This window comes from Zophobas morio, unplaced genomic scaffold (assembly GCF_036711695.1).
Source record: "Zophobas morio isolate AGI-343-1 ecotype UQ-CSIRO unplaced genomic scaffold, CSIRO_AGI_Zmor_V1 ptg000505l, whole genome shotgun sequence".
NCBI lineage: Eukaryota > Metazoa > Arthropoda > Insecta > Coleoptera > Tenebrionidae > Zophobas > Zophobas morio.
In genome coordinates, this window is record NW_026972608.1 from 3875 (window position 1) to 75963 (window position 72089).

The following is a 72089-nucleotide window of genomic DNA, read 5'->3' on the forward strand; positions in this document are numbered from 1 at the left end:
TCTAGCTAAAATTTGATGGTTTCGTTGCACTTTCCGAGCCCGTAGGGTATCTGATTGGCTTAAAAGTACAAGAAAACACTTCAAAAGTGACGTTTCTGAAGAATTTTAACAGTTTTCTTGTATCTACGAACGCCAGAATGCATAAAATTGACCTAAACGTTCTCCTTTTCCTATTCTGAGTCGATTCTGCATGCTTTAAGTGTGTTTGGTGGCTCAGAACCATCAAAAAACGTTGAAATATAGTTCAAATTCAATAAAAATCGACAAAAATACAGTTTCTAGCTAAAATTTGATGGTTTCGTTGCACTTTCCGAGCCCGTAGGGTATCTGATTGGCTTAAAAGTACAAGAAAACACTTCAAAAGTGACGTTTCTAAAGAATTTTAACAGTTTTCTTGTATCTACGAACGCCAGAATGCATAAAATTGACCTAAACGTCTCCTTTTCCTATTCTGAGTCGATTCTGCATGCTTTAAGTGTGTTTGGTGGCTCAGAACCATCAAAAAACGTTGAAATATAGTTCAAATTCAATAAAAATCGACAAAAATACAGTTTCTAGCTAAAATTTGATGGTTTCGTTGCACTTTCCGAGCCCGTAGGGTATCTGATTGGCTTAAAAGTACAAGAAAACACTTCAAAAGTGACGTTTCTGAAGAATTTTAACAGTTTTCTTGTATCTACGAACGCCAGAATGCATAAAATTGACCTAAACGTCTCCTTTTCCTATTCTGAGTCGATTCTGCATGCTTTAAGTGTGTTTGGTGGCTCAGAACCATCAAAAAACGTTGAAATATAGTTCAAATTCAATAAAAATCGACAAAAATACAGTTTCTAGCTAAAATTTGATGGTTTCGTTGCACTTTCCGAGCCCGTAGGGTATCTGATTGGCTTAAAAGTACAAGAAAACACTTCAAAAGTGACGTTTCTGAAGAATTTTAACAGTTTTCTTGTATCTACGAACGCCAGAATGCATAAAATTGACCTAAACGTCTCCTTTTCCTATTCTGAGTCGATTCTGCATGCTTTAAGTGTGTTTGGTGGCTCAGAACCATCAAAAAACGTTGAAATATAGTTCAAATTCAATAAAAATCGACAAAAATACAGTTTCTAGCTAAAATTTGATGGTTTCGTTGCACTTTCCGAGCCCGTAGGGTATCTGATTGGCTTAAAAGTACAAGAAAACACTTCAAAAGTGACGTTTCTGAAGAATTTTAACAGTTTTCTTGTATCTACGAACGCCAGAATGCATAAAATTGACCTAAACGTCTCCTTTTCCTATTCTGAGTCGATTCTGCATGCTTTAAGTGTGTTTGGTGGCTCAGAACCATCAAAAAACGTTGAAATATAGTTCAAATTCAATAAAAATCGACAAAAATACAGTTTCTAGCTAAAATTTGATGGTTTCGTTGCACTTTCCGAGCCCGTAGGGTATCTGATTGGCTTAAAAGTACAAGAAAACACTTCAAAAGTGACGTTTCTGAAGAATTTTAACAGTTTTCTTGTATCTACGAACGCCAGAATGCATAAGATTGACCTAAACGTCTCCTTTTCCTATTCTGAGTCGATTCTGCATGCTTTAAGTGTGTTTGGTGGCTCAGAACCATCAAAAAACGTTGAAATATAGTTCAAATTCAATAAAAATCGACAAAAATACAGTTTCTAGCTAAAATTTGATGGTTTCGTTGCACTTTCCGAGCCCGTAGGGTATCTGATTGGCTTAAAAGTACAAGAAAACACTTCATAAGTGACGTTTCTGAAGAATTTTAACAGTTTTCTTGTATCTACGAACGCCAGAATGCATAAAATTGACCTAAACGTCTCCTTTTCCTATTCTGAGTCGATTCTGCATGCTTTAAGTGTGTTTGGTGGCTCAGAACCATCAAAAAACATTGAAATATAGTTCAAATTCAATAAAAATCGACAAAAATACAGTTTCTAGCTAAAATTTGATGGTTTCGTTGCACTTTCCAAGCCCGTAGGGTATCTGATTGGCTTAAAAGTACAAGAAAACACTTCAAAAGTGACGTTTCTGAAGAATTTTAACAGTTTTCTTGTATCTACGAACGCCAGAATGCATAAAATTGACCTAAACGTCTCCTTTTCCTATTCTGAGTCGATTCTGCATGCTTTAAGTGTGTTTGGTGGCTCAGAACCATCAAAAAACGTTGAAATATAGTTCAAATTCAATAAAAATCGACAAAAATACAGTTTCTAGCTAAAATTTGATGGTTTCGTTGCACTTTCCGAGCCCGTAGGGTATCTGATTGGCTTAAAAGTACAAGAAAACACTTCAAAAGTGACGTTTCTGAAGAATTTTAACAGTTTTCTTGTATCTACGAACGCCAGAATGCATAAAATTGACATAAACGTCTCCTTTTCCTATTCTGAGTCGATTCTGCATGCTTTAAGTGTGTTTGGTGGCTCAGAACCATCAAAAAACGTTGAAATATTGTTCAAATTCAATAAAAATCGACAAAAATACAGTTTCTAGCTAAAATTTTATGGTTTCGTTGCACTTTCCGAGCCCGTAGGGTATCTGATTGGCTTAAAAGTACAAGAAAACACTTCAAAAGTGACGTTTCTGAAGAATTTTAACAGTTTTCTTGTATCTACGAACGCCAGAATGCATAAAATTGACCTAAACGTCTCCTTTTCCTATTCTGAGTCGATTCTGCATGCTTTAAGTGTGTTTGGTGGCTCAGAACCATCAAAAAACGTTGAAATATAGTTCAAATTCAATAAAAATCGACAAAAATACAGTTTCTAGCTAAAATTTGATGGTTTCGTTGCACTTTCCGAGCCCGTAGGGTATCTGATTGGCTTAAAAGTACAAGAAAACACTTCAAAAGTGACGTTTCTGAAGAATTTTAACAGTTTTCTTGTGTCTACGAACGCCAGAATGCATAAAATTGACCTAAACGTCTCCTTTTCCTATTCTGAGTCGATTCTGCATGCTTTAAGTGTGTTTGGTGGCTCAGAACCATCAAAAAACGTTGAAATATAGTTCAAATTCAATAAAAATCGACAAAAATACAGTTTCTAGCTAAAATTTGATGGTTTCGTTGCACTTTCCGAGCCCGTAGGGTATCTGATTGGCTTAAAAGTACAAGAAAACACTTCAAAAGTGACGTTTCTGAAGAATTTTAACAGTTTTCTTGTATCTACGAACGCCAGAATGCATAAAATTGACCTAAACGTCTCCTTTTCCTATTCTGAGTCGATTCTGCATGCTTTAAGTGTGTTTGGTGGCTCAGAACCATCAAAAAACGTTGAAATATAGTTCAAATTCAATAAAAATCGACAAAAATACAGTTTCTAGCTAAAATTTGATGGTTTCGTTGCACTTTCCGAGCCCGTAGGGTATCTGATTGGCTTAAAAGTACAAGAAAACACTTCAAAAGTGACGTTTCTGAAGAATTTTAACAGTTTTCTTGTATCTACGAACGCCAGAATGCATAAAATTGACCTAAACGTCTCCTTTCCTATTCTGAGTCGATTCTGCATGCTTTAAGTGTGTTTGGTGGCTCTGAACCATCAAAAAACGTTGAAATATAGTTCAAATTCAATAAAAATCGACAAAAATACAGTTTCTAGCTAAAATTTGATGGTTTCGTTGCACTTTCCGAGCCCGTAGGGTATCTGATTGGCTTAAAAGTACAAGAAAACACTTCAAAAGTGACGTTTCTGAAGAATTTTAACAGTTTTCTTGTATCTACGAACGCCAGAATGCATAAAATTGACCTAAACGTCTCCTTTTCCTATTCTGAGTCGATTCTGCATGCTTTAAGTGTGTTTGGTGGCTCAGAACCATCAAAAAACGTTGAAATAGAGTTCAAATTCAATAAAAATCGACAAAAATACAGTTTCTAGCTAAAATTTGATGGTTTCGTTGCACTTTCCGAGCCCGTAGGGTATCTGATTGGCTTAAAAGTACAAGAAAACACTTCAAAAGTGACGTTTCTGAAGAATTTTAACAGTTTTCTTGTATCTACGAACGCCAGAATGCATAAAATTGACCTAAACGTCTCCTTTTCCTATTCTGAGTCGATTCTGCATGCTTTAAGTGTGTTTGGTGGCTCAGAACCATCAAAAAACGTTGAAATATAGTTCAAATTCAATAAAAATCGACAAAAATACAGTTTCTAGCTAAAATTTGATGGTTTCGTTGCACTTTCCGAGCCCGTAGGGTATCTGATTGGCTTAAAAGTACAAGAAAACACTTCAAAAGTGACGTTTCTGAAGAATTTTAACAGTTTTCTTGTATCTACGAACGCCAGAATGCATAAAATTGACCTAAACGTCTCCTTTTCCTATTCTGAGTCGATTCTGCATGCTTTAAGTGTGTTTGGTGGCTCAGAACCATCAAAAAACGTTGAAATATAGTTCAAATTCAATAAAAATCGACAAAAATACAGTTTCTAGCTAAAATTTGATGGTTTCGTTGCACTTTCCGAGCCCGTAGGGTATCTGATTGGCTTAAAAGTACAAGAAAACACTTCAAAAGTGACGTTTCTGAAGAATTTTAACAGTTTTCTTGTATCTACGAACGCCAGAATGCATAAAATTGACCTAAACGTCTCCTTTTCCTATTCTGAGTCGATTCTGCATGCTTTAAGTGTTTTTGGTGGCTCAGAACCATCAAAAAACGTTGAAATATAGTTCAAATTCAATAAAAATCGACAAAAATACAGTTTCTAGCTAAAATTTGATGGTTTCGTTGCACTTTCCGAGCCCGTAGGGTATCTGATTGGCTTAAAAGTACAAGAAAACACTTCAAAAGTGACGTTTCTGAAGAATTTTAACAGTTTTCTTGTATCTACGAACGCCAGAATGCATAAAATTGACCTAAACGTCTCCTTTTCCTATTCTGAGTCGATTCTGCATGCTTTAAGTGTGTTTGGTGGCTCAGAACCATCAAAAAACGTTGAAATATTTCAAATTCAATAAAAATCGACAAAAATACAGTTTCTAGCTAAAATTTGATGGTTTCGTTGCACTTTCCGAGCCCGTAGGGTATCTGATTGGCTTAAAAGTACAAGAAAACACTTCAAAAGTGACGTTTCTGAAGAATTTTAACAGTTTTCTTGTATCTACGAACGCCAGAATGCATAAAATTGACCTAAACATCTCCTTTTCCTATTCTGAGTCGATTCTGCATGCTTTAAGTGTGTTTGGTGGCTCAGAACCATCAAAAAACGTTGAAATATAGTTCAAATTCAATAAAAATCGACAAAAATACAGTTTCTAGCTAAAATTTGATGGTTTCGTTGCACTTTCCGAGCCCGTAGGGTATCTGATTGGCTTAAAAGTACAAGAAAACACTTCAAAAGTGACGTTTCTGAAGAATTTTAACAGTTTTCTTGTATCTACGAACGCCAGAATGCATAAAATTGACCTAAACGTCTCCTTTTCCTATTCTGAGTCGATTCTGCATGCTTTAAGTGTGTTTGGTGGGTCAGAACCATCAAAAAACGTTGAAATATAGTTCAAATTCAATAAAAATCGACAAAAATACAGTTTCTAGCTAAAATTTGATGGTTTCGTTGCACTTTCCGAGCCCGTAGGGTATCTGATTGGCTTAAAAGTACAAGAAAACACTTCAAAAGTGACGTTTCTGAAGAATTTTAACAGTTTTCTTGTATCTACGAACGCCAGAATGCATAAAATTGACCTAAACGTCTCCTTTTCCTATTCTGAGTCGATTCTGCATGCTTTAAGTGTGTTTGGTGGCTCAGAACCATCAAAAAACGTTGAAATATAGTTCAAATTCAATAAAAATCGACAAAAATACAGTTTCTAGCTAAAATTTGATGGTTTCGTTGCACTTTCCGAGCCCGTAGGGTATCTGATTGGCTTAAAAGTACAAGAAAACACTTCAAAAGTGACGTTTCTGAAGAATTTTAACAGTTTTCTTGTATCTACGAACGCCAGAATGCATAAAATTGACCTAAACGTCTCCTTTTCCTATTCTGAGTCGATTCTGCATGCTTTAAGTGTTTTTGGTGGCTCAGAACCATCAAAAAACGTTGAAATATAGTTCAAATTCAATAAAAATCGACAAAAATACAGTTTCTAGCTAAAATTTGATGGTTTCGTTGCACTTTCCGAGCCCGTAGGGTATCTGATTGGCTTAAAAGTACAAGAAAACACTTCAAAAGTGACGTTTCTGAAGAATTTTAACAGTTTTCTTGTATCTACGAACGCCAGAATGCATAAAATTGACCTAAACGTCTCCTTTTCCTATTCTGAGTCGATTCTGCATGCTTTAAGTGTGTTTGGTGGCTCAGAACCATCAAAAAACGTTGAAATATAGTTCAAATTCAATAAAAATCGACAAAAATACAGTTTCTAGCTAAAATTTGATGGTTTCGTTGCACTTTCCGAGCCCGTAGGGTATCTGATTGGCTTAAAAGTACAAGAAAACACTTCAAAAGTGACGTTTCTGAAGAATTTTAACAGTTTTCTTGTATCTACGAACGCCAGAATGCATAAAGTTGACCTAAACGTCTCCTTTTCCTATTCTGAGTCGATTCTGCATGCTTTAAGTGTGTTTGGTGGCTCAGAACCATCAAAAAACGTTGAAATATAGTTCAAATTCAATAAAAATCGACAAAAATACAGTTTCTAGCTAAAATTTTATGGTTTCGTTGCACTTTCCGAGCCCGTAGGGTATCTGATTGGCTTAAAAGTACAAGAAAACACTTAAAAAGTGACGTTTCTGAAGAATTTTAACAGTTTTCTTGTGTCTACGAACGCCAGAATGCATAAAATTGACCTAAACGTCTCCTTTTCCTATTCTGAGTCGATTCTGCATGCTTTAAGTGTGTTTGGTGGCTCAGAACCATCAAAAAACGTTGAAATATAGTTCAAATTCAATAAAAATCGACAAAAATACAGTTTCTAGCTAAAATTTGAAGGTTTCGTTGCACTTTCCGAGCCCGTTGGGTATCTGATTGGCTTAAAAGTACAAGAAAACACTTCAAAAGTGACGTTTCTGAAGAATTTTAACAGTTTTCTTGTATCTACGAACGCCAGAATGCATAAAATTGACCTAAACGTCTCCTTTTCCTATTCTGAGTAGATTCTGCATGCTTTAAGTGTGTTTGGTGGCTCAGAACCATCAAAAAACGTTGAAATATAGTTCAAATTCAATAAAAATCGACAAAAATACAGTTTCTAGCTAAAATTTGATGGTTTCGTTGCACTTTCCGAGCCCGTAGGGTATCTGATTGGCTTAAAAGTACAAGAAAACACTTCAAAAGTGACGTTTCTGAAGAATTTTAACAGTTTTCTTGTATCTACGAACGCCAGAATGCATAAAATTGACCTAAACGTCTCCTTTTCCTATTCTGAGTCGATTCTGCATGCTTTAAGTGTGTTTGGTGGCTCAGAACCTTCAAAAAACGTTGAAATATAGTTCAAATTCAATAAAAATCGACAAAAATACAGTTTCTAGCTAAAATTTGATGGTTTCGTTGCACTTTCCGAGCCCGTAGGGTATCTGATTGGCTTAAAAGTACAAGAAAACACTTCAAAAGTGACGTTTCTGAAGAATTTTAACAGTTTTCTTGTATCTACGAACGCCAGAATGCATAAAATTGACCTAAACGTCTCCTTTTCCTATTCTGAGTCGATTCTGCATGCTTTAAGTGTGTTTGGTGGCTCAGAACCATCAAAAAACGTTGAAATATAGTTCAAATTCAATAAAAATCGACAAAAATACAGTTTCTAGCTAAAATTTGATGGTTTCGTTGCACTTTCCGAGCCCGTAGGGTATCTGATTGGCTTAAAAGTACAAGAAAACACTTCAAAAGTGACGTTTCTGAAGAATTTTAACAGTTTTCTTGTATCTACGAACGCCAGAATGCATAAAATTGACCTAAACGTCTCCTTTTCCTATTCTGAGTCGATTCTGCATGCTTTAAGTGTGTTTGGTGGCTCAGAACCATCAAAAAACGTTGAAATATAGTTCAAATTCAATAAAAATCGACAAAAATACAGTTTCTAGCTAAAATTTGATGGTTTCGTTGCACTTTCCGAGCCCGTAGGGTATCTGATTGGCTTAAAAGTACAAGAAAACACTTCAAAAGTGACGTTTCTGAAGAATTTTAACAGTTTTCTTGTATCTACGAACGCCAGAATGCATAAAATTGACCTAAAAGTCTCCTTTTCCTATTCTGAGTCGATTCTGCATGCTTTAAGTGTGTTTGGTGGCTCAGAACCATCAAAAAACGTTGAAATATAGTTCAAATTCAATAAAAATTGACAAAAATACAGTTTCTAGCGAAAATTTGATGGTTTCGTTGCACTTTCCGAGCCCGTAGGGTATCTGATTGGCTTAAAAGTACAAGAAAACACTTCAAAAGTGACGTTTCTGAAGAATTTTAACAGTTTTCTTGTATCTACGAACGCCAGAATGCATAAAATTGACCTAAACGTCTCCTTTTCCTATTCTGAGTCGATTCTACATGCTTTAAGTGTGTTTGGTGGCTCAGAACCATCAAAAAACGTTGAAATATAGTTCAAATTCAATAAAAATCGACAAAAATACAGTTTCTAGCTAAAATTTGATGGTTTCGTTGCACTTTCCGAGCCCGTAGGGTATCTGATTGGCTTAAAAGTACAAGAAAACACTTCAAAAGTGACGTTTCTGAAGAATTTTAACAGTTTTCTTGTATCTACGAACGCCAGAATGCATAAAATTGACCTAAACGTCTCCTTTTCCTATTCTGAGTCGATTCTGCATGCTTTAAGTGTGTTTGGTGGCTCAGAACCATCAAAAAACGTTGAAATATAGTTCAAATTCAATAAAAATCGACAAAAATACAGTTTCTAGCTAAAATTTGATGGTTTCGTTGCACTTTCCGAGCCCGTAGGGTATCTGATTGGCTTAAAAGTACAAGAAAACACTTCAAAAGTGACGTTTCTGAAGAATTTTAACAGTTTTCTTGTATCTACGAACGCCAGAATGCATAAAATTGACCTAAAAGTCTCCTTTTATTATTATTATTATTATTATGCTGAGCGACTCTACAGACCCGTGCCGCGGGCGTAAAATCACGAAAAAGCCCGTGCGCTTGTCGGGCTTAAGAGTACGCAATCTGCTTCTATAAGTACCGTGTCCGGCCTAAGAGCAGTTCGTCTTTACAGGGGGAAATTGCCGTCGTATCCTCGAAAAGATTTCACCAAATTCGGGCTTAAGCTCCCGACAAACAGATGGGGACTCTATGCATTTTGGGAAAAGAAATTCAACTGATTTCTAAATGAAAAATTACTGGCTGCATAACTCAATGCTTCAATTTTGCCGAACGGAAAACTTTTTCGAATCCATAATTCAGAGCAACACTGCTAAGGCTTGTGAATCAATCAAACACTTCTTATACCCGAAACATGGATAAGAGAATTTTTGAGGTTAGAACTGCACATTTACCTTAATTTATTCTCCTGTTAAACCAAGGTGTGCAACTTTCATAAATTCAAAAATAGTACATAAGCGAGAAACATTTTTCCAAAAATACGGAACTGTTACTTAAAAAACATCATTTTTAACGAATACAATTTACTATTCAAAAAACTTATATTTGTTTATAAATTGATTTTTTTGTTAGTTTCATTTTTCTCCAGTAATTAATTTTTCACTCACATTGTTACTGTCAAAATCATTTATGATTTAATTTACTTTGGGTTCAGCGAACAATGTTTTTATAGATAAACTTGATTTCTTCTTTTGACTTTTGAAGTTAATATAAATGGAAACCTATTTTTTAGCTTTTCAGTTAAATGATTGTTTCGACAAATTCTAAAATAGTAAATATACGTATAATTGTAACAAGAACGTACTAACTAGAATAATTTATTAGAAACTAATAAATGAAATATTCTCAATTCACACATATTAGTGGCTACATTTTTTGTATTTTTTGAATATTACTTCGATGATTCACCACTCAAGATGCTGCTTCAAAAATTTTATTAAACAGGAAATAAATTGCAGTCATTATAATTATTTAAACTTTAAATACAACTCATATCGTGGGTCCGTTATCCTTTTCATATATATCCCATCATCAAAAACAATACAACAAGAAAAATAAACCAAGAAGCTGTTTTGGGAATACGCTTGTCGGAGAGGAGTACATTTACAGTATGCTGTTAAATTGGAGAATACATGATTTAAAAACAGTACAAAACTCTAAAAACTACTACTAGATTTGGTCATCTTATCTAAAAGAAGTTTCTTAGGCCCGAAAGCATGGATAACGTCAAAAATTTTGTGATAAGATTATTTAAGAGTTTTTGTTTGGTTTTGTCAAAATGATTTTAAAATCTTGCTAAAAACAATGCGAAACTTAATTTCCCTACTTTCGTTTATTGATTCTCGAGTTAATCAAATGTTCTGAATTTAAGAAGAATATTTCCCTAAACGCGATTTGTTTTTACCAAAATTACCAGGGTTCAAATCGAATTCTCGTTAATTAAAAAGTATGTGGAATAAATACGTAAATTTGAAAAACAGTTTCCTTTATTTTGCAATAAATGTTTTCTAACAAACTGTTCAACTAAAAAGCACAATAAGATTTTGACTTCAAGGGCAAAATTTAATATTCGTCCCTAAAAAGAAGCGCGATATTTTGTTAAGTAATAAATTACACATCAAAAATGGAAACGTATCATTACGTGCTTATCCCCGAAACGCCTCTAAGAGAAGTCTCTTAGGCGCGAAGGCAGAGATAAAGTCAAAAATTTGGAGGTTAAGTTATTAGAATTCACGTTTGGTATTACCAAAAAGGTGTTGCAATTTCGCATTCATGTTACAAACTGTAATACGAAACTTAAATTGCAGATTTTACGTTCACTTATTCTCAAGTTAACTGCACGTTTTGAAATTAAAGAAGTATTTTTTTCCATATGACATGTTCCGTCATTACCAAAATTTTAATAGTTAACTCAACAAAATTAATTTTTCTGAATATCCTACCACTTTCTAGAATGGATGCGTAAATTTCAGACACTGTTTTCGTTGTTTTGTGACAAATTTTTGTAATGAATCATAAAAATTAAATTTTCAGTAAGAACTTGACTTCCAAAGCAAAATATAATATTCATTCCTAAAAGGAAGCGGAATATTTTGTTATGTAATAATCATTTATGCATCAAAGATAAAATCGTATCATGACGTGCTTATCCCCGAAACGCCTCTAAGAGAAGTCTCTTAGGCCCGAAATCAGAGATAAAGTCAAAAATTTGGAGGTTATGTTATTAGAATTCTCGTTTGGTTTTACCAAAAAAGTGTTGCAATTTTGCATTCCTATTACAAACTGTAATGCGAAACTTAAGTTGCAGATTTTACGTTTACTTATTCTCAAGTAAACTGCACGTTTAGAAATTAAACAAGCATTTTTTTCCATATGACGTATTTCGTCATTACCAAAATTTTTATAGTTCACTGAACAAACTGAATTTTTCTGAATATACAAATTTCTAGAATAGATACGTTAATTTTAGAAGCCGCTTTGGTTGTTTTGTAACAAATTTTTTGTGATGAATCATAAAAGTAAAATTTTCAGTAAGAACATGACTTCCAAAGCAAAATTGAATATTCATCCCTAAAAGAAAGCGGAATATGTATTTTGTTAAGTATTAATTATTTATGCATCAAAGATGGAATCGTATCATAACGTGCTTATCCCCGTAACAACACTAAGAGAAGTCTCTTAGGCCCGAAAGCAGAGATAAAGTCAAAAATTTGGAGGTTATGTTATCAGTATTCTTGTTTGGTATTACCAAAAAGGTGTTGCAATTTCGTTCATGTTACAAACTGTAATACGAAACTTAAATTGCAGATTTTACGGTCACTTATTCTCAAGTTAACTGCACGTTTTGAAATTAAAGAAGTATTTTTTTCCATATGACATGTTCCGTCATTACGAAAATTTTAATAGTTAACTCAACAAAATGAATTTTTCTGAATATCCTACCACTTTCTAGAAGGGATGCCTAAATTTCAGACACTGTTTTCGTTGTTTTGTGACAAATTTTTGTAATGAATCATAAAAATTAAATTTTCAGTAAGAACTTGACTTCCAAAGCAAAATATAATATTCATTCCTAAAAGGAAGCGGAATATTTTGTTATGTAATAATCATTTATGCATCAAAGATAAAATCGTATCATGACGTGCTTATCCCCGAAACGCCTCTAAGAGAAGTCTCTTAGGCCCGAAATCGGAGATAAAGTCAAAAATTTGGAGGTTATGTTATTAGAATTCTCGTTTGGTTTTACCAAAAAGGTGTTGCAATTTTGCATTCATATTACAAACTGTAATGCGAAACTTAAGTTGCAGATTTTACGTTTACTTATTCTCAAGTAAACTGCACGTTTAGAAATTAAACAAGCATTTTTTTCCATATGACGTATTTCGTCATTACCAAAATTTTTATAGTTCACTGAACAAACTGAATTTTTCTGAATATACAAATTTCTAGAATAGATACGTTAATTTTAGAAGCCGCTTTGGTTGTTTTGTAACAAATTTTTTGTGATGAATCATAAAAGTAAAATTTTCAGTAAGAACATGACTTCCAAAGCAAAATTGAATATTCATCCCTAAAAGAAAGCGGAATATGTATTTTGTTAAGTATTAATTATTTATGCATCAAAGATGGAATCGTATCATAACGTGCTTATCCCCGTAACAACACTAAGAGAAGTCTCTTAGGCCCGAAAGCAGAGATAAAGTCAAAAATTTGGAGGTTATGTTATCAGTATTCTTGTTTGGTATTACCAAAAAGGTGTTGCAATTTCGCATTCATGTTACAAACTGTAATACGAAACTTAAATTGCAGATTTTACGGTCACTTATTCTCAAGTTAACTGCACGTTTTGAAATTAAAGAAGTATTTTTTTCCATATGACATGTTCCGTCATTACGAAAATTTTAATAGTTAACTCAACAAAATGAATTTTTCTGAATATCCTACCACTTTCTAGAATGGATGCGTAAATTTCAGACACTGTTTTCGTTGTTTTGTGACAAATTTTTGTAATGAATCATAAAAATTAAATTTTCAGTAAGAACTTGACTTCCAAAGCAAAATATAATATTCATTCCTAAAAGGAAGCGGAATATTTTGTTATGTAATAATCATTTATGCATCAAAGATAAAATCGTATCATGACGTGCTTATCCCCGAAACGCCTCTAAGAGAAGTCTCTTAGGCCCGAAGGCAGAGATAAAGTCAAAACTTTGGAGGTTATGTTATTAGAATTCTCGTTTGGTTTTACCAAAAAGGTGTTGCAATTTCGCATTCATGTTACAAACTGTAATACGAAACTTAAATTGCAGATTTTACGTTCACTTATTCTCAAGTTAACTGCACGTTTTGAAATTAAAGAAGTATTTTTTTCCATATGACATGTTCCGTCATTACCAAAATTTTAATAGTTAACTCAACAAAAGGAATTTTTCTGAATATCCTACCACTTTCTAGAATGGATGCGTAAATTTCAGACACTGTTTTCGTTGTTTTGTGACAAATTTTTGTAATGAATCATAAAAATTAAATTTTCAGTAAGAACTTGACTTCCAAAGCAAAATATAATATTCATTCCTAAAAGGAAGCGGAATATTTTGTTATGTAATAATCATTTATGCATCAAAGATAAAATCGTATCATGACGTGCTTATCCCCGAAACGCTTCTAAGAGAAGTCTCTTAGGCCCGAAATCAGAGATAAAGTCAAAAATTTGGAGGTTATGTTATTAGAATTCTCGTTTGGTTTTACCAAAAAGGTGTTGCAATTTTGCATTCATATTACAAACTGTAATGCGAAACTTAAGTTGCAGATTTTACGTTTACTTATTCTCAAGTAAACTGCACGTTTAGAAATTAAACAAGCATTTTTTTCCATATGACGTATTTCGTCATTACCAAAATTTTTATAGTTCACTGAACAAACTGAATTTTTCTGAATATACAAATTTCTAGAATAGATACGTTAATTTTAGAAGCCGCTTTGGTTGTTTTGTAACAAATTTTTTGTGATGAATTATAAAAGTAAAATTTTCAGTAAGAACATGACTTCCAAAGCAAAATTTAATATTCATCCCTAAAGCGGAATATGTATTTTGTTAAGTATTAATTATTTATGCATCAAAGATGGAATCGTATCATAACGTGCTTATCCCCGTAACAACGCTAAGAGAAGTCTCTTAGGCCCGAAAGCAGAAATAAAGTCAAAAATTTGGAGGTTATGTTATTAGAATTATCGTTTGGTATTACCAAAAAGGTGTTGCAATTTTGCATTCATGTTACAAACTATAATGCGAAACTTAAGTTGCAGATTTTACGTTCACTTATTTTCAAGTTAACTGCACGTTTTGAAATTAAAGAAGCATTTCAAAATCATTTCTAATAGGTAATTTTAACTTTAAAAATAAACAAGATTGAGAATTGAGGATAACTTTCATAGCATTAAGTAATCAGTTTTTAAATGTTTCTTTTAATTAAGGTATTTCACATTCATGATCATGATTATAATAAAAGAAACTCCCATAAAATCTATTATTTTCATAAGATGATCAACATAATAAAATTTTCTGTGATGTAAGTACACGAAGTTTTATTATTTATTCATAAATTATTTCTAATATGTAATTTTAACTTTAAAAATAAACAATTTTGAGAATTGAGGATAACATTTTGTATTTAAACAGTGTTAAGGCATTTATTTTTAATTTTCGCAGACACATTCAAACCAGATGGGTGACCGTGTATTTTATGGTGTTTTTACCAAAAAGGTCGGGACTGTCAATTATCACGGGTTGTTAGAAATCTTGAAAGGTATAAAACGCACTAAATTTTATGCGTCATGCCGCCCATCTGGGCGACCCTATGTTTTATGGTGTTTTCACCAAAAAAATCTGGACTGTCAATTATCTCGTATTTTTAAAAATATTCAAAGTAATAAAACGCACTAAATAAGCGCTGCAAAGGCAGGGTGATGAAATGTGGGTAGACAACGGAAAGTAGAGACAAATTAACTAAAGAGAAAACGAACGCCTGATGAGAGAAATAATTTGGTTACGATATCAGATAGATGATTTAGATTTGAGGTAACATAGTTTAACCTTTTTTGTTTGTATGACAATCGGGCTTGAAATTGAGATTGTCGAGAGATTTCGTTTTTTCAATTTTTACTTCCCGAGAGTGAGCCAAAGAAGTATTGTAATCGGATCCATCGGACGAATGGCCAATTTTATAGTTTCTCGACGTTTCATGACCTCTACAATACGAATACATAGGTGTCTCATTTCCGTCTGTCTGTCGTCTGTCTTCTGTCGTCTTTTGTCTGTCGTCTGTCGTCTGTCGTCTCTAATGTGTCGTCCAGACACGTAACCAGCCCTTTATTTTGGAGGGGCCCAGCCGGGCACTAATTTCAAATAAGGGGGCCTTTAAAAAAAGTGTTCATTATTATAAATCAATATTTTACTTGAATCACAACCAGTATATAAATTTAATGGGGTGCAAATAGTTGAAATTGACCAACACCATGAGAATGCATTTAAAGTCTGCGTGCCAATACTGCATAGTGTGTAAAAGGCATATCAGTTGTACCGGCTAATTGCTTAAAAAAGTTATCGACAAAACTGTTCACAGCAGTATCGCATTACTCAGAGAGTTATATTACAAGATAAGAACATAAGACTACTCACAGATAAAATTTACTTCTGACCTGAAATTTCGAATTTTCTTTACTTTTAAAATTTAAAATTAATTTAAGGGGGCACCAGGGGTGGCACAGGGTTTTGCAGGGGTGGCCTCCCCTTGGTTACGTGTCTGGTGTCGTCTGTCGTCGATGTCAATTTTTTTACCACTGTACCGATTTTTATCAAAGTTTACGCATATCGTATATCGTGTAGATGGTGAAACCCTAATCAAACCTTGTCTAACCATCCCCACCGTGTGATGACGTCACACCCAAATTTTAGTTCACACATGTTGGTTAAACTTTATGGAATAAGATACCCCTCACGTGTAGTTTATGAATCCGTCTTCAATTTTTACCTCAGACCTCCGAGTGTTTAGAAAAAAAATACAGTTCATAAATTTTTGTTAGACAGATAATCTTCGAAACTACCGGACCGATATTTGTCAAATTTTGCACATATGTTATACATATGATGTAGATGGTAAAACGATAATCAAATTTTGTGTAACCATTTCCATCAACGCGGTGATGACGTCACACCAAAAATTTACTTAATATATGTTGGTTAAATTTTATGAAATAACATACTCCAGCACGTCTAGTGTATGAATCCGTCTTGATTTGTTTCAGAAAAAAAAAATTATGAATTGATGTTAGACAGATAATCTTCGAAACTACCGAACCGATGTTTCTCAAATTTTGCACATATGTTATACATATCGTGTAGATGGTAAAACGCTAACCATTTTGTCCAATCATCGCCACCAATGCTGTGATGACGTCACACCAAAATTTGACATAATATATGTTGATTAAGTTTCATGAAATAACATACTCCTGCACGTGTAGTTTATGAATCCGCCTTGAATTGTTTAAAAAAATATATGAATTTTTCTTAGACAGATAATCTTCGAAGCTACCGGATTTGACTATGTTAAATTTTACATAAGGTATTAACTTCAAATTTGTAATTTAGCTTTTACCACTAACCCAAATTGTCAGTGGTGTTGTACAGATCTTCCTTACCCCATTCAGTCAATTGCAGAATTTTAAAATTTTATTTTTAATTTTTATATATTGATAAATAAAAAAAAACATGAACGATCTGTTAATGTACAGATAAAAAAATAGTAAGAGTAGGTTTCATGCAAATTTTGCTACAAGAAAATTTTCTGATGACGTCATCAAAACCGTCGCTAATAAGACACGTGCATATGTTTGGGTATGCGTTTTTCAACAATAACAGAAACTGTACAGAATTTTCAAATTTTCAATTTGATGGAGAAAATATTTTTGGTTTGCTTATTCAAATAAACTGATTAATTTTTTAATCTTTTCAATCACTATATAAAAGCAATTCTTAATTGAAAAGAGGACTGTCAAAATTTACAATTTTTTAGTACCTGAACTACAATTATAACGTTAGTCGCTCAAAGAAGCGCGATATTTTGTTAAGTAATAATTTACACATCAAAAATGGAACCGTATCATGACGTGCTTATCCCTGAAACGCCTCTAAGAGAAGTCTCTTAGGCCCGAAGGCAGAGATAAAGTCAAAAATTTGGAGGTTATGTTAGTAGAATTCTCGTTTGGTATTACCAAAAAGGTGTTGCAATTTTCCATTCTTGTTACAAACTGTAATGCGAAACTTAAGTTACAGATTTTACGTTCACTTATTCTCAAGTAAACTGCACGTTTTGAAATTAAAGAAGCATTTTTTTCCATATGACGTGTTTCGTCATTACCAAAATTTTTATAGTTCACTCAACAAACTGAATTTTTCTGAATATACAAATTTCTAGAATAGATACGTTAATTTTAGAAGCCATTTTGGTTGTTTTGTAACAAATTTTTTGTGATGAATCATAAAAATAAAATTTTCAGTAAGAACATGACTTCCAAAGCAGAATTGAATACTCATCCCTAAAAGAAAGCGGAATATGTATTTTGTTAAGTATTAATTATTTATGCGTCAAAGATGGAATCGTATCATAGCGTGCTTATCCCCGTAACAACGCTAAGAGAAGTCTCTTAGGCCCGAAAGGAGAGATAAAGTCAAAAATTTGGAGGTTATGTTATCAGTATTCTTGTTTGGTATTACCAAAAAGGTGTTGCAATTTCGCACTCATGTTACAAACTGTAATACGAAACTTAAATTGCAGATTTTACGTTCACTTATTCTCAAGTTAACTGCACGTTTTGAAATTAAAGAAGTATTTTTTCCATATGACATGTTCCGTCATTACCAAAATTTTAATAGTTAACTCAACAAAATGAATTTTTCTGAATATCCTACCACTTTCTAGAATGGATGCGTAAATTTAAGACACTGTTTTCGTTGTTTTGTGACAAATTTTTGTAATGAATCATAAAAATGAAATTTTCAGTAAGAACTTGACTTCCAAAGCAAAATATAATATTCATTCCTAAAAGGAAGCGGAATATTTTGTTATGTAATAATCATTTATGCATCAAAGATAAAATCGTATCATGACGTGCTTATCCCCGAAACGCCTCTAAGAGAGGTCTCTTAGGCCCGAAGGCAGAGATAAAGTCAAAAATTTGGAGGTTATGTTAGTAGAATTCTCGTTTGGTATTACCAAAAAGGTGTTGCAATTTTCCATTCTTGTTACAAACTGTAATGCGAAACTTGAGTTACAGATTTTACGTTCACTTATTCTCAAGTAAACTGCACGTTTTGAAATTAAAGAAGCATTTTTTTCCATATGACGTGTTTCGTCATTACCAAAATTTTTATAGTTCACTCAACAAACTGAATTTTTCTGAATATACAAATTTCTAGTATAGATACGTTAATTTTAGAAGCCGCTTTCGTTGTTTTGTAACAAATTTTTTGTGATGAATCCTAAAAATAAAATTTTCAGTAAGAACATGACTTCCAAAGTAAAATTGAATATTCATCTTAGATCATATAATAAATAGATACCAATACTCAAACTGAAAGCTGTGACTAGACATGAAGCTATCTGTTGTCGTTTTCTACGTCAAGAAGAGTAGTATAATGCTATCCTTGTGTGATCACCACATCTTCATCTTTGTTAGATGCATTTCATCTGTATATGTCTATTTCACTTCTATCCTTGTACCGCACCAGCACAACAAATCGCTTTTGACAGATGTTTCTTCTAACCTCTCTTTCGAGTTGTTGTACAGAAAACAATTTTAGAATTTAGAACAAAGATCCTATTTTAAGTGATGTAATCATAAAGGATCACAATTGCTGCCCAATAATTTACTATTCCTTTCATTATCTACTGTGAATTATTTATAAAATCAAGCTGTCAACATCTTTCGTACGAAGTTAGTTCAGACATACTTCCTAAAATTTAGGCGCGCAAAATTCAAATAGTGATCAGGCAAGGATAGCTTCATTGTAATCCCTCCATGCACGAGAGAGATGTGTGACAGGAGGATGTCGTCACAGGCTCTGCTAGGGAAAGAACACGGCATGGTGGTATCTATTTATTATATGATCTAAGATATTCATCCCTAAAAGAAAGCGGAATATGTATTTTGTTAAGTATTAATTATTTATGCGTCAAAGACGAAAGCGTATCATGACGTGCTTATCCCCGTAACAACGCTAAGAGAAGTCTCTTAGGCCCGAAAGCAGAGATAAAGTAAAAAATTTGAAGGTTATGTTATTAATATTCTTGTTTGGTATTACCGAAAAGGTGTTGCAATTTTGCATTCATGTTACAAACTCTAATACGAAACTTAAATTGCAGATTTTACGTTCACTTATTCTCAAGTTTACTGCACGTTTTGAAATTAAAGAAGCATTTTTTTCCATATGACATGTTCCGTCATTACAAAAATTTTAATAGTTAACTCAACAAAATGAATTTTTCTGAATATCCTACCACTTTCTAGAATGGATGCGTAAATTTAAGACACCGTTTTCGTTGTTTTGTGACAAATTTTTGTAATGAATCTTAAAAATTAAATTTTCAGTAAGAACTTGACTTCCAAAGCAAAATTTAATATTCATTCCTAAAAGGAAGCGGAATATTATGTTATGTAATGATCATTTATGCATCAAAGATAAAATCGTATCATAACGTGTTTATCCCCGAAACGCCTCTAAGTGAAGTCTCTTAGGCCCGAAAGCAGAGATAAAGTCAAAAATTTGGAGGTTATGTTATTAGAATTCTCGTTTGGTATTACCAAAAATGTGTTGCAATTTTGCATTCATGTTACAAACTGTAATGCGAAACTTGAGTTGCAGATTTTACGTTCACTTACTCTCAAGTTAACTGCACGTTTTGAAATTAAAGAAGCATTCCAAAATAATTTCTAATATGTAATTTTAACTTTAAAAATAAACAAGATTGAGAATTGAGGATAACTTTTATAGCATTAATCAGTTTTTAAATGTTTCTTTTAATTAAGTCATTTCACATTCATGATCATGTTTATAATAAAAGAATCTCCAAAAAAATCTACTATTTTCATAAGATGATCAACATAATAAAATTTTCTGTGATGTAAGTAACCGAAGTTTTATTATTTATTCATAAATTATTTCTAATATGTAATTTTAACTTTAAAAATCAACAATTTTGAGAATTGAGGACAACATTTTGTATTTACTGTCTAAACTCTTTTTACCAATTTTTAAATTGCATAATTGAAAGTATTACATTAAAAATTCTTTAATACATTATAAACACAATTATGATAAAGAACCGGACGAGCCAGCGTTTTCTTTTGCCAGCGCGGCGTATTGAAAGTAGGTATTGCTACAGTCGCTTTGGAATATTTTTAAAATTTGGTACAAAATAAAATAAAATACATTTACAACACATTACCAACTGCAATACGAGTATTTCAACATCATGCGCGGTGTTAAAAATGTTTGTGTTTATACATCGGAAGAATGTCAGTTAGACACTTCTTTGATTTGAATAAGTTTATCGCCTCAAAACAGCTGACTAATAGTTGTGTATTATACAAGACGATAAACAAATTCTTTATCTATGAGTGAAAAGTGTTAATTCACGAGTGGCAATAGCCATGAGTGGATTATTTTTCACGACTAGATTAAGATTGTTTATCGTCTTGTATAATATTTTACTATGTCTGAACTTGTGCAGAGACTGTTTATACTACTAGCTTGTTTTTCCCCAAATTTAGAAAAACACAGCGTCTTAACAAATGCTTTATTCGCTGCTCCCTTTTTACAACGGATTCCGAACACTCCGTGCAGTCTCCGATATGGAATGACGCTTGACGCATGGAACAGTCAGTCTGTGGGAATTTCTTGGCACGTCTCCTGACCTTGCAAAATTGGTCATCTTACTCGTCGGGCGATTAGCGCAAGTTCAACCTTGAGTTTCGAGTCGCAACACATCGTCAGCGGCGCTAACAAACAAGACGGATATGCTGCTCAAGCCCTTCTGGCTCAAATGTAACGGAATATAAAATTTATTTGTTTTTAATTTGATTATTACAAAATTACTATTTCGTTTTCAACTGAGCGTTTGTTGGCACATACGACTTCCAGCCAAGCAGCCACCTGCATTACTGTTACCAAAATAGTAATTAAATAGTCAATTACTACTATTTTCTAATTTGTTCTATTTATGTTAGTATAGAATATTATCATTAAAAATGTGATTTATGTGTTCGTGAGATGTAATTAAACACTTTGCAATGACTTAAAAGTGAATTTATAATTTATGTTATATCAAAATCTGACGTTTGATAATGTAGATAAATGGTAAAAAAATAATGTAACGCCCTCACACACACACACACATAAAAAACATGTTTTCTCCAAATTTTCTCTCCTACATATAGTTCAATAATTTTAAAAGTGTACCGCACACTTTTGAAATTACTGCATTTGCATTATTATTTTTTCAATTTGCTGATACAGGGTGATGCAAAAAAAATAATGAATGACTCAATTTAGTTTATTGATGAAATCAACAACTGCAAAACCGAATGCCTTGAAATCGTGCAGATATTTTGAAGGTATTGCAGCATGGTAAATTTTTAATCAAAATATATCTCTATCTCCTCAAGAAATTGATGACGTCATGTCAAAATTTTTACGAATAAATGTCTAAGATATGCAAAATATGATGAGTTTATACTTGTGATCCATCATTACATTACTACTTAAGACGGGGAAAACCATTCTTGAGTTACTATTTAAAATAAACTGATTAATTCTTTCATCTTTTCAAGCCTCATATATTAGCAATTCTTAGTTTAAAATACAACTTTCAAAATTTATCAGTTTTTTATTACGAGAACTAAAATTATGGCGTTAGTCGCTCAGTACAAAATACAGAGTTCAGAATAAAGGATTGCGCCGTCCATCGCTATTAAACTATGATCTTAGTCATTCATGAAGGACCGCGGCCAGCATTTATAAATAAATCATGACGTTCGGATTGTACAAAGTACGGCGTTCATCGTTTGTAAGTCACATCTTCCAAATTTATAAAGAACTAAATTTAGACTTTTATCTAACGGTCGGAATGTCAAAACGGAATGTGTAATTAAAAAATCATTAATTCATAAACATCTTTATATTTGCTTAAGGTACTTTATCCTCGCAACCCGCCTAAGAGACAGCTCTTAGGGTCGAAAACGTAGATAAGATAAAAAAATTTGGAGGTTATGTTATTAGAATTCTCGTTTGGTATTGCCAAAACGGTGTTGCAATTTTGCATTGGAATTGCGGAAAGCAATACATAACTTAAGCTGCATAACTCCGATTATTTACTCTCGAGATAAATACACGTTTTGAATTTAAAGAAGCAATTATTTCCATTAAGCGTGATTCGCAGGGTGCCCAGATTTGGCGATTTATCGCCATTTTGGCGACTTGGCGCCCAAGATTAGCGCTGTTTTTTAATGTCGGCGCCAGTTGGCGATTTTGGCGAATTTTGGGGACTCTATTATTTTTCCATTTTTGTGTACAGTTAAGTAATGAAAAAAATCGAAAAAGTCAACAATCAACTATCACTCTCACTCTCATCCCCTCACAGTCGCTCGTCAGTCATTAGTCATCACTCGTCAGTTCATCACACTGAAAGGGTCAATGCATTTTTTAATTAAAATAAATATTAAAAAAAGGATAAGTGCTTTCATTAGATTTCAACAATATATTTTGTTGGCAAAGTCCCTATTATAGCCTCTAGAAAACACATAGTATCGTCACCGTGGAGCAAACCTGGCGGAAACTTAACAAAAACAAAAGTTATTAACACCATTTGACAGATCGCGAAATTTAAAATGGTTTTATGTTGGATTTAAAGTTTGTAGTTTATGTACAAAATATGGATTTTTAATATGAATAAAATATAAAATTTAATCAATAAAATCTTATTTAATAATTATTAGTTATATTAATTGACAATTAATTGACTTTAAACAAAAAGACCACGCCAAGACCACGTGACAACAACGGTTTACGCGCTGTCAACTCTCTGCTGACACAATTTGGTTCTAAACCAGGGAAATTTTTTGCGTTACCAACTCCGTTTGCTCCACTCGTACAACAATGGATAACGGTACTATGTATTTCTCTATATCTCTGGTATTTCTAGGGGCTATAGTCCCTATATTTAATATATGGTTTTGGGTTGGCGATTTTGGCGGCTTTCGAGTCCCTCTATTGGCGATTGCTGTGACAACTGATCTGGGCACCCTGGTGATTCGTCATCAACAAAATTTTAATGGTTACCTACACAAACTAAATTTTCCTCAATATACCAATTTGTGGAATGGATACGTAAATTTGTAAAGCCTTTGTGTTTTGAAATACCTTTTTTGTTATAAACCCTCAAGTTGAAATTTACGATAAGATGTTAACAGCAAAGGCAAAATTTAATATTCATCCCTAAAAAGAAGCGCGATATTTTGCTATGTAATAATTTACGCTTCAAAAAAGCAACCGTATCATTACGTGCTTGTCCCCGAAACGCCTCTAAGAGAAGTCTCTTAGGCCCGAAAGCAGAAATAAAGTCAAAAATTTGGAGGTTATGTTATTAAAATTTTCTTTTGGTATTGCCAAAACGGTGTTGCAATTTGACATTCGTGTTGCGACAAACAATGGAAAACTTAAGTTGCATATTTCTGTTTATTAAGTTTCGAATTAAACACATGAGAATTTAGAGAAACATTTATTTCAATATATAGCGTGCTTTGCCCCGACCAAAATTTTCATCGTGGAGCAAAATGAATATTTCTCATTTAACCAATTTGTAGAATACATACGTAAATTTTAACACCTGGTGCCGTAATTTTGTAATATATTTTTTGGAATAAACTGTGAATTGAAATTTACATTAAGGTATCAACTTCAAATTTGTAATTTAGCATTTACCATTAACCCAAATTGTCCGTGGTATTGTACAGATCTTCCTTACCCGATGTATAACAATTCAGTCAATCGCAGAATTTTAAAATTTTATTTTTTGGTTTTTATATCCTGATAAATAAAAAAAAACATAAATGATCTGTTAATGTACAGATAAAAAAAATAGTAAGAGCAGATTTCATGCAAATTTTGTTAAAAGAAAATTTTCTGATAACGTCATCAACATTGTCTCAAAGACACGTGCATCTGTTTGGGTATGCGCGGTTCAAAAATAACCGAAACGGTACAGCATTTTCAAATTTTCGATAAGATGGGGAAATCCATTTTTGGTTTGCTCATTCAAATAAACTGATTAATTTTATAGTCTTTTCAACCAGCATATATAAGCAATTCTTAATTGAAACTACAACTCTCAAAATTTACAAATTTTTTATTACCAGAACTAAAATTATTATTACAAAAGACAGAGTTCAATTCGCTGTTAAACTACGACCTTCGTCATTCGTGAAGGATGGCAGTCATCATTTATGTTATAAACACTAGGCGGAAAAGTATCTTACGGATGCAATTCCCCAGTTGAAGCAATGTGTGTTTTACGGCGAGTAGCGGGGACGCTTTGATCTGGTCCACAAGGTCGTAGCCAGTGCGTCGCTAGGAGTGTTTACAGCTTGTTAAAAAACTACTTCTATATTACTATCAGTGTTGGGCAGTATCTAGATACTTGTATCTAAATAAAGTATCTAGATACATTTTTGGGTATCTAGTATCTGTATCTAGATACAATCGAATTTAAGCACTAAATATCTGTATCTAGATACAAAATTAGTGGCGCAGATACAGATACATTTTTTTATTTCACTTTTTTTTTCAGTAATTATTAGTTGAGTTATACTACTAGTAGTAATTTTTGATACTTCATGTTGGTGATTTTGGTCACATAAACAAAAGTAGAGGTAAGAGGTACACTAATAGTGTTCTGTCACGGAAATTTTCATATTTTAAATACCATCATTTCCTACATGGTAGCCTTCAGTACTTATACATCTTTAAATATAATCCTGAGGGGTAATAAATCTAAGCCATCGTAAGAAGATATTTTAAAAACCATAAACCGCAATTCACTATTCACTGCGTTTTACCCTTGTCGGGGCAATGTACTTTATCTGTGTACCAGTGGCGGCTGGTGGGTCAAAATTTCGGGTCGGCCAAATATTTTGAGTCTACACCTTGGTGTTATATATTTTCGTAATGTATGGCTGCTACTCATTAACCACTGACATTTTACGTGCCAGGATGTACAAAACATCTCAAATGTTTCGACCTGTTAAAATAATTTTTTATAGGAAATTGACAATGTCAGTTTGATTCCAAATACTATTAATCCTTAATTCTACTTGTTCTGCTTTATCATTAATTGAGAACCACCGAAAACATTATTTTTACTGAGTTCCGCGTCGACCGGCGGCTATACGGCTTGCCGACCCCGGACATCCACAATTAAATAATAATAATTAAATAATGACATGCAGTTAAAAAATATAAAAAAAGTAATAATAAAAGTACCAACTGTTAACTATCTTCATTTACATTTATTTATTTTTAATGTATATGACAAATTGTCAAATAAATTAATTGAATAATTGAAAAATTAAAATGATTTAAAACTTTAAATTCGTTTCTGAAATATCTGAAAACGCTTAGATGCTAAAAATACAGAAAAAGCGCATTTATGGTGTAGCTAAGTTATGTACGAAAAATAAAATTTTAGATAATTTAATGTAATTTTTTTCGTTTATTATTCATACACAGAAAAATGTATTAAATCGACAATTATTATTTAAAAAAAAATAGTATGCACTGAAGAACATCGAAGCCGTTATTGTCTTGTAATTTGGTTAGCTATCTTAAATATTAAGCGTTTTAAAAACTAAATTCGCGTTGCTGGGTACGGCGAAGGAGGATTTCGCCGGACCTGGCACAACATACGTTCCGCCAGGTCTTTGTCTACTACAGTGTACTAGACAAAGAGAACGATGAAACCGTAAGCTGCTACGAAGTCGAAACATCGAGCATAATGCATTCCTGGGTACGGCTTGCCGAAATCTCGCCGGCAAAGCGTGTTTATCAGCATTTAAAATTAGCAACAAATGCTTTATTTTGTACCTACAACATAATAAAATATATTTTTAATATATATGATCTATCCTAACGTACATTCAAACTTTATTTCTTTTTTTATTTTCTAATTTCAACGCTTACTAAGTATTTTAAAATGACTGGTACGGCGTGGCCGACCCTGCCGCCCCTGACCAGCCGCCCCTGCTGTGTACCTGAGCAACCCGGGTCCGGTAGGCCCGCTGTTTGTATTTGTGTTATTAAAAATAAGAGTAATTTTAATAGTGAAAATATGTGTTTAAGGTATGTTATTATTTTTAGAAAATAATAATTGCGTGTTACATAATGATTAATGTTTTCAATTAGCACAAATTAGTTTGTAATCGACTAATCGAATGTTCAATACATACATTTCTCTCGCATAAATTGCATATTTGTTACTGTTTTATATCTTTATTTTTCGGACAAATGTAGCACCTTTTCCTGTTGCCACATGTGTCATTTCTTCACTTTTTCATTGTTGGACCTAACGCGAGGCGGGCTTGGCAGGTTCGTTTTGCCCTAGAATGTGCCGATTATGTTTAAATGTAATTAATTATCTTGGGCAATAAAATTAATATTTTTACAACCTTCCGTAGAATAATTTATCGTGATTCGTGATATATTCTCAGAAATCGTGAAACGAGATTAAAATAAAATGAGTTTCAACAAAAATCTGAAAATTTAAAGTTGCACTCTGGCGATTTCTGCCTGCCAGGCAGCCTTTGATCCTATAAGGGATTTAAATACCTTTCTAAGAAATTGTACTTATTTTGCCTTAAACGGAACCAGCAATGCTTCATAAAATGTATATACCTGCGGCACCGGGATAGACGAATACCGGACATGGTCATAAAAACATCGTAAGCCGATATTGAAGAATAATAATTTATGACAGGTTGCCGCCAACAGACCTTCAGCACAGAATAATCATTTCCGGTATTCTTTTGAAATAATAATTTTAATGCTGGAGATAATTATTAGATATACTCAAACACAATTTGGACAGTGTGGGAATAAAAACAAAAAAACATATTCTTTTTAAGCGTACGTAATAAATATTGGACAATTTGCGACACATCAATCAATGAGAGTTTAAAAATAAATTTCACATGTTCTAAACATTATAAAGGCACTTCTACTGCTATGGAAGTGGACGTTGTTTTAGAAGGGTTTAGGAAATTATGTATGTATGGTCTAATTTATGGCAAAATAATATCCGACGGAAACAGTAGTGTCTACAATAAATTACTGTCATCAGTGTCATTAATTAATATATATCATCTGCATGGTTCATAATTTCATATTCAAAAGATTGAATGTAAGAATCATATTATTCGCAATTACGTATCCGAGGAAGCGGTACAAAATTTGGCGAATAGCGAAGCGATGGCCTATTTGCAGGAAAAAAGAAAAGATTTTTCAGTCTTGCATAACTATGCAACTGTAAAATGTTTATTTTTTAAATTTAATACCACAATCCCTTCTTCTGCACCTGTGGAACGGGTGTTTAGTACTGGAAACCAAATTCTGACACCACGAAGAAATAATTTAGGTGATAATACTTTTGAAATGTTGTTAATTTTAAAAAATTCATTAAACAATACATAAAAAAATACATAAAAAGTTTTCAGTTATTTTATTCGCCAAAGTTTCAAAAAGTATCTGTTTTCTTGTATCTTGTATCTAGATACATTTCGAAAAAGTCGAAAACAATCTGTATCTAGATACTTTTATCTTCCATATATCTGTATCTGTATCTAGATACTTTTAAAAGTATCTGTCCCCAACACTGATTACTATATTACTTCAAATAAAAATACTCGATGCAATTTTTAATTTTTCAAACACAGGACCACACATTTGTGGTCTCCAAAATGTTATATTATGTTGATGTAGTCCAAAAGAAAAATATATTTGTAATCAAACTATCGCCGCGACAGCACTGGATCGAGCGTATGAAACACAACTCCGCGCGTTGGTTATAAATCAGAATGTATAAAGTACGGCGTTCATCGTTTGTAAGTCACAGCGTCCAAAATTTATACTAACTTATATTAGCAGCTATATTCAGAGTTTTCAAAATCTGTCTAACAGTCAGAATGTAAAAACGGAATGTGTGATTAAATAATCATTTATTCGTAAACGTCTATAAATTTGCTTAAGGTGCTTTATTTCCGCGATCCTCATACGATAAGAGACGGCTATTTGGATCGAAAACGTAAATTGGGCCAAAAATTTTGAAGTTATGTTATTAGCATTTCTGTTTGTATTGCCAAAAGGGTGTTGCAATTTTGCATTCATGAAGCGAACAGCTATGCTAAACTTAAGTTGCATATTTATCTTTACGTTTATTTACTCTCGAGTTAAATACACGTTTTGAAATTAAAGAAGCATTTTTTTTCATAGGACGCGTTCCGTCATTACCAAAATTTTAATAGTTAACTCAACAAACTGCATTTTTCTGAATATACCAATTTCTAGAATAGATACGTAAATTTATGAAGCCGCTTTCGTTGTTTTGTAACAATTTTTTTGTAATGATTCATAAAAATAGAATTTTCAGTAAGAACTTGACTTTCAAAAGTTCCAAATCAAAATTTAATATTCATCCCTAAAAGGAAGCGGAATATCTTGTTAAGTAATAATTATTTAGGCATCAAAGGTGAAATCGTATCATAACGTGCTTATCCCCGTAACACCGCTAAGAGAAGTCTCTTAGTCCTGAAAGCAGAAATAAAGTCAAAAATTTATAGGTTATATTATTAGAATTCTCGTTTGGTATTACCAAAACGGTGTTGCAATTTTCCATTCATATTGCGAACAGCAATGCGAAACTTAATTTGCATATTTACAAATAAGATAGTAAGAGATTAACGTCTCTGTTATTTTAATGTTAAACAGAATATCGCTTTTTTAATTAAAAATTGACTTGAATTGAAATTTTCAGCGCTGTTGCCACTTTATTGAGGCTCAAAATATTAACGAGAATGACAAATTTCTAATTTTTTACTGATAAATAGGTAACCATTGATAGCAGTATCGTAGCGTATTGAATAATTTTAAAGTTTATTTGTCTGCGTTATATGCCAGCATGAAAATGTTACTCATCGTTATTTTACTGCAAACATTTAAATCAAATTAGGGAACGATGCATCTGCATCTGATGCATCCAGCGTTGTCTCGTTGACCTTGGAAATCTGTAGCAAGTGTAATAATATTGTGCAATACTGTCTACTGCACTTGCCGCCAACCTACCAGCCTACCACCGCGTCCCGTCAGTCTCCAATTTGTAGTTGTAACGAAGAGTCGAATGTAGCCGCTGTTGTTGTTATCACGCTATTGTTGTTTATTGTGCCATCGTTGTTTATTCTGCCATCGTTGTTTATTCTGCCATCGTTGTTTATTCTGCCATCGTTGTTTATTCTGCCATCGTTGTTACGTAAAAAAAGTGAATTTTATCACAATATGTGTGACTCGGAAGCAGGAAGTTCTGGCCTAGGTCGTTCTAGAGAAAGGTAGGTGAATAATTTTTTTTATTACGCACTTCAATAACAATAATTTCTGGTGATTCTATACTTTGGCTTAAATTGTTGAACAAAACGTGTTGTGCAGATAACGCTAGGGGAGTTCCGGCCACAGTGGTTTGGTGGTCATTTTTTCACTTAGATTTTTATACATTTTAGTTGTGTATCATTAGTCCGATGTATTTGTTGAATGACGACCGCCATTAACCACACAAAGTAATTATAAAAAAAATCAAAAACTTAATTTTAACGCAAAAGTAGTCGTAGAGTCGGGTGGCGTAAAATAAGGGCCTGAATAGAGAATACTTTCATATTTAAAAGTAAATGTATTTCAGTGTGCCATCTTTTTGAATTCAGTTAGAAATACTGTTAAATTATGTGGTTGATCCATATTGGTAATCAAGAAAAAAAGCTCATTTATCAATGACCTCAGACTTGAAAAAAATTACATCTAAAACAACATTAAAGTTCCGTTATCATAAAAATTCAGATATTTATTTCTTAGCGATCTTTCTGTTAGTGTTATTAAATTGATCTTGTTTCAACGTTTTTGCCGTAGCCTGGTATTTTTTTCTTTTTCAAATTTTTAACTTACTATTGCTTTTGTTAAAGTTTAAAAACATATGCTGCCCATAAGGAATACGAAAGTTGAAAAATGTTGTAGATTGTTTTTAGTACTTGCATTTTTATGCTGCTCTTGTAGTGATACAGTTTGATTTCAATCGATAAGCTTCTACGACAAAAACAAAATTTTTCACAAAAATGGCTTTCTAAGAGTAAAACAATAAAAATGCTAATGCTAGTTTGCTAAATTTTTATAAATACATATATGTCTATGTCAGGGTTGGAAAAAATCGGATTAAAAAAAAAATCAAAAATCAATGATTAGTTTTTAAATTACATTTTTTTTGTTTTTTTTAATGTTTTTAATTTTTCTTTGATTTTTTTAGTTTTTCGGTTACCCACAGTAATTCAAACTTCAAAAGTAGTGAGACAAAAATTAAAAGTTATGTAACTAAATTTTAACTTTTAATTATTTTTATTCAGTTTTTAAAAGCTATATTTTAGTAGTTGTTGTAATTTTCATTTTCTAGGTATTTTCATACATTCACAAATGCGGCTCTGCCTAGTTTGAATCGTGCCTCTATCGGCAAATGTAAACTGCAGCTGACGAAATAAATACTTTACGTTCCAAGAGTCTAATTCTATTAATTTTGGGAAAGTGTCGTAAAACCATTGTCAGTTTCTTTTATTGAAAGCTTGAAAGGGTCTGCATCCATTGTAGACGTAAACGTAAACATGCCAGATGCTTGTTTTTTGCTATTAATTTACGACACTGCCAAAGTTAGGAGAATTGGATTGTACTTGTAAATTGTAACGGATCTTTCGCCTTCGTGGTGTCCCGGAAAAATCTACGTAAATTGCGGCGGCACTCAGGTAGTACCCTTATTGAATTAAATTGCATTTAAAAGACTGTAACATGCATTATATGCTCGTAATTCAAAAAGAAAATTTAAAAAATCAAGAATGATTTAAATCAATGATTAAAAAAAAAATACTTGGTTTAAATTACGATTTAAATCAAAAAGTCAGGCCAACCCTGGTCTAGGGACAATATCGAGTCTGCAACTTTCGCAAATGATAAAAACTACTTCGCGTCAGTTATACAACAGAACAATAAAATCGGAACGCCCTGCTATCAATTTGAATATATTTTAAGTCCATTGGCTTCAATTAATCAAAAAATTTGTCTAATGTGTTACGCAGTTATTTAACAACACAGTAGAAAAGAGTATATGTTAATAGTGCTAGTAGTGGGAGTAGATTAGAGCTTGGGTAGTTATTAAAATCTAGTTGTATTGGCTTGCTTTCTTTCTTCTTCTAACAGACCTGAATTTTATCGCAAAAATTTCATATCATTATACAGGGTGAGTCACAAAACACGCGGTCATCGATAACTCATAAATTGTTAGAAAAAAAGTCAAGCACCAAAATTTACGATACTTTGAGGGCTGTATGCTAAAATTATTTTTATTTAACTCAGAATCTTCAGTTTATTAGGGTTGGGACACTGCTTGTTTTTTTTTTTTTTTAATGAAACGCCCATATATTTCTACATTTACTAGCCATTTCCTGGTTTTTATAAGCATAATTTATCATTTAAAATCGATTGCGAGGTTGCCACGTTATTCCTTTTTTTTTTAATTCTTTCGACAATGAAAGAGTTATCAAAAAAATCGCAAATTGTGTGTTACAATATTTGGCACTTTGTTGTCGTACCAATTAAATCAAATTTTAAAATACCCATTGTTTAAAAAAGTTCTGATAGTTTAATACAATTTACAAATATGGATATTTATATTTTTCCATTAGCACACAGTGTTTTATTACGATATCTTATTCTAATTTTGTGCTCATTTTTTCAATATGTCAATGTCTCTTAAAAAAGTAAAAAAAAAAACATAGGAACTCTCAACTTTAAATATAGAAAATACTTAACAAATGGGGAAGAAAACAAAAAATAGAATGAGATGCGATAATAAAATACATGATGTTGTATTTGAAAAAATTGGAATATCGTTATTTGAAAATTGTAATACTTATTTTTTTGATAAACATTATGTACATGAAGATTTAATTTTATTTATACCACAACAAAGCGCGTCTTTCCACAAAATCTTGTTACACAAATTTAAAAAATAACCCTGCTGCGATTTTATTTGTGAATACTTTCATTCCCAAAAAAATTGAAGAAAATTGGAATAGCGTGCCAACGTGGCATCGGAATTTCAAAAATAAATTATCATTTCTAATAATTGATGAAACATCAAGGAACGCGCGGTAAATGACTCGCCCTGCGAAATTTGTAATATCTCATTAAAAAGTATTTTGAAAAAACTACGAATAGGTAATAATAAAAAAATTAGAATACTCTGAAAGTGAGGGAAACTCTGGACATGCACATTTAGAAAAGCAGCGATATAGAACAAAAAAATAACAAAAATGATAAGTACATATCAGCATTTTTTTAATTTTGTAATTATTGGATATATTCTTCCCATTAACAGAAGATAAAAAGTACAGTAACGTATTGTTTACGTGAAATTTAGAAATAGTAAGTTCAACATGCATGTTTTGATTTCATTTTAAAATAATTCACTTACAATTTTATGTTATACAAAGTGTCAAACGATAACACAAGCTGCATTATCACGTCAAAACAAACCAACAATTATTAAGAAGTTGGGGCCATAGTTTGCTCCAATCCGAATTAAAATACGCTTTTGAGGATCTATTAACGCAGGGTCAGAAAGAGTACTAACGGCAAAATTGGCAAGGTCGATAACAGCACATTTGCGACCCCAACTTCTTAAGGATGATTTCTTGCTTGATTTGAAGTGATACAGCTTGCGTTAACGTTTGGCAATTCAAACCTGCCATCCTGTATAAAAGTAAAAAATACGCAACTCCTAAAAAAACGGTGTATATTCAAATTGTTCCCTGAAAACAGTTTTTAATTAATCTCTTTGAAGTCACAATTTTTCAACACTAGATTATATTTTGATTAAAGTGCAACACTTCAAGTCAAAGTTTCAGTATTTATTTTTGTCGTAGTTATTGTACGAAATTCTCGAAGGGGGAATGTAAAGATCCGATGTGCAATTTAAAGCATCCCTATAAGTTCTGTCGGGACTTTCAAATGGAGAGATGTCATAGAGAGTACTGTCGATACCTTCATGTGTCCTCAAAAGATGAAATCCAGTACAGAGAAACGCTATATCAAAGCGACACCATGAGGTACGAGACGTTGAGAACATTACAAATTTCGGGCATTTGTCAAGAATTTAAACAATTCGGCAACTGTAAATACGGAAGCAAATGCAAATTTACTCATAGGACAATAGAGGAACAAGAAAATGATAAGTTTATTTGTCCAGTCTGTTTCTCCGAAATAAGCATGACCTCTTGGTGCATTTTGAACCCTTGTATGCATAGTACTTGCGAAGGTTGTTTAAGAGAATTGATTGCACGTGATATGCCTCAATGCCCTGTATGCAGAGGCCAAATAGAGGAGGGAAGTTGTCCACTTTCTTTTATTGGTACTTTTTTTTTTAATTTTTCGTCTTTGACTCCAATTTAATCGATCAGCTTCAGTAGCTCATCGGTTCGATCCGCTGAAATTTTATGTGCTATATGATCTCGTTTTTAGAATTTTAACACCCACTCCCTGCAGAGAGTTCTTAATGAAGAGATGTAGAAGGGTTCAGTGCAAATACCGCCATGAATTTATTATATGTAACAAGATCCAATGTTTGGGCAGTTTAAAGTGCATCATGGTACATAATTTAACTCCGCAGGAAATAGAGCAGGTTGAAAGTGAGGAGATGCCTTTTTCACAAAATATTAATATCGAACTGCGTCGGCTAGCCTATGTTATAACAAATAGTTATAAAGCAGATATCCAGAATCATATGTGTACAAGGGAGCTCACAAGAACAGAAACTTGTATAAGAAAAACATGTGTAGTCTGTAAGCCTCAAGAAAACTATCCGTTGCCCCTCATGAGTATGTTATGACAAAATGTGTTTGACATTTTATTTTTCACTTTTTTTTATTAGGAAAAATTGTATGCCACTCCTGTAGATTGCCATTGTTGCCCAGTAAGTCTTTCTACTTAGTCACATGCGGGCATGTTATTTGTGAACAATGCTTATCTCATGCCAGAGTGGTGGTCTTAGAAGAGGACGACACAGTTTTATATTTCTGCCCTGATCCCTTGTGCGCTTCAATGACTGAAGTCAAAAGATTGCATTGGTAAGTAGTTTCGCTTTTTGCTTTCGTAGAAAATTGTTAGAAATTTAGCTTGTGATCAGTAGTGGAATCTTGGAACTTCATTTGGTACTTATAATTATGTAATTATTCGCTTCAAACAAAAATACTTAACAAGCAGGAAAAACCCGTTTTCCGGTTTCAAAATAGAAACAAAACGGGAATTTTGTTTTCTTGCTTCAAAACAAAAAAATTAAAACACGATATTTCAAAAGTTCGATACACCAATATGTGGCAAGGTGTATCTGGCTCAAAGCAAAAAATTGTCATGTTTTCGCATTTTTTCTTTTTCGTTTCGCCCAAGAAATTTTAGAACCAGTGTTTGTGTTATGGTCTTAACGAGTTCATCACTTATTTTTCAGAAAAAAAAAACGTCTTACCCATCACCTGACATATTCAGAGGGAACTCCTAAAATCTTTCAAATATGGCATAAAACACTCAAAAAAAGGATGCTGGACAATGTTATAATGAGTAGTTCAGGTAACTCATTTCTACTCTTTATAATCAATCTATTTCATGTCAATCTTCTTCTATAGATCTGAATGTTTTGAAATTGGCAAAACAACATTTAGAGGACACAGAATGTTGGCAAGTTGATTTGGTGCGACCAATAGAAGAGATCGTTTTTGAATACGTACCCTGCAGCCGATACGAGATAAGTGACAGCGACGAAGAACCTTTCCAAAGTAATGCTACCGACGAAGAATATGAGCCAACTTCTGAAGTGTCAGAAGAAAGCGATGAAAATGGCGAAACATCTGAGCACACGAAGTCTCAGTTACAGACTTGCAAGAAAAGATTGTTTGAAGGAGGTAGGTATTTCATTAAGTAATTATAATTACGAAATATTCAGGCTTTTTGTAAAAAAAATCCAAAACGTCTTTTTAATGGCCGACTTAGATTTTTTTACTCTTGTCTTAAACTCAGGTTTCTATTTTCTCGGATTCTGATCAATTTTATTAAAATGTCAATTTTTTTTCGTTAGCTTTCTTGCTAACATTTCCAAAGATGCTATAAAAATGATTAGTACCTAACTTAACATAATAAACGTAACTTACATAACACATGTAACACTAATTACCTATACATTATACATATGCTATTTCCAATATACTTTCGTGCATAAACATAAACCAATATTACACATTTTTGAAAACAAACAACTTACACACATCCATCACATATTTTTATTCGTCCATCTGAAAAATCTTTTCTTAACTCAAATGTTAAACTCCAAACCACCAATCGGGTGTTATGTAAGTTGCAAATAAGACTTTTGGCATACCAAAACTTTTTTTTTTAAATAACTAGAAAAATTTTTTCTAGCTATGCCTGATACCTAAATGTAGTATATTTTAATATACAGGGTTAGTATAAAGTCCCGGAACGGGCGAATAACTTTATTTGAAAAGTTTTTTGCTGAAATTTTTTTTGGATATATACCTACAACATTGATTGCATTGATTACAACATACAGGTTTTTTGGCATTTTCTGATGCAGAATAAAAAACTAATTTCAGAAATTATCAACTTGTTTATTTCTAGTGAAACAACATCTGGGTGTTCCATTAAAGTTGCCATGTTTAATTATACATCCAAAGCAAATTTCAGAAAAAAAAACTTTTCAAATAACAAAGTTATTCAAACGTTTCGGGACTTTATACTAACCCTGTATAATTCTCTGGAACAACCCAATAAATAATGTATGCAATGCCATTTGAAAAGTAAGTTACTCTCATCTGTAGAGATTTTTACAACTTACGTTATACCTAATATTAGTCGTTTATAATGTTCTAATAATTTTTCAAATATTTATAGAAGGACAAAGTTCAAGTAGTTCTTCAATGCCCACTACCTCGAACCGCAATGAAGACTTTGACTTGATGTTTACGCCATTGGTTTCGCCTGTTGAAGAATCAAACTGCAGGATTTCCGCTCATTTGACCATTTATATAAAGAAATGTTTCGTTTCAATGAAGATACACACCGTTTTACATGAAGGGCATTACGTTTGTGATGCTTGCAGTGGAGATGACAATACCATCAGCGGATTTTTGTATTCTGGTTTGCCCGCGACAGACCATAAATGTATGTATAGTAACAAAAAAATGCAAATCGAAGTTTAATTTTTGTTGTAGGTAATAAACTTTCCGACAAAAACAGAACACTTGTGCTGCTGTCTAGAAATTTTGGCGAACGTGAAATCCAAGTGAAAGTTCGTTACTGTCTCCCCGTCGGAAAATTAATAGGGGAGGAACTGCCGATTGAAGAGGAACGTAAGTTCATAACACCGTTAATTATGGATTGTGGTTCTTCTGCCCTAGTAAACCCATTAACGTCAAAAACCAAAGGAAAACGCCATTGTTGTTATTTCTGTGAACAGTTTTTTGTTGAAATGTCTTCACATATTCTTCGAAAACACAAAGATCAGGAAGAAGTGAAAAATATTATGACTATGAAAGCTAATAGTGTGGAACGGAATGCTGCGTTACGAGAGATCAGGCGAAAGGGTGATTATAATTTTAACAAAAATGCCACCTGTGAGGAAAAAATTGCTATAAGGAGAGTAGTGACAGGACAAGCCTCCAATTTAATTACTTGCCCAAATTGTTTTGGTGAAATAATGACCAGAAACTTTGCTCGACATGAACGCAAATGTACTGGACGGCCACCAAATAGAAGAAATGTGCTTAAAGAAGCTCGCTTTAAGATTATCCAGAAGGAATTTACAGCGAATTCTTTCAGTCAGAAACTTTTTCTCGCTTTCTTAGAGCCTGTTCAAGTTGGGCTAATTCTACACGAGATATTAGAAGATAAATGTTTGAAACTTGTTGCTGAAAGATATTCCTTAATGCATCGTGGTTCATACAGCGCATTAAAGAACGATCGCCAACATTTGCGTAGAATGGCACGATTGATTTTAGATGTTAAAGACATAAACCCCTCCATTCTGGATTTTGAAGATCTGATACTCTATGGAGGTTATGATGCCTTACTAGAGGGAGTTTTCAATTTGTGTTCACTTGACAAGGAAACAGGCGAGTTTGGAAAGCCAAGTCTGGCAAAAGCTTTACGATCGAGTATTACATTTCTTTTAGACGCACTTAACGTTGATTATTTAACTCATAATCTTCCCACACAATGTGAAGAGCGTGGCCGTTTCGACAATTTCAAAACTCTCCATGATAAAAACTATGGAATCTATGTTGGCAGGTCAGCTGGTCGAACCAGCTTGCAAAGAAAAGCAGCCAAATTACATAATTTACCAAAGGCAAAGGACGTTAAATTATTTTCCACATTGATAGTTTCTGAAGCGGAGCAGGCGTATCAACGGTTACAGGACGGTTTCGATTTCGACACATGGCTAAAATTAGGAAAGGCTGCGTTGGCAAGAGTTATTGTGTACAATAGACGTAGAGTCAGTGAAGTTGCAAGTATGTCGTTGGAATTGTATAACAAAAAAATCGAACTTGATGATGAAATACTTCAATCCCTTCCAATGTATCAACGGGAGTTAGCGAATAAATACAAAGTTATGACTTTGATTGGAAAGCGTCTACATATATTACATGTGCTGTTGGACGAAAATCAATGCAGGTAAATGAGTACTTTGATTTTTCTACTTTTTAAAAGATTTTTGATTGTGTTGTAGGTATCTAGATATGTTTCTCCAATATCGAAAAGAAGCTGGTGTTCCCTATTCAAACAATTACCTTTTTGGTATACCTACGAGAGCGATGTTTATCGATGCTTCAGTTGTTTTAAGAGATTACTCAGAGAAATGTGGTGCTGAAGAACCGCATCTTTTACGTTCCACTTATTTAAGAAAACAAGTCGCAACCCTTTCCCAATTGTTAACAATGAATGACAATGAAATCGGTCAGATTGCAAAATTGATGGGTCATAGTCAGAAAGTCCATGAACAAGTATATCGACAAGACGAACTTTTATTTCAACTAACAGGGTGGGCAAAATTTTTGACTATCGTAGATGGAGAAGAACTCTTTTCATACAGAGGTAAAAGTCTCGACGAAATACTCACTATTGCACAAGATTTACCAGTACCTGAAGAGGATCCGGCGTTAGACGATCATATTACCTCTGAAGAATTATTAGGAGACAATCTCAGTTTGGATTCGTTTGAAACTACCTGTTCAACAGAAAGTACAATCAACAGAATGGAAACGAACCTCATGCAGGAGGTATCAACAGACACTCAAGTCTCACAATCAGGTGTGATAGAATGTTATACTACAGACAATATTACTGAAGTGCCTTCGGATCGTCGAAAGTGTGACAAAGTTACACATACTACACAAGAAGCGCTTTCTGAAAAAGTAGGGGGTACGTATGCTGAAAAGTCTAGAAAATTGTATATCATTGCTGATATTTTTTATAGCGAGAGCCAGTACTGAAGACCGGAGGATTGAAACACCAAAGAAAAAAATATCGAGTCACAGGGGAACTTTGAACACGAAGTCACCAAAATCGCAGAAATCACCAAGAAAAACGACAATCGCGGAGATAAAGCAGAAATTGCAAATAACTCCTGTAAAGAGAAGAGGAAAGAAACCATTCACCTCAGAGCAAATGTCTTTAATGCAGAGACATTTTTCGCAATACATATCCAGGGGTCATTTGGCACCACCGAAGCTGTGTGCAGAATTTGTTGAAACGAACCAGCTCTTCTCTGATCGCAGTGGTCGAGACGTGTACAACTGGATCCAGTATCAGAGAACTAAGCGAAGATGAAACTAGTGGATCAGCTGTCTCTTTTGTTTTTTTTTTGTTTTGTTTACAAGTTGTGATAATTTTTGATATTTTTGTAATTTTAAACACTGACTTTACATGTTAATATTGTATTAAATTTTATAATATAATAAAAAATGTCTTAAATTCACAGCTCGTATTTTTAACTCGAGAGTAAACACAAACGTGCAAGTAATTGCTTTCTGCAAACAGGAATGCAGAATTGCAAAACCGTTGAATTCGAGACTAAATAAACGAAAATATAAAACTTAAGATTTGCATTGCTGTTCTCAAGATGAAAGCTTAATTGTAAAGCCGCTGTGTTCTGTTGTAAGTGTTGCAAATCATTGCGAATGTAGTATGCAACCAACCTTGCTCAATTTTTCGTTTAATTACATGAAAACATATCAATTTCCGAATTTTAAATCAAATAGATTTATTCAAGCTTTCATGTTTACAATATTTTGTATAAATGTTAATTATAATATGATGGTGGAGTTGTCAATGTCCAAGTAGACATCCTGGTAAATTTTTCAACACAGTCAGGATAACACATAAACGTTCCACGGGGCTAGAGAATATTCGGGCCTAAGAGACTAGCTGAGACACACACAAATTGTGTTATGCCATTTCTGACTTACCAACTTCATCGCCATCTGAATATGAGTAGAATCACTATAAAGCCATTAAACTCTTAGGCCGGTGTACCCCCTTCGCCTGCTAAGATGTGTAATAATGGCACGGGCCTAGAGCGTTGTATATCGTCATGGCTATTATTATTATTATTATTAGTAATAGTATTCCAACAGGCGAGCCCAATTATAGAAATACGGAGTGCTACCAAAAAAAAAAAAAAATAAAAAATTTTACTCAATAACAAACAAATAAATAAATTGTTTAACTGTAATATTCCTTTATATTTCCTCTAGAATATCCCACTTTCAATCTACCCAATCTGGTGTTTAATGTGCTGCAATGTAGATGAAAATATGTCAAATTGATCAGCAACATGAGTGTAATTTTTGATGGATTGAAATAGAGGTGATGCCAACAATACTTTCGTTCTAGGGACTGTTAGCTCAAACAAATTATTACTTCTTAACCTTCCAATCGACGTTCGAAACCTCAAGAGGCTTAGCAATTCAGAGCAGTCTATTTGAAAACGTAATATTTTGACTAGCAGTAAAATTGAATCAAGTTTTCTTCTGGACATAAGACTGTGCAAACTAAATCTTTCCAACATAATATCCTCCGGGTATCCCTGTTCAGGATATGCACCGTCAGCTCTGAAAACCATATACTTCAAGAATCTCCTCTGTACTCTTTCAAGGTTAGTCTCATGGATTTTATAGATGGGATTCCATATTACTGAAGCATATTCCAACCGCGATCTAACTAGTGAACAATAAAGCGTTTTTATTACTGACAAGTCTTCAATCTCTTTAGAATTCCGGATTATGATACCCACTGATTTAGAAGCTGACAGAATGATTGTGTTAATGTGATCAACAAAAGTAAATTTTGAGTCGAAAATTACACCTAAATCACGAACTACATATTTTCTTTCTATGACAGTGTTCTCTAAATAATAATCAAATTTTATATTAGTTTTATTCTTTCTCGAAAAGGACATAATGGTACACTTTTTAATATTGAGTGGTAGAAGATTTTCGGAACACCAGCTATTAATTCTATCAAGTTTATTCTGCAGCATTCTGCAATCAGTGGAATTTTTTATTTCAGTAAATATTTTCACATCGTCAGCAAAGAGCAGGCAGTTATTCATTACTTCGTGTGCTATATCGTCAACAAACATATTAAACAACAACGGACCCAACACAGATCCCTGAGGAACTCCCGAAACCTGGATATAACGATGAGATTCAAAACCATTGTATGTCACATAGAGATGTCTGTCAGTCAAATAAGAACTAATCAAAGTTATCAACGAGTCAGATATACCAAACTTTCTAAGTTTAACAAGCAACAGACTATGATTTATTCTGTCGAACGCCTTCGAGAAATCATTGTAGATGCAGTCTACTTGCCCTCCTCTGTCTAGAACTTCGGAAACAAACTGAGTAAACACTGTAAGGTTCGTAACAGTCGATCGACCCTTCATGAAACCATGCTGCTTAGTACTTAGGAAATGTGAGACATGCGAATAGATTATGGGATGAAGAACATACTCAAACACTTTTGCAAAATTGTTCATAATACTTACGGGACGATAGTTTGATATTTCCGAACGATCTCCAGCTTTATAAATAGGTGAAACTCGTGATAATTTCCACAAAAGAGGAAACCGACAAGTTTTTAGAATCATATTATAAATTATAGATAGAGGTTTGGCAAATACAGTAGCGCAATCCCTTAACAGAAACGATGGCACTAGATCAGGACCAGCCGTCATTGAGGATTTAAGTTTTTTCAGAGATTTTTCAACCTCCCGTTCAGAGACCTGGAAAGGATGCATAGTATTTACACTTATTTCAGAGGGATTAAAATCACAGACGTTATTGACATTAGGAGAATTATGTGTAAATACCTCTGTAAAGAAATTTGCAAACTCATTCACGATTTGTTGTGGTGTTTCAAATATATTATTATCTCGAGTCATTGTCGATGTTATTGTTGTCTGACGATTTTTTGCTTTAAAAAATGCCCAGAATGCTTTAGGATCTGACTTGATGTTATTACTGACACTTTTTACGTAGCTGTAATATGCATTCTTGATGAGCAGTTTTATAGTGGCTCTAAGTGACTTAAAGTTTTCAAGGTCGAGTATGGATTTAGTACGTTTATAACTCTGCCAAAATTGATATTTCCTTTTCAAGGATAGAATTATTGTATTATTGTACCAGATAGGATACTTTCCAGATCGCCTGCGCTTAACGGGGACAGAGTTTGCGAACAAAGGTTGTAGTTTCGCATACATCTGATTTACTGCAATATTGGGATCTTTGATTTTACTCAAGAAACTGAAGTCTAGACGACTAATATCATTATAGAGTGTTATTAAATCTGCTAACCTAAAGTTATATATTAGACCACTGTTAGTACCCATTGGAACATACCTTATTTTTGTTGTGGAACAGTTAATTTCTAGAGGAGGGTGATAATGATCGACTTTTGTAACAGTTATTTCTGGTACACTAACCTCCAAAATCTGACAAGACATTACCAAATCCAATATTAAACCTTTACTATTAAGAATCTCGTTGTACTGGGTTAGCTCAAAGTAATTCAATAAATTTAATAGAGGCACAACTTTTTTGTTACACACTGAATTAGAACGACTACATTGCCAAAATTCAGGAACGTTGAAATCACCAAGTATTATCATTTTAGAGTTGGACAGACAATCCAATGACATTAAGGATTCTAAGAATAGCAGATATTCGTCGATGGAAATCTTAGGAGGAATATACACCAAGACGATATAAAGAAAAGTTCCAGTAGCATCCCTACATTTCACTATTACTACATCAATATTTATAAGTCTACCAAAATCCTCTACCAAGGAGCGTATATTAACTCTACTGACCTGCAAATTATTACGAGCTGCAATAAGGACACCCCCACCACGTGACTTTGACGTTTCTTCAAAGTTCCGATCAGCTCTAAAGACACTGAAATTATTTAAATCAATTATTTCGCCGTCTGTCACCCCTGAATTAAGCCATGTTTCAGTCAAAGCAAATATATCATACTTCATCCAGGTCGACGATATTAAGAGATCCGTGGCTTTAGTGTTAAGCCCTCTCACATTTTGGTAATATATACTTAAAGCCGATTGAGCCTCAGGACTATTCACACGAGTATTAGTCAATGCAGAAAAGGATTATTAATTTGCACGTTTGAAAAAAGGTCTTGTTTAAATTTATCTAAAGCAATTTTGTACGATGTACACTTATTATACTCCCAAGCTGCATGATTTCCGCATATATTTTCTGGGCGACTACGCATGTTCTTACAATTAATACATCGAACTTTCTCAGATATGTCAGAAGTTTCTCGTGAAATGGGGCATTCATTAATTTTATGCTTCTCAGCACACATCGGGCAACTGAGCTCATTTTTGCATTGTCTGCTACTATGGAAAAATCCATTACACCTATAACATCTGGGTACTGTTACCGCATCATACACTGTACATGGATTCAGGCCTACTAGCACATGGCCAGATTTTAAAAGTAAATTGTAAGTTCTGATGTCCACTTCAATGTCTGCTTGATATATTTCTTTATTTGAGTGGGTCGGCCAAAAACGAATTAATTTATACACGAAAGACTGATTAAATAAGTCGGGATTTTGTTTTTTTAAATAAGTTACAATTAACTCTTTGGAAATATCTTTTGACATTCCTACCACCCTAACTGACGGACGCAATGGTTCAACTTCCTTGATTTTATAATTCTCTGCAAGATTAACTGCCGCTATTTCTTTAAATTTCTTACCATCTGATTCATCCTGACAGGAAATAATTAAACCCCCACTTGAAACTTGTTTGACATGTGTAATAGCAATTTTCTCATCAATAAAATTAACATTCTTTAATACATCAGATCTGGTTTGGGTTACAGACTGAGCTGCATTCTTAGGCTTAACAACGATTTTTTTATCGCTTGTGAGTGTAGAAGCATAACTAGCAGGAATATTATTTTCGACTGTTGAAAGTTTTACGGGAGAAGTGGACAGATTTTTCCCAGATGTCAGCAATTTGACAAGGTCAATATTGCTATCTTTCAAATTATTCACTTCGGCACGGACAGATTTAATCTCATCAAAAACACCTTGAAATTCACCCCTAAATTTTTCAAAACACCTTTCCAGAATTGCATCAACGACTGAGGCAGAGTGGGCAGAAAATGTTTTAAAATATTCATCACAATCGGCACAGAGAATTTTAATATGAGAAGGCATTCTTCGGGCTCTGTCTGCAGCCGTGGCCATGTCTGCAGGCACAGCCAAACACGTATAATGCATAGGACGATTGCATCCATCACAAGTAAGCGAGATTTCAGAATTTACTTCAGCTGAGCAACCAGGACACTTCCCATCCATTTTGAAACAATTTCATTAAGCATTAATCAAATCCACAATCAACAAATACAATTGGAAAAAGCACAAAACTACAAAATTAACTTCCACTGTACACTTAAATTCCAAATAGAACTAGACATACAGGAAAAATAAAGGCAAATAATTACTAAAGAGTTTAAGAATAAGCAAGTGCAGTTCGAATACAGAAATAACCAAAAAATTTAATGTAAACAAACCTTAAAGTGACAGCTCTGATGGTCCCAGGAAGCGAGCGCCAAGAGGCGCGGCCGCCGTGCGAAACACCAACGTAAACAAAACAAAGTTATTAAAACAATTTGCTCACTGCACACAAATTAACAATTACAGGCAGCTAAATTACTGCGAGGCCCCTTCAGACTATGCTGATGGTGACGAAAAACAGTACCTAGAAAATTTACAGCCACTATAACACTAGAATTAGTCAATAAATTTTGCACGACACTCAACCATTTTGACACATTTTTAATATAAATTCTTCAGAAACGTCACTTTTGAAGTGTTTTCTTGTACTTTTAAGCCACTCAGATACCCTACGGGCTCGGAAAGTGCAACGAAACCATCAAATTTCAAGTGGAAACTGTATTTTTGTCGATTTTTATTGAATTTGAACTATATTTCAACGTTTTTTGATGGTTCTGAGCCACCAAACACACTTAAAGCATGCAGAATCGACTCAGAATAGGAAAAGGAGACGTTTAGGTCAATTTTATGCATTCTGGCGTTCGTAGATACAAGAAAACTGTTAAAATTCTTCAGAAACGTCGCTTTTGAAGTGTTTTCTTGTACTTTTAAGCCACTCAGATACCCTACCGGCTCGGAAAGTGCAACGAAACCATCAAATTTTAGCTAGAAACTGTATTTTTGTCGATTTTTATTGAATTTGAACTATATTTCAACGTTTTTTGATGGTTCTGAGCCACCAAACACACTTAAAGCATGCAGAATCGACTCAGAATAGGAAAAGGAGACGTTTAGGTCAATTTTATGCATTCTGGCGTTCGTAGATACAAGAAAACTGTTAAAATTCTTCAGAAACGTCACTTTTGAAGTGTTTTCTTGTACTTTTAAGCCACTCAGATACCCTACGGGCTCGGAAAGTGCAACGAAACCATCAAATTTTAGCTAGAAACTGTATTTTTGTCGATTTTTATTGAATTTGAACTATATTTCAACGTTTTTTGATGGTTCTGAGCCACCAAACACACTTAAAGCATGCAGAATCGACTCAGAATAGGAAAAGGAGACGTTTAGGTCAATTTTATGCATTCTGGCGTTCGTAGATACAAGAAAACTGTTAAAATTCTTCAGAAACGTCACTTTTGAAGTGTTTTCTTGTACTTTTAAGCCTCTCAGATACCCTACGGGCTCGGAAAGTGCAACGAAACCATCAAATTTTAGCTAGAAACTGTATTTTTGTCGATTTTTATTGAATTTGAACTATATTTCAACGTTTTTTGATGGTTCTGAGCCACCAAACACACTTAAAGCATGCAGAATCGACTCAGAATAGGAAAAAGAGACGTTTAGGTCAATTTTATGCATTCTGGCGTTCGTAGATACAAGAAAACTGTTAAAATTCTTCAGAAACGTCACTTTTGAAGTGTTTTCTTGTACTTTTAAGCCACTCAGATACCCTACGGGCTCGGAAAGTGCAACGAAACCATCAAATTTTAGCTAGAAACTGTATTTTTGTCGATTTTTATTGAATTTGAACTATATTTCAACGTTTTTTGATGGTTCTGAGCCACCAAACACACTTAAAGCATGCAGAATCGACTCAGAATAGGAAAAGGAGACGTTTAGGTCAATTTTATGCATTCTGGCGTTCGTAGATACAAGAAAACTGTTAAAATTCTTCAGAAACGTCACTTTTGAAGTGTTTTCTTGTACTTTTAAGCCACTCAGATACCCTACGGGCTCGGAAAGTGCAACGAAACCATCAAATTTTAGCTAGAAACTGTATTTTTGTCGATTTTTATTGAATTTGAACTATATTTCAACGTTTTTTGATGGTTCTGAGCCACCAAACACACTTAAAGCATGCAGAATCGACTCAGAATAGGAAAAGGAGACGTTTAGGTCAATTTTATGCATTCTGGCGTTCGTAGATACAAGAAAACTGTTAAAATTCTTCAGAAACGTCACTTTTGAAGTGTTTTCTTGTACTTTTAAGCCACTCAGATACCCTACGGGCTCGGAAAGTGCAACGAAACCATCAAATTTTAGCTAGAAACTGTATTTTTGTCGATTTTTATTGAATTTGAACTATATTTCAACGTTTTTTGATGGTTCTGAGCCACCAAACACACTTAAAGCATGCAGAATCGACTCAGAATAGGAAAAGGAGACGTTTAGGTCAATTTTATGCATTCTGGCGTTCGTAGATACAAGAAAACTGTTAAAATTCTTCAGAAACGTCACTTTTGAAGTGTTTTCTTGTACTTTTAAGCCACTCAGATACCCTACGGGCTCGGAAAGTGCAACGAAACCATCAAATTTTAGCTAGAAACTGTATTTTTGTCGATTTTTATTGAATTTGAACTATATTTCAACGTTTTTTGATGGTTCTGAGCCACCAAACACACTTAAAGCATGCAGAATCGACTCAGAATAGGAAAAGGAGACGTTTAGGTCAATTTTATGCATTCTGGCGTTCGTAGATACAAGAAAACTGTTAAAATTCTTCAGAAACGTCACTTTTGAAGTGTTTTCTTGTACTTTTAAGCCACTCAGATACCCTACGGGCTCGGAAAGTGCAACGAAACCATCAAATTTTAGCTAGAAACTGTATTTTTGTCGATTTTTATTGAATTTGAACTATATTTCAACGTTTTTTGATGGTTCTGAGCCACCAAACACACTTAAAGCATGCAGAATCGACTCAGAATAGGAAAAGGAGACGTTTAGGTCAATTTTATGCATTCTGGCGTTCGTAGATACAAGAAAACTGTTAAAATTCTTCAGAAACGTCACTTTTGAAGTGTTTTCTTGTACTTTTAAGCCACTCAGATATTCTACGGGCTCGGAAAGTGCAACGAAACCATCAAATTTTAGCTAGAAACTGTATTTTTGTCGATTTTAATTGAATTTGAACTATATTTCAACGTTTTTTGATGGTTCTGAGCCACCAAACACACTTAAAGCATGCAGAATCGACTCAGAATAGGAAAAGGAGACGTTTAGGTCAATTTTATGCATTCTGGCGTTCGTAGATACAAGAAAACTGTTAAAATTCTTCAGAAACGTCACTTTTGAACTGTTTTCTTGTACTTTTAAGCCACTCAGATACCCTACGGGCTCGGAAAGTGCAACGAAACCATCAAATTTTAGCTAGAAACTGTATTTTTGTCGATTTTTATTGAATTTGAACTATATTTCAACGTTTTTGATGGTTCTGAGCCACCAAACACACTTAAAGCATGCAGAATCGACTCAGAATAGGAAAAGGAGACGTTTAGGTCAATTTTATGCATTCTGGCGTTCGTAGATACAAGAAAACTGTTAAAATTCTTCAGAAACGTCACTTTTGAAGTGTTTTCTTGTACTTTTAAGCCAATCAGATACCCTACGGGCTCGGAAAGTGCAACGAAACCCATAAAATTTTAGCTAGAAACTGTATTTTTGTCGATTTTTATTGAATTTGAACTATATTTCAACGTTTTTTGATGGTTCTGAGCCACCAAACACACTTAAAGCATGCAGAATCGACTCAGAATAGGAAAAGGAGACGTTTAGGTCAATTTTATGCATTCTGGCGTTCGTAGATACAAGAAAACTGTTAAAATTCTTCAGAAACGTCACTTTTGAAGTGTTTTCTTGCACTTTTAAGCCAATCAGATACCCTACGGGCTCGGAAAGTGCAACGAAACCATCAAATTTTAGCTAGAAACTGTATTTTTGTCGATTTTTATTGAATTTGAACTATATTTCAACGTTTTTTGATGGTTCTGAGCCACCAAACACACTTAAAGCATGCAGAATCGACTCAGAATAGGAAAAGGAGACGTTTAGGTCAATTTTATGCATTCTGGCGTTCGTAGATACAAGAAAACTGTTAAAATTCTTCAGAAACGTCACTTTTGAAGTGTTTTCTTGCACTTTTAAGCCAATCAGATACCCTACCGGCTCGGAAAGTGCAACGAAACCATCAAATTTTAGCTAGAAACTGTATTTTTGTCGATTTTTATTGAATTTGAACTATATTTCAACGTTTTTTGATGGTTCTGAGCCACCAAACACACTTAAAGCATGCAGCATCGACTCAGAATAGGAAAAGGAGACGTTTAGGTCAATTTTATGCATTCTGGCGTTCGTAGATACAAGAAAACTGTTAAAATTCTTCAGAAACGTCACTTTTGAAGTGTTTTCTTGTACTTTTAAGCCAATCAGATACCCTACGGGCTCGGAAAGTGCAACGAAACCATAAAATTTTAGCTAGAAACTGTATTTTTGTCGATTTTTATTGAATTTGAACTATATTTCAACGTTTTTTGATGGTTCTGAGCCACCAAACACACTTAAAGCATGCAGAATCGACTCAGAATAGGAAAAGGAGACGTTTAGGTCAATTTTATGCATTCTGGCGTTCGTAGATACAAGAAAACTGTTAAAATTCTTCAGAAACGTCACTTTTGAAGTGTTTTCTTGCACTTTTAAGCCAATCAGATACCCTACGGGCTCGGAAAGTGCAACGAAACCATCAAATTTTAGCTAGAAAGTGTATTTTTGTCGATTTTTATTGAATTTGAACTATATTTCAACGTTTTTTGATGGTTCTGAGCCACCAAACACACTTAAAGCATGCAGAATCGACTCAGAATAGGAAAAGGAGACGTTTAGGTCAATTTTATGCATTCTGGCGTTCGTAGATACAAGAAAACTGTAAAATTCTTCAGAAACTTCACTTTTGAAGTGTTTTTCTTGTACTTTTAAGCCAATCAGATACCCTACCGGCTCGGAAAGTGCAACGAAACCATCAAATTTTAGCTAGAAACTGTATTTTTGTCGATTTTTATTGAATTTCAACTATATTTCAACGTTTTTTGATGGTTCTGAGCCACCAAACACACTTAAAGCATGCAGCATCGACTCAGAATAGGAAAAGGAGACGTTTAGGTCAATTTTATGCATTCTGGCGTTCGTAGATACAAGAAAACTGTTAAAATTCTTCAGAAACGTCACTTTTGAAGTGTTTTCTTGTACTTTTAAGCCAATCAGATACCCTACGGGCTCGGAAAGTGCAACGAAACCATAAAATTTTAGCTAGAAACTGTATTTTTGTCGATTTTTATTGAATTTGAACTATATTTCAACGTTTTTTGAAGGTTCTGAGCCACCAAACACACTTAAAGCATGCAGAATCGACTCAGAATAGGAAAAGGAGACGTTTAGGTCAATTTTATGCATTCTGGCGTTCGTAGATACAAGAAAACTGTTAAAATTCTTCAGAAACGTCACTTTTGAAGTGTTTTCTTGTACTTTTAAGCCAATCAGATACCCTACGGGCTCGGAAAGTGCAACGAAACCATCAAATTTTAGCTAGAAACTGTATTTTTGTCGATTTTTATTGAATTTGAACTATATTTCAACGTTTTTTGATGGTTCTGAGCCACCAAACACACTTAAAGCATGCAGCATCGACTCAGAATAGGAAAAGGAGACGTTTAGGTCAATTTTATGCATTCTGGCGTTCGTAGATACAAGAAAACTGTTAAAATTCTTCAGAAACGTCACTTTTGAAGTGTTTTCTTGTACTTTTAAGCCAATCAGATACCCTACGGGCTCGGAAAGTGCAACGAAACCATAAAATTTTAGCTAGAAACTGTATTTTTGTCGATTTTTATTGAATTTGAACTATATTTCAACGTTTTTTGATGGTTCTGAGCCACCAAACACACTTAAAGCATGCAGAATCGACTCAGAATAGGAAAAGGAGACGTTTAGGTCAATTTTATGCATTCTGGCGTTCGTAGATACAAGAAAACTGTTAAAATTCTTCAGAAACGTCACTTTTGAAGTGTTTTCTTGCACTTTTAAGCCAATCAGATACCCTACGGGCTCGGAAAGTGCAACGAAACCATCAAATTTTAGCTAGAAACTGTATTTTTGTCGATTTTTATTGAATTTGAACTATATTTCAACGTTTTTTGATGGTTCTGAGCCACCAAACACACTTAAAGCATGCAGAATCGACTCAGAATAGGAAAAGGAGACGTTTAGGTCAATTTTATGCATTCTGGCGTTCGTAGATACAAGAAAACTGTTAAAATTCTTCAGAAACGTCACTTTTGAAGTGTTTTCTTGTACTTTTAAGCCAATCAGATACCCTACGGGCTCGGAAAGTGCAACGAAACCATAAAATTTTAGCTAGAAACTGTATTTTTGTCGATTTTTATTGAATTTGAACTATATTTCAACGTTTTTTGATGGTTCTGAGCCACCAAACACACTTAAAGCATGCAGAATCGACTCAGAATAGGAAAAGGAGACGTTTAGGTCAATTTTATGCATTCTGGCGTTCGTAGATACAAGAAAACTGTTAAAATTCTTCAGAAACGTCACTTTTGAAGTGTTTTCTTGTACTTTTAAGCCAATCAGATACCCGACGGGCTCGGAAAGTGCAACGAAACCATCAAATTTTAGCTAGAAACTGTATTTTTGTCGATTTTTATTGAATTTGAACTATATTTCAACGTTTTTTGATGGTTCTGAGCCACCAAACACACTTAAAGCATGCAGAATCGACTCAGAATAGGAAAAGGAGACGTTTAGGTCAATTTTATGCATTCTGGCGTTCGTAGATACAAGAAAACTGTTAAAATTCTTCAGAAACGTCACTTTTGAAGTGTTTTCTTGTACTTTTAAGCCAATCAGATACCCTACGGGCTCGGAAAGTGCAACGAAACCATCAAATTTTAGCTAGAAACTGTATTTTTGTCGATTTTTATTGAATTTGAACTATATTTCAACGTTTTTTGATGGTTCTGAGCCACCAAACACACTTAAAGCATGCAGAATCGACTCAGAATAGGAAAAGGAGACGTTTAGGTCAATTTTATGCATTCTGGCGTTCGTAGATACAAGAAAACTGTTAAAATTCTTCAGAAACGTCACTTTTGAAGTGTTTTCTTGTACTTTTAAGCCAATCAGATACCCTACGGGCTCGGAAAGTGCAACGAAACCATCAAATTTTAGCTAGAAACTGTATTTTTGTCGATTTTTATTGAATTTGAACTATATTTCAACGTTTTTTGATGGTTCTGAGCCACCAAACACACTTAAAGCATGCAGAATCGACTCAGAATAGGAAAAGGAGACGTTTAGGTCAATTTTATGCATTCTGGCGTTCGTAGATACAAGAAAACTGTTAAAATTCTTCAGAAACGTCACTTTTGAAGTGTTTTCTTGCACTTTTAAGCCAATCAGATACCCTACGGGCTCGGAAAGTGCAACGAAACCATCAAATTTTAGCTAGAAAGTGTATTTTTGTCGATTTTTATTGAATTTGAACTATATTTCAACGTTTTTTGATGGTTCTGAGCCACCAAACACACTTAAAGCATGCAGAATCGACTCAGAATAGGAAAAGGAGACGTTTAGGTCAATTTTATGCATTCTGGCGTTCGTAGATACAAGAAAACTGTTAAAATTCTTCAGAAACTTCACTTTTGAAGTGTTTTCTTGTACTTTTAAGCCAATCAGATACCCTACCGGCTCGGAAAGTGCAACGAAACCATCAAATTTTAGCTAGAAACTGTATTTTTGTCGATTTTTATTGAATTTCAACTATATTTCAACGTTTTTTGATGGTTCTGAGCCACCAAACACACTTAAAGCATGCAGCATCGACTCAGAATAGGAAAAGGAGACGTTTAGGTCAATTTTATGCATTCTGGCGTTCGTAGATACAAGAAAACTGTTAAAATTCTTCAGAAACGTCACTTTTGAAATGTTTTCTTGTACTTTTAAGCCAATCAGATACCCTACGGGCTCGGAAAGTGCAACGAAACCATAAAATTTTAGCTAGAAACTGTATTTTTGTCGATTTTTATTGAATTTGAACTATATTTCAACGTTTTTTGATGGTTCTGAGCCACCAAACACACTTAAAGCATGCAGAATCGACTCAGAATAGGAAAAGGAGACGTTTAGGTCAATTTTATGCATTCTGGCGTTCGTAGATACAAGAAAACTGTTAAAATTCTTCAGAAACGTCACTTTTGAAGTGTTTTCTTGTACTTTTAAGCCAATCAGATACCCTACGGGCTCGGAAAGTGCAACGAAACCATCAAATTTTAGCTAGAAACTGTATTTTTGTCGATTTTTATTGAATTTGAACTATATTTCAACGTTTTTTGATGGTTCTGAGCCACCAAACACACTTAAAGCATGCAGCATCGACTCAGAATAGGAAAAGGAGACGTTTAGGTCAATTTTATGCATTCTGGCGTTCGTAGATACAAGAAAACTGTTAAAATTCTTCAGAAACGTCACTTTTGAAGTGTTTTCTTGTACTTTTAAGCCAATCAGATACCCTACGGGCTCGGAAAGTGCAACGAAACCATAAAATTTTAGCTAGAAACTGTATTTTTGTCGATTTTTATTGAATTTGAACTATATTTCAACGTTTTTTGATGGTTCTGAGCCACCAAACACACTTAAAGCATGCAGAATCGACTCAGAATAGGAAAAGGAGACGTTTAGGTCAATTTTATGCATTCTGGCGTTCGTAGATACAAGAAAACTGTTAAAATTCTTCAGAAACGTCACTTTTGAAGTGTTTTCTTGTACTTTTAAGCCAATCAGATACCCTACGGGCTCGGAAAGTGCAACGAAACCATCAAATTTTAGCTAGAAACTGTATTTTTGTCGATTTTTATTGAATTTGAACTATATTTCAACGTTTTTTGATGGTTCTGAGCCACCAAACACACTTAAAGCATGCAGAATCGACTCAGAATAGGAAAAGGAGACGTTTAGGTCAATTTTATGCATTCTGGCGTTCGTAGATACAAGAAAACTGTTAAAATTCTTCAGAAACGTCACTTTTGAAGTGTTTTCTTGTACTTTTAAGCCAATCAGATACCCTACGGGCTCGGAAAGTGCAACGAAACCATAAAATTTTAGCTAGAAACTGTATTTTTGTCGATTTTTATTGAATTTGAACTATATTTCAACGTTTTTTGATGGTTCTGAGCCACCAAACACACTTAAAGCATGCAGAATCGACTCAGAATAGGAAAAGGAGACGTTTAGGTCAATTTTATGCATTCTGGCGTTCGTAGATACAAGAAAACTGTTAAAATTCTTCAGAAACGTCACTTTTGAAGTGTTTTCTTGTACTTTTAAGCCAATCAGATACCCTACGGGCTCGGAAAGTGCAACGAAACCATCAAATTTTAGCTAGAAACTGTATTTTTGTCGATTTTTATTGAATTTGAACTATATTTCAACGTTTTTTGATGGTTCTGAGCCACCAAACACACTTAAAGCATGCAGAATCGACTCAGAATAGGAAAAGGAGACGTTTAGGTCAATTTTATGCATTCTGGCGTTCGTAGATACAAGAAAACTGTTAAAATTCTTCAGAAACGTCACTTTTGAAGTGTTTTCTTGCACTTTTAAGCCAATCAGATACCCTACGGGCTCGGAAAGTGCAACGAAACCATCAAATTTTAGCTAGAAACTGTATTTTTGTCGATTTTTATTGAATTTGAACTATATTTCAACGTTTTTTGATGGTTCTGAGCCACCAAACACACTTAAAGCATGCAGAATCGACTCAGAATAGGAAAAGGAGACGTTTAGGTCAATTTTATGCATTCTGGCGTTCGTAGATACAAGAAAACTGTTAAAATTCTTCAGAAACGTCACTTTTGAAGTGTTTTCTTGTACTTTTAAGCCAATCAGATACCCTACGGGCTCGGAAAGTGCAACGAAACCATAAAATTTTAGCTAGAAACTGTATTTTTGTCGATTTTTATTGAATTTGAACTATATTTCAACGTTTTTTGATGGTTCTGAGCCACCAAACACACTTAAAGCATGCAGAATCGACTCAGAATAGGAAAAGGAGACGTTTAGGTCAATTTTATGCATTCTGGCGTTCGTAGATACAAGAAAACTGTTAAAATTCTTCAGAAACGTCACTTTTGAAGTGTTTTCTTGTACTTTTAAGCCAATCAGATACCCTACGGGCTCGGAAAGTGCAACGAAACCATCAAATTTTAGCTAGAAACTGTATTTTTGTCGATTTTTATTGAATTTGAACTATATTTCAACGTTTTTTGATGGTTCTGAGCCACCAAACACACTTAAAGCATGCAGAATCGACTCAGAATAGGAAAAGGAGACGTTTAGGTCAATTTTATGCATTCTGGCGTTCGTAGATACAAGAAAACTGTTAAAATTCTTCAGAAACGTCACTTTTGAAGTGTTTTCTTGCACTTTTAAGCCAATCAGATACCCTACGGGCTCGGAAAGTGCAACGAAACCATCAAATTTTAGCTAGAAACTGTATTTTTGTCGATTTTTATTGAATTTGAACTATATTTCAACGTTTTTTGATGGTTCTGAGCCACCAAACACACTTAAAGCATGCAGAATCGACTCAGAATAGGAAAAGGAGACGTTTAGGTCAATTTTATGCATTCTGGCGTTCGTAGATACAAGAAAACTGTTAAAATTCTTCAGAAACGTCACTTTTGAAGTGTTTTCTTGTACTTTTAAGCCAATCAGATACCCTACCGGCTCGGAAAGTGCAACGAAACCATCAAATTTTAGCTAGAAACTGTATTTTTGTCGATTTTTATTGAATTTGAACTATATTTCAACGTTTTTTGATGGTTCTGAGCCACCAAACACACTTAAAGCATGCAGCATCGACTCAGAATAGGAAAAGGAGACGTTTAGGTCAATTTTATGCATTCTGGCGTTCGTAGATACAAGAAAACTGTTAAAATTCTTCAGAAACGTCACTTTTGAAGTGTTTTCTTGTACTTTTAAGCCAATCAGATACCCTACGGGCTCGGAAAGTGCAACGAAACCATAAAATTTTAGCTAGAAACTGTATTTTTGTCGATTTTTATTGAATTAGAACTATATTTCAACGTTTTTTGATGGTTCTGAGCCACCAAACACACTTAAAGCATGCAGAATCGACTCAGAATAGGAAAAGGAGACGTTTAGGTCAATTTTATGCATTCTGGCGTTCGTAGATACAAGAAAACTGTTAAAATTCTTCAGAAACGTCACTTTTGAAGTGTTTTCTTGTACTTTTAAGCCAATCAGATACCCTACGGGCTCGGAAAGTGCAACGAAACCATCAAATTTTAGCTAGAAACTGTATTTTTGTCGATTTTTATTGAATTTGAACTATATTTCAACGTTTTTTGATGGTTCTGAGCCACCAAACACACTTAAAGCATGCAGAATCGACTCAGAATAGGAAAAGGAGACGTTTAGGTCAATTTTATGCATTCTGGCGTTCGTAGATACAAGAAAACTGTTAAAATTCTTCAGAAACGTCACTTTTGAAGTGTTTTCTTGTACTTTTAAGCCAATCAGATACCCTACGGGCTCGGAAAGTGCAACGAAACCATCAAATTTTAGCTAGAAACTGTATTTTTGTCGATTTTTATTGAATTTGAACTATATTTCAACGTTTTTTGATGGTTCTGAGCCACCAAACACACTTAAAGCATGCAGAATCGACTCAGAATAGGAAAAGGAGATGTTTAGGTCAATTTTATGCATTCTGGCGTTCGTAGATACAAGAAAACTGTCAAAATTCTTCAGAAACGTCACTTTTGAAGTGTTTTCTTGTACTTTTAAGCCAATCAGATACCCTACGGGCTCGGAAAGTGCAACGAAACCATCAAATTTTAGCTAGAAACTGTATTTTTGTCGATTTTTATTGAATTTGAAATATATTTCAACGTTTTTTGATGGTTCTGAGCCACCAAACACACTTAAAGCATGCAGAATCGACTCAGAATAGGAAAAGGAGACGTTTAGGTCAATTTTATGCATTCTGGCGTTCGTAGATACAAGAAAACTGTTAAAATTCTTCAGAAACGTCACTTTTGAAGTGTTTTCTTGTACTTTTAAGCCAATCAGATACCCTACGGGCTCGGAAAGTGCAACGAAACCATCAAATTTTAGCTAGAAACTGTATTTTTGTCGATTTTTATTGAATTTGAACTATATTTCAACGTTTTTTGATGGTTCTGAGCCACCAAACACACTTAAAGCATGCAGAATCGACTCAGAATAGGAAAAGGAGACGTTTAGGTCAATTTTATGCATTCTGGCGTTCGTAGATACAAGAAAACTGTTAAAATTCTTCAGAAACGTCACTTTTGAAGTGTTTTCTTGTACTTTTAAGCCAATCAGATACCCTACGGGCTCGGAAAGTGCAACGAAACCATCAAATTTTAGCTAGAAACTGTATTTTTGTCGATTTTTATTGAATTTGAACTATATTTCAACGTTTTTTGATGGTTCTGAGCCACCAAACACACTTAAAGCATGCAGAATCGACTCAGAATAGGAAAAGGAGACGTTTAGGTCAATTTTATGCATTCTGGCGTTCGTAGATACAAGAAAACTGTTAAAATTCTTCAGAAACGTCACTTTTGAAGTGTTTTCTTGTACTTTTAAGCCAATCAGATACCCTACGGGCTCGGAAAGTGCAACGAAACCATCAAATTTTAGCTAGAAACTGTATTTTTGTCGATTTTTATTGAATTTGAACTATATTTCAACGTTTTTTGATGGTTCTGAGCCACCAAACACACTTAAAGCATGCAGAATCGACTCAGAATAGGAAAAGGAGACGTTTAGGTCAAATTTATGCATTCTGGCGTTCGTAGATACAAGAAAACTGTTAAAATTCTTCAGAAACGTCACTTTTGAATTGTTTTCTTGTACTTTTAAGCCAATCAGATACCCAACGGGCTCGGAAAGTGCAACGAAACCATCAAATTTTAGCTAGAAACTGTATTTTTGTCGATTTTTATTGAATTTGAACTATATTTCAACGTTTTTTGATGGTTCTGAGCCACCAAACACACTTAAAGCATGCAGAATCGACTCAGAATAGGAAAAGGACACGTTTAGGTCAATTTTATGCATTCTGGCATTCGTAGATACAAGAAAACTGTTAAAATTCTTCAGAAACTTCACTTTTGAAGAGTTTTCTTGTACTTTTAAACCAATCAGATACCCTACGGGCTCGGAAAGTGCAACGAAACCATCAAATTTTAGCTAGAAACTGTATTTTTGTCGATTTTTATTGAATTTGAACTATATTTCAACGTTTTTTGATGGTTCTGAGCCACCAAACACACTTAAAGCATGCAGAATCGACTCAGAATAGGAAAAGGAGACGTTTAGGTCAATTTTATGAATTCTGGCGTTCGTAGATACAAGAAAACTGTTAAAATTCTTCAGAAACGTCACTTTTGAAGTGTTTTCTTGTACTTTTAAGCCAATCAGATACCCTACGGGCTCGGAAAGTGCAACGAAACCATCAAATTTTAGCTAGAAACTGTATTTTTGTCGATTTTTATTGAATTTGAACTATATTTCAACGTTTTTTGATGGTTCTGAGCCACCAAACACACTTAAAGCATGCAGAATCGACTCAGAATAGGAAAAGGAGACGTTTAGGTCAATTTTATGCATTCTGGCGTTCGTAGATACAAGAAAACTGTTAAAATTCTTCAGAAACGTCACTTTTGAAGTGTTTTCTTGTACTTTTAAGCCAATCAGAAACCCTACGGGCTCGGAAAGTGCAACGAAACCATCAAATTTTAGCTAGAAACTGTATTTTTGTCGATTTTTATTGAATTTGAACTATATTTCAACGTTTTTTGATGGTTCTGAGCCACCAAACACACTTAAAGCATGCAGAATCGACTCAGAATAGGAAAAGGAGACGTTTAGGTCAATTTTATGCATTCTGGCGTTCGTAGATACAAGAAAACTGTTAAAATTCTTCAGAAACGTCACTTTTGAACTGTTTTCTTGTACTTTTAAGCCAATCAGATACCCTACGGGCTCGGAAAGTGCAACGAAACCATCAAATTTTAGCTAGAAACTGTATTTTTGTCGATTTTTATTGAATTTGAACTATATTTCAACGTTTTTTGATGGTTCTGAGCCACCAAACACACTTAAAGCATGCAGAATCGACTCAGAATAGGAAAAGGAGACGTTTAGGTCAATTTTATGCATTCTGGCGTTCGTAGATACAAGAAAACTGTTAAAATTCTTCAGAAACGTCACTTTTGAAGTGTTTTCTTGTACTTTTAAGCCAATCAGATACCCTACGGGCTCGGAAAGTGCAACGAAACCATCAAATTTTAGCTAGAAACTGTATTTTTGTCGATTTTTATTGAATTTGAACTATATTTCAACGTTTTTTGATGGTTCTGAGCCACCAAACACACTTAAAGCATGCAGAATCGACTCAGAATAGGAAAAGGAGACGTTTAGGTCAATTTTATGCATTCTGGCGTTCGTAGATACAAGAAAACTGTTAAAATTCTTCAGAAACGTCACTTTTGAAGTGTTTTCTTGTACTTTTAAGCCAATCAGATACCCGACGGGCTCGGAAAGTGCAACGAAACCATCAAATTTTAGCTAGAAACTGTATTTTTGTCGATTTTTATTGAATTTGAACTATATTTCAACGTTTTTTGATGGTTCTGAGCCACCAAACACACTTAAAGCATGCAGAATCGACTCAGAATAGGAAAAGGACACGTTTAGGTCAATTTTATGCATTCTGGCATTCGTAGATACAAGAAAACTGTTAAAATTCTTCAGAAACGTCACTTTTGAAGAGTTTTCTTGTACTTTTAAGCCAATCAGATACCCTACGGGCTCGGAAAGTGCAACGAAACCATCAAATTTTAGCTAGAAACTGTATTTTTGTCGATTTTTATTGAATTTGAACTATATTTCAACGTTTTTTGATGGTTCTGAGCCACCAAACACACTTAAAGCATGCAGAATCGACTCAGAATAGGAAAAGGAGACGTTTAGGTCAATTTTATGCATTCTGGCGTTCGTAGATACAAGAAAACTGTTAAAATTCTTCAGAAACGTCACTTTTGAAGTGTTTTCTTGTACTTTTAAGCCAATCAGATACCCTACGGGCTCGGAAAGTGCAACGAAACCATCAAATTTTAGCTAGAAACTGTATTTTTGTCGATTTTTATTGAATTTGAACTATATTTCAACGTTTTTTGATGGTTCTGAGCCACCAAACACACTTAAAGCATGCAGAATCGACTCAGAATAGGAAAAGGAGACGTTTAGGTCAATTTTATGCATTCTGGCGTTCGTAGATACAAGAAAACTGTTAAAATTCTTCAGAAACGTCACTTTTGAAGTGTTTTCTTGTACTTTTAAGCCAATCAGATACCCTACGGGCTCGGAAAGTGCAACGAAACCATCAAATTTTAGCTAGAAACTGTATTTTTGTCGATTTTTATTGAATTTGAAATATATTTCAACGCTTTTTGATGGTTCTGAGCCACCAAACACACTTAAAGCATGCAGAATCGACTCAGAATAGGAAAAGGAGACGTTTAGGTCAATTTTATGCATTTGTGGTGGCCCTGCCGGCTATTTTCTATAATTTATTTCAATATTTAATGTCCAACTTTTGATGTCCGAGTTTTTATGGCCGGTGGGCGTCACAAAATGGTGCCCCTTAGGTCCTGGCCCGTGAGGGCCGTTTCGGGATGTGAGAAGGGTAAGTTAAACGCGAAACGGTTCGCTCCATAGATAATCTATTTAAACAAATGCTACAGTTTAAACGAGTAAACGAGACGGAACAAGATTAGGGCTCGTACATCTTATTCGTAATTAAGACTAAGAAAATATTGCGCATGATTAGAAATAATAATAAACGGGCCGTAGACATAAACATTAAACTAAGTTAAAAAAAACGGGCAGGGTTGTGCAATGTTCCCTTATTAAAACTGTAATATATATGAGAATTAGAGGGTTGTTGACGCTTTCCTAGGTCATGGGTCGAGATTTGGGGGGGGGGGTAAGTGATATAATTACAACCCTTCCTAAGGGATAGGGCTCCCAGTGTTGGGAACGTATTCCTTGACGGTGGAGGAGTGCTGGTTCACGGGATTGAACGCGTGGATGAGATAAAAACGTGGGCAGTGCCCTATAGGGCAAACTCCTCTGATACGGCACGGGGGTCCCGAATACAGTCGAAAGAATCTGGTTTGATAAGGGGAGTCAATCACTTGATGAGCGAGATTCATCCTGATGATGTATTAAAATCACTCTGAGATGCCGATAATATGACCGATAACCCGGTCTCCGCAAGGACAGAATAGGGCATGCCGTAACTAGGTCAGTGGGACTTACATGTCGTGGAGTTAGCGGCTCGGTGGAAGATCGGAAGCGACGAAGCGCCACTGCAACAGCTAAAGAAAGTTGGCTTGGAGGATGCACTTTCGCACTTGCCACTAGCACAGCGGCCGAAATTTGGGTATCACGATTAGACTAGGAAGCAGTCCCATCCACACGCCAGACTGAATCGGAATCGAACTGAATTTTATTTCTAATCGAGACGTTTTTATAGGGTTTTCAAGCGTGAGAATAGCTAAGAAGATGTAACAAAAAAATGCATTTCTCGCAATTTTGTCGCCGGAAACGGCGGCGAGTGTTTGTAAAAATGCATTTCCCATAATTAATTGGCATCGGACCACCCAGAATGATAACGCATTCGTCAGACTTATTGGCCTTGATCGGAAGTGTTTGTTTTGACCCCAGGTTTCCCATGCAACTTTGTTTATTAATTGCAATTGGAGTGATTTGATTGGGCGCGAAGATGTTCTCCATATTTGGGCATGGAATGCATTTTGGCGATTATTCCTGGAAGGAAGTGTGACTGTGTGGGGCCATGGGAAGCGATCGCTTGCCTTGAAGATTATGTTAATTGACAATACTGGGAAGTTCGGACTTTTGGTTCCCATGATAACGAAAAGCAGGCTCGAATGGAAAAATACTATGTACTACAGTAGGACTGTTTTAAGGGTTGAAATTCCGGTTCACCACAACACTCCCCGTTTTAAGACGAAAATATGAGCCTCAAGGTGCTCGTATTTTCTCACAAGACTTATAATTACCTATAAGACTATAGCAACAGGGTCCAACAGTGAGGGTACTGTTTATGAAAAGTTTGTTAATGCGTAAAAGTTAAAGTGCGTATCCTCGCTGTTGGCTCACAAGTTTTCGTTGCCGAGATCATACTAACACTAAGCTACTCCTTTCTGGACACGGTGATTGTGGGTTTGGTAAATCCGTACTCTTCCGTCTCGAGGGATAGTGTGGTGAGACGGTGAGTGTTCGTCCTCGACGTGGTCTGGGTCCTCTTCGTCCGTGGATGATTATAACTTACTTTCTGTAGTCGCGGTCAGTCGGTTGGATATGTTTTAATACAGCACTGCACATTGCGAACTACACTGGTTTCGGGGCGGCTTGGCTGAGATAGCACAAGAAGTGGTGCTGGGAGTCTACTGGGTGGCTGGTTTGTGACTGGGTCGTGACCTGATGCTGCCTGACGGTCTGGTGGTCATCATCAGTCAATGTTACATGTTGCGGCCCAAGAAGTGTGACAGGCCTGGGCGGCTGCACTGGGATGTCATAACCATGGGGGGTCGTTCCACGAGGCTGCTCTTGTGAATGGGCTGCACCTGGGGGGACCTCATATGAATCCTAGGTACGTCGGAGTGGATGGCCTGGTTGTGTTGGTGATGGCCATCCGTGGGCGCCATCTGGCACTCAGTGCCCAATGATTGGATAGAACATGAAACAAAGGAGTAGATTAACAGCAACGAGCTGAAGATCACGACGAGTATTTCCCACACCACCCCCTTGTGAGCTGCGTGAATCGTAGTGTGCGATAGACCGTATCGCTGTGGATCGGCTGGAGTAGGTATAAGGAGATGTTGTCCCCTCACTAAATGAGCAAGAGTTAAAAGTTGTCCTTTTGGCGAATATGGCTGTTAGTTTTATTATTGGATGTTGTCCAGAAAACGTAGATTTCTTCGTCAGGAGTCCCTGGGAATTCCCATGTGATGGTCGTAACGATTAATCATCCTTTGGCGGGACGAGGACTAAGACTCCATTGATGTCGATATTGTGACATGGTTAGTGGTGTGCCAAATGCGTTTTATTTGCCGCGATTTCAGTCTCCACTGCCCTAAGTTAAAGCACTATTCTGCCCCAGCTTTTCTGATTGGATTACGGAGATTTCGATAAATTTATAACGATGATTGTGATTGGTGATTGACTTAAATTCAGGTATGAGCTTGGTCGTTTATGGGATTGTATAGCGACCAAATTGTCAACGTGTCGAAAAACTGGCCAGTAACTTGATAGGTGGGCCATGTTCTTTCTGTATCGCGATGGTGTTGATTAAGATTTCGACAAAATTTTAAAAAAACGACTTAAGTAATGAATGCCATTTATAGCACTCGTCTAAGTACCTATGCACCTTGAACACCCTCACATATTTGTCTAGGGGTGAATTCATATTTCGCTCGCCCCCATATGTGGAGTAAAATTATTGACTATTCACGTCTTATCTGACGATTTTTGGGTTATATTACTTTATTCTATTTACTAAATTATTATGTTAGCCTATGGAGCGAAGTTTTCCAATGCATCTTTAATCCTAAATATTAAATAAAGCGGTAGTTTCCTTGTTCGTTCTGTTTAGTTTAGGTTGGGAGGGTAGCAGGAGCTTTCGGGAATTTATGCTATGCGGTGTTTACTTGAATTGGGGTTCGTTGAATTGCTGATGTGGGCTTCTGAGTGGTTGGTGAGTTTTGTAACGAATGTTTCAACAGGGTTTCTCAACTAGTCGGATCTTGAGATAATTTACTTAGGTGTTGTGAAATTTCTTTATTTTCTGTTGTTTCGTTGTTTTTTTTTTTCTGTTTTGATATTAGGTACATTTATGGAGGCAACGGCTTCAGGCTCTTTTTCTACAATAGTTTCAATGGAGAATCTCATGATTTTATTTTCGGGAACCCTTATCTTGATATTCAGAAAATTAACTATACGGATCGGGAGGGTTTTCGGAGTCACACAGACAACCCGGGCGATGAGTATGTTATATATGGTATGGTCATTTCCGCGTTGCTTTGTGACAACTATTGGCGAGTTGGCCAAACCCGCCGTAGCGTCGTGACACATCGTTTGACTCCTAGGTTTTAGCCAAACGAACCACATCTACATTGATCTTCTTGTATGGTCATACCCTTTTGCACATGAGGGTTCCGTTTGATCTCCTCAACTCCGGTTCAATATAGTTTCCAACCTCCGGAGGTTCTAACTGATTTTCTGATTTCTTTTCTTGTATCAACTTCTTTCCACAATCAATTGTTTCTTCATTATGTATTTCTTTTACGTATTATTTATTGCTTACGATTTATTACATGTTATTTCTTACTTGTTTTTTTTTTCTTCTTCAGTCAGTAAATACTTTTGTTAGCTGTATTATTTATTTTATTTTTCGACGTCGTTAATTTGATAGACTTGTTTTTTTTTTTTTCTCGCAGTTTTATTCTCTTTGACAGGGCGTTAAAAATTTCGCTGCTTTTTGGCATAGCGATGAAGTGCAAAATACTCTGCAGAGTTATCAGTTATTGTTCTGATAGTTATATCATGGTGATTTATACGTTAATTAATTCTTTCTTCACTCTTCTTAACTTAGTGTTTTTCTTTTACAATATCATAGATCTGATTACAACATTGAGCCTTATGATTGATAATGTCCCTGAAGTCGCTGTATTCCTTGTACGTATAGTGCTGTTATTAACGGCAGATGGTAGTCCTGATTTTTTTTCATAACATATCCCTAGCTTCGAGGGTTGCTGAGTTAATTATGCTTGGGCTCCGGTCGACCTCGGACCTCAATCTTTTCCAAGAGTTCGGTCCTTGATGACTTTAAGGGCTGGTTTGATGATGCGAAAAGAGAATGTCCAGCTTCCTGTTTAGACTCGTTACTATCATAGTTGCGTGTACAACACGAAGAAGTTTGGTGTTGCACCATCACATGTTCCTGCTCCCCGCAACGGAAACAGAGCATGCGCGATTTTTTTGAAAATGTGTTCCTGCTACCTCCTGATGGTTTCGAAGAGTTTAAGAGACGGTTTTGTGTTGGTCCTTTACTGTAGATGATGGGCGTTCAGCAGCTTGCTCCCAGTCGGCGAGACTATGAGCATGCGCGCCATGGGGTGGATTTCGGTACTGCTTTGGTCGTCCTCTGCAGTTCCTTCTTATATGTCCAAATTTTCCGCATTGGTAACAGACGATGGGTGGTCTGCCATGAAATGTTCTGTTGTTTTTGAATGATTGATTATTTACTTTGGTTGGGGCAATCATTCCACGGTAAGACGGGATTGACGCCTGAGTATGGGGAATTTGGTCGTCCGATTCGTCGTCCTGATTGCCAGTTTTCCAAGAGGTTGGGGTTGCTACTACTTGCTGTTGTTCATTATGGTCGGTGACAGGTTTGTCGACCTCGTGGCTGTGCGTTTCTTGCGGATGCGTAGCCTCTAGGGTAGGTGGCGGTTGTTCGTAACTTTTCTTAAGTTCCGTTGACCACTCCTCCCAGGTAGTGGCATTGCGTAGTTTGTCATTCCATTCTAAGTAGTGCTTGGCATCCCCAGTTAATTTTAGTTTGGCTACTAAGACTTTTTGTTTTTCCACCTGGTCTCCTAGGCGGCCATGATCTTCAATGTATACAAAAAACGATCGGACGGGTCCCTCTCTTGGGTAACTTGAAGATGCTTCGAGTGACAACGTGGGTGCCGTGGGGCATGGAGAAATATTATCATTCATCATTATTGTGTTTCCCTCTTTTTTTTTTCTTGCTTACTATGGATGTTTTACTACGTTCTCTTTTTTTTTCTTAATAAGTATTTCTGAAAGTAAAGTCCCAGAGTTATCACTCTGTTCAGTTTGTTCGGTTCTTATTGTTAATTTGTAAAGCGTGAATCTTCCAAGTGTCAAGGGCGTATTTTGATGGCATATACAAGGGTACTTTGACGAGGGCTTTCGAAAAGAAAATTTTCTTGTTGTAAATTAGTGCCGGTATCTTCAAGGTCAAGTGTTATTATTGACCAACAACCCTTTCTATTTCTCTTTTTTTTTTTCTAATTAAAGCTAATTGAACCTATTTATTGAAAATTGGTTCACCGAAAATTATATACAAGGTACTAGCTTAATGTTTATTATCACTTGATTAGGTATTAAAATGTACAATTTTGAATTTGCAGGACCTTTGCGATATAACGATCTAGAGCAGCGTAAAAATAAATACCATCCATATGAATTAGCTTGGGAGCGATTTAGAAAAGTAAAATAAGTAACTAAAGTGCTTTTTTTTTTCACGAAGGTAGATTTAGACAATCTATTATGTATGTTTTACGTAAAATTTTTGAATTAATAAATAAATAAACTTATCTTCCAACAAATAATACATCATCCAATTACAGGAAAAACTCACTTAACTCTGTGAGCCTAATATGTATTATAGCCAAATTACAAATTAATGAAAATAGAAATAAAGATGAAAAATAAAAACGTATGTACCTGGACCCGCAACAATAACTGTTTTATAACATGAAGTGAATCTACGTTAATGTCGCAAAACATTGAAATTTTGTTAACAATTCTAATATTAATCCTTCTGGAGACTTATGTAAAATATTATTTTTTTTTTAAAGAAAAGTATAAAACGTTAAAATTTGTTTTAAATTAATACGGGGAACTATAAAATTAACCTTATTTAACAAAGACGGACAATCGGTCTTATTGTTGACTAAGTTAAATAGACACTTTACTATTAAGAGGTTACGTTGAATTTGTAAACTAATGAAGATGAATCGATTTATTAATTGAACGCGGCCATAACCTCGTTTAGGGTAAACTCCATCTAGGCGAAAACATAAAAATTCTAGAAATTTACGGTCTAGAAAGTATTCCTGCTGAAAAATTTTGTGAAATAATAATTTATATTTAATACTGCCGGCACCATCCATTGGTGCGGAACACGGGGTTTTTATCTGGATTAATTGTATTACTGGTTGCATGTTTTTGTGCTTGAAATTCAGTATTTTTGGTGGTTTCCTTGATGTTTTAAACCTTTGTTGAAGACAATTTATTGTAGGAACTGATACAAAATATGCTATTGAGAAAAATGTTTTAATTCTAGAATGAAACGTTTTCGAAGAATTAATTGTTTGTGGTAATTTTAATGTGGAATTTCTTCGTGAGTTTTCTAAAAATTATTTTTGTAGGCATTTTTTTTTTCAATTAAAATTTCTGAAATTTATTAACATCTCAACGACCTTCGTACGTCCTTTGTTGTTGCAATTTTTAATTTGTACATGTTGAGCAGCGACCAATTTCTCCACTTGCTGACGTTGACTGTTTTATCAGATTACGCCCACACGTGTGTAATAATAATTATTAGCGGAGTGCATCGGCGACTAGTTATCGCGTATCCTGTCTAAGAACAATGAATTCAATAATAATTTTTATTAGTCATCCCGCTGGCCGGCTGTACGGACGAAAATGGTTCGACAAGAGTTTTCAGTAATTTGTGCTAAATTATGTCTGAAATTGACCTGAATCTATTCCGCTGGATGTGATGTCGTTGCCGCAAAAAAAATCGTATCTAGATGGTTTTAACGGCGTTGGATTATCTTTTGCATTTTTTTTTCCTTTAATTTTAAGGCGGTTATTATTAGAGTTTGTTCGTTCACAGAAATTACCAATTATGTCAAATGCGAGGTTTAAAATTTAGAGAATATTTTGTCCTGTTACATGTAGTTTCACAAATTTTTGTTCGTTTAAATTACAATGTTTTTATTTTTGGCAGGTAATGGGGAAATTGTAGCGATGACAAGCTTCTTTATTTGTGTTTCTTGATAAAAACCTCCCAGGAAGACAGGGAGAATTATACCAATTTTTTTTTTGAAAATTGTAATCAGAAATAGAACAGCAACTTCCAATCTTCGTCCTGAATTTTAGGTATTGCCATGTGTCCAAAATAATGCCGAGAATTATTTCTGAATCTTTTGTTTCAATTTCGGACAGACTTTGTAATTTCCGTTTATATTTTAAATTTTTCTCCTAATTTTGACGAGTAATCAATGTTAGTGTAAAATTAACCAATGACATATTTTATAGATTATGTGATAATTAAAATTTTATTTTATTTATTTTATTTTTTACGTTAAGTTTTTAGTGAAATATTGGTTTTTCAAATTGTCTGCCTAAATTTGGAAAAATGCTCACCTTCTTAAGCACAGGTTTACTAAATTTTGGAGCCGAGATTGTGGATAATTAGGGATAATATTGTTCCCACCTTCTAAATAAGAAATGAAAGATCGTGTCTTTCTCGAAGCGCGCCGGCTGTAATTATGATTAGAGCGCTTGGATATCGCGCAAGACAATCGATTCAGGTTAATAGCCTCGCGATAAGATAAGTGCATTCCAATTGAAGCTTTTGCAGTATGGGTTAATAATGCATTTTATGGTTGGATGGATTTTAACTGTTTAGAATAACACAATTTTGACCGTTTTTCCTGCGAATGACAGAATTTCGTAAATTTCACTGATTACTGTTTTTTTTTTTTTTGGAATTTTGTCGTTTCTCTAACGGGAAGGTCTAAAAATGCCGATCTTTTGTCCCGAAATTTTTCCAATTATTTTTACCGAATTGTGGAAATGTGAGACTGATTGGTGTTTCAAAAAAAAATTTCCTTCTTTTGAATTTTCCGTTATCCGCCTTTTTGCTTACATTATTTTGAATTTTGTTCTGCTTTTGAAAAAAATTTCTTAATTTTTGGAATTTAAAATAATTCTTTTTCCCAATTTTTTTTGTGTATCCTGTGTCCAACATTAAAAATTTTTATCCTGTCCCCGAAATTAAAAATTTGGATCCTGTTCCCGAAATTTAGAAAGATTTTGATCCTGTCCCTGAAATTTAAAAAGATTTTTTGATCCTGTCCGCAGCGCCAAATTTTGTGGTGGCCCTGCCGGCTATTTTCTATAATTTATTTCAATATTTAATGTCCAACTTTTGATGTCCGAGTTTTTATGGCCGGTGGGCGTCACAAAATGGTGCCCCTTAGGTCCTGGCCCGTGAGGGCCGTTTCGGGATGTGAGAAGGGTAAGTTAAACGCGAAACGGTTCGCTCCATAGATAATCTATTTAAACAAATGCTACAGTTTAAACGAGTAAACGAGACGGAACAAGATTAGGGCTCGTACATCTTATTCGTAATTAAGACTAAGAAAATATTGCGCATGATTAGAAATAATAATAAACGGGCCGTAGACATAAACATTAAACTAAGTTAAAAAAAACGGGCAGGGTTGTGCAATGTTCCCTTATTAAAACTGTAATATATATGAGAATTAGAGGGTTGTTGACGCTTTCCTAGGTCATGGGTCGAGATTTGGGGGGGGGGGTAAGTGATATAATTACAACCCTTCCTAAGGGATAGGGCTCCCAGTGTTGGGAACGTATTCCTTGACGGTGGAGGAGTGCTGGTTCACGGGATTGAACGCGTGGATGAGATAAAAACGTGGGCAGTGCCCTATAGGGCAAACTCCTCTGATACGGCACGGGGGTCCCGAATACAGTCGAAAGAATCTGGTTTGATAAGGGGAGTCAATCACTTGATGAGCGAGATTCATCCTGATGATGTATTAAAATCACTCTGAGATGCCGATAATATGACCGATAACCCGGTCTCCGCAAGGACAGAATAGGGCATGCCGTAACTAGGTCAGTGGGACTTACATGTCGTCGAGTTAGCGGCTCGGTGGAAGATCGGAAGCGACGAAGCGCCACTGCAACAGCTGAAGAAAGTTGGCTTGGAGGATGCACTTTCGCACTTGCCACTAGCACAGCGGCCGAAAGTTGGGTATCACGATTAGACTAGGAAGCAGTCCCATCCACACGCCAGACTGAATCGGAATCGAACTGAATTTTATTTCTAATCGAGACGTTTTTATAGGGTTTTCAAGCGTGAGAATAGCGAAGAAGATGTAACAAAAAAATGCATTTCTCGCAATTTTGTCGCCGGAAACGGCGGCGAGTGTTTGTAAAAATGCATTTCCCATAATTAATTGGCATCGGACCACCCAGAATGATAACGCATTCGTCAGACTTATTGGCCTTGATCGGAAGTGTTTGTTTTGACCCCAGGTTTCCCATGCAACTTTGTTTATTAATTGCAATTGGAGTGATTTGATTGGGCGCGAAGATGTTCTCCATATTTGGGCATGGAATGCATTTTGGCGATTATTCCTGGAAGGAAGTGTGACTGTGTGGGGCCATGGGAAGCGATCGCTTGCCTTGAAGATTATGTTAATTGACAATACTGGGAAGTTCGGACTTTTGGTTCCCATGATAACGAAAAGCAGGCTCGAATGGAAAAATACTATGTACTACAGTAGGACTGTTTTAAGGGTTGAAATTCCGGTTCACCACACATTCTGGCGTTCGTAGATACAAGAAAACTGTTAAAATTCTTCAGAAACGTCACTTTTGAAGTGTTTTCTTGTACTTTTAAGCCAATCAGATACCCTACGGGCTCGGAAAGTGCAACGAAACCATCAAATTTTAGCTAGAAACTGTATTTTTGTCGATTTTTATTGAATTTGAACTATATTTCAACGTCTTTTGATGGTTCTGAGCCACCAAACACACTTAAAGCATGCAGAATCGACTCAGAATAGGAAAAGGAGACGTTTAGGTCAATTTTATGCATTCTGGCGTTCGTAGATACAAGAAAACTGTTAAAATTCTTCAGAAACGTCACTTTTGAAGTGTTTTCTTGTACTTTTAAGCCAATCAGATACCCTACGGGCTCGGAAAGTGCAACGAAACCATCAAATTTTAGCTAGAAACTGTATTTTTGTCGATTTTTATTGAATTTGAACTATATTTCAACGTTTTTTGATGGTTCTGAGCCACCAAACACACTTAAAGCATGCAGAATCGACTCAGAATAGGAAAAGGAGACGTTTAGGTCAATTTTATGCATTCTGGCGTTCGTAGATACAAGAAAACTGTTAAAATTCTTCAGAAACGTCACTTTTGAAGTGTTTTCTTGTACTTTTAAGCCAATCAGATACCCTACAGGCTCGGAAAGTGCAACGAAACCATCAAATTTTAGCTAGAAACTGTATTTTTGTCGATTTTTATTGAATTTGAACTATATTTCAACGTTTTTTGATGGTTCTGAGCCACCAAACACACTTAAAGCATGCAGAATCGACTCAGAATAGGAAAAGGAGACGTTTAGGTCAATTTTATGCATTCTGGCGTTCGTAGATACAAGAAAACTGTTAAAATTCTTCAGAAACGTCACTTTTGAAGTGTTTTCTTGTACTTTTAAGCCAATCAGATACCCAACGGGCTCGGAAAGTGCAACGAAACCATCAAATTTTAGCTAGAAACTGTATTTTTGTCGATTTTTATTGAATTTGAACTATATTTCAACGTTTTTTGATGGTTCTGAGCCACCAAACACACTTAAAGCATGCAGAATCGACTCAGAATAGGAAAAGGAGACGTTTAGGTCAATTTTATGCATTCTGGCGTTCGTAGATACAAGAAAACTGTTAAAATTCTTCAGAAACGTCACTTTTGAAGTGTTTTCTTGTACTTTTAAGCCAATCAGATACCCTACGGGCTCGGAAAGTGCAACGAAACCATCAAATTTTAGCTAGAAACTGTATTTTTGTCGATTTTTATTGAATTTGAACTATATTTCAACGTTTTTTGATGGTTCTGAGCCACCAAACACACTTAAAGCATGCAGAATCGACTCAGAATAGGAAAAGGACACGTTTAGGTCAATTTTATGCATTCTGGCATTCGTAGATACAAGAAAACTGTTAAAATTCTTCAGAAACGTCACTTTTGAAGAGTTTTCTTGTACTTTTAAGCCAATCAGATACCCTACGGGCTCGGAAAGTGCAACGAAACCATCAAATTTTAGCTGGAAACTGTATTTTTGTCGATTTTTATTGAATTTGAACTATATTTCAACGTTTTTTGATGGTTCTGAGCCACCAAACACACTTAAAGCATGCAGAATCGACTCAGAATAGGAAAAGGAGACGTTTAGGTCAATTTTATGCATTCTGGCGTTCGTAGATACAAGAAAACTGTTAAAATTCTTCAGAAACGTCACTTTTGAAGTGTTTTCTTGTACTTTTAAGCCAATCAGATACCCTACGGGCTCGGAAAGTGCAACGAAACCATCAAATTTTAGCTAGAAACTGTATTTTTGTCGATTTTTATTGAATTTGAACTATATTTCAACGTTTTTTGATGGTTCTGAGCCACCAAACACACTTAAAGCATGCAGAATCGACTCAGAATAGGAAAAGGAGACGTTTAGGTCAATTTTATGCATTCTGGCGTTCGTAGATACAAGAAAACTGTTAAAATTCTTCAGAAACGTCACTTTTGAGGTGTTTTCTTGTACTTTTAAGCCAATCAGATACCCTACGGGCTCGGAAAGTGCAACGAAACCATCAAATTTTAGCTAGAAACTGTATTTTTGTCGATTTTTATTGAATTTGAACTATATTTCAA

General features: G+C 34.7%; 1 protein-coding gene and 1 long non-coding RNA gene across 5 annotated transcripts; one reads left to right on the forward strand and one right to left on the reverse strand.

The window, feature by feature from the left end:
- The first annotated feature begins 29433 nt into the window (after window positions 1-29433).
- Window positions 29434-39480, forward strand: LOC135121138 (uncharacterized). Of its 4 annotated transcripts, none has more exons than XM_064045452.1 (10): window positions 29434-29740; window positions 33365-34315; window positions 34369-34564; window positions 34942-35060; window positions 35117-35392; window positions 36399-36668; window positions 36719-37618; window positions 37679-38177; window positions 38233-38924; window positions 38980-39480. In XM_064045452.1, exons 4-10 carry the CDS (start codon window positions 35030-35032, stop codon window positions 39330-39332), a joined length of 3021 nt encoding a protein of 1006 aa, XP_063901522.1. In that variant the 5' UTR covers window positions 29434-29740; window positions 33365-34315; window positions 34369-34564; window positions 34942-35029; the 3' UTR covers window positions 39333-39480. The 4 variants fall into 4 exon arrangements, with proteins under 4 accessions (XP_063901522.1, XP_063901520.1, XP_063901519.1 ...); XM_064045450.1 differs by having other exon boundaries at window positions 29437-29740; window positions 33365-33849; window positions 33960-34315; window positions 36719-38177; XM_064045449.1 differs by having other exon boundaries at window positions 29437-29740; window positions 36719-38177.
- A 260-nt stretch (window positions 39481-39740) lies between these two features.
- Window positions 39741-40104, reverse strand: LOC135121139 (uncharacterized). The gene is made up of 2 exons (XR_010278863.1): window positions 39971-40104; window positions 39741-39917 (listed from the first exon to the last, which is right to left on the reverse strand). It is a non-coding gene; the product is annotated as an uncharacterized LOC135121139 (long non-coding RNA).
- Between the last annotated feature and the right edge of the window lie 31985 nt (window positions 40105-72089).

Coding starts and splice junctions, on each gene's coding strand:
- LOC135121138 (XM_064045449.1), top strand. CDS start 35,030: ATGCTGGACAATGTTATAATGAGTAGTTCAG. Junction 35,393..36,398: donor GAAAAGATTGTTTGAAGGAG/GTAGGTATTTCA, acceptor AAATATTTATAG/AAGGACAAAGTTCAAGTAGT. Junction 38,925..38,979: donor GCTTTCTGAAAAAGTAGGGG/GTACGTATGCTG, acceptor TATTTTTTATAG/CGAGAGCCAGTACTGAAGAC.